At 45.2% G+C, this 72,089-nt stretch overlaps 1 protein-coding gene across 1 annotated transcript; it reads right to left on the bottom strand.

Annotated features, from left to right (window-relative positions):
* Positions 1-37,884: 37,884 nt before the first annotated feature.
* Positions 37,885-60,845, bottom strand: HSF5 (heat shock transcription factor 5). The gene is made up of 6 exons (XM_069759745.1): positions 60,329-60,845; positions 53,948-54,298; positions 41,791-41,888; positions 40,149-40,532; positions 39,233-39,356; positions 37,885-37,955 (listed from the first exon to the last, which is right to left on the bottom strand). Exons 1-6 carry the CDS (start codon positions 60,843-60,845, stop codon positions 37,885-37,887), a joined length of 1,545 nt encoding a protein of 514 aa, XP_069615846.1.
* Between the last annotated feature and the right edge of the window lie 11,244 nt (positions 60,846-72,089).

Raw genomic sequence — 72,089 nt, 5'->3', positions numbered from 1 at the left:
GATCACAAATTACCACCACATAGTGACTGGATAATACCACATAGAAGTAACAAATACTGACACAAAATGACCAGATCACCTGGGATCTCGTACCTCAGACTTGGAGGACAAAATGGATTCGACTCTCGCCAACATTGCTACCCATGAAAAAGACATAGAGGCGCTTCATGAGGAGATTTATACCCTCAATAATAAGCTTGAGGACTTTGAGAACTGAGCTCGTAGAGGCAATATTAGAATTAGAGGCCTGCCAGAAACCATCACAGACCTTCAATCTACAGCTACAGCTCTGTTCCAAGAACTCCTACCAGGCATTTCCATCGAACGCCTTGAGATGGAACGTATTCACTGAGCCTTAACCAGGAAAAACCCCAAGGGCCCCCCGAGGGACATAATTTTAAAGCTACATTATTATAAAACTAAAGATCAACTTCTCCAAGCCGCTAGAAATTCTACTTCTTTGGTTTTCCAGGGGCACTCCTACGAACTGTTCCCGGACCTGGCCCCCACTACTATTGCGAAAAGACGGGCAATGAGACCATATTTAGAAGTTTTACGCTCCAAAAACATTAAGTATCGCTGGGGATTCCCCTTTAAGCTGATGTTTACCCACGGTGAGATGGTTCATACAGTCTTTTCCCCAGAAGGAGCAAGCAGATGCCTCACCAAGCTACAACTTATGAATCCCCCCTCACCTGCCTCACTGCCGCCATCGTCATTGCCGCGGTCAGGGGATAGACGACCGGAGCCGAAGGCCTCATTGGGCCCCCCTTGAGACTCAGTGATTACTATAGCTTTACATAGAGCTTGGTTCCACACCTAGACAAATTTTTTTTCCTTCTTTTGGCTTCTTTTTAGCAGACAGAAAGTGTTAATAATATTGATGCATCTTAGTGTTTCATCACTTTACATTTTAAGGTTGTTTTCCAGCTTCCTTTCTATGACTCTTTGGTGTTTATGGCCCTATTGATCGTTTTTTTTGGAATTCAGTTCCAAATTGTTATTCACCCAGCTATGAACGCCAGGGAAGGTCTATTTTTCTTGCAATGTTCCGTTATTTTATTTGTATTTTATTCATATTTTCAGGTTACTGATATGGACTTTCCACCATGTATTGTTTTTGGTGAGTTATTGTGGCTGTGGGTTTTCCCTTCATAGCCGTCACTACAAGGCTGGCACAGTTAGCAACACACATATAGCCCTGATATACTGCTAGGCCTTATTGGTGTTTCACATACCCAGCTTTCCCCCCATCTACCCTACCCTTCCTATACACCTAATTATTAGGTTTACTCTAAATTGCGTTGTCCCTGAACTGTTCTTATGCCCTTACAGTGTCCCTATACACTGCCGCTCAGCATGTTGTGCTCAGCAAATGTTATAGTTTCCTTTGTTACTCTTTTACCCCTGTTGTACCCGACTCTCCTTACTAGTGATGTCCCGACTGCCCAATCCTTCCCCCTCATCTCCCACCTGAGTAAATACAGCTTATCTTGCCTGAGCCAGGAAGACTCCCTCTTTCCCAGCACCGAGGCACGAATGGTAGCTAACATAGGCGAACCCCATATCCCTTTATCATGCCGCTAACGATCATCTCACACAATGTTCGAGGTTTGAATTCTCCACACAAACGTACCAAGGCCTTTCGCTATTATAGGTCTCAGCGGGCTGACGTGGTCTGTCTTCAAGAGACACACTTCTCAGCCAGTTCTTATCCAAAGTTCTTATCTGCTTCCTACCCATTATATTATTTAGCCACCGCCCCTAATAAAACTAAAGGTGTGGCCATTTGTTTTAAGAGGTCCGTTCCCTTCGTCTTTAAATCCTTAGTAGCTGATAAGGAAGGGCGTTACTTGATAGTTACAGGCACTATTTCAGACGAACTGGTCACCATCATCTCATACTATGCCCCTAACACCCATCAAACCGCCTTTTTCTCTCAATTATGTGAACTAATCACCGAGCATGCCCAGGGAGCCACGATACTTTGAGGTGACTCTAACTGTATACTCAAACCCCATTTAGAAGGTCAACTACCGCACAATCCCTTACTATCCCATCGCCACTCCTGTCGACGGACTCGCCCTCCCTTAATAAACTCCTTTCCCAATACCAGTGGGTAGACCTGTGGAGGGACTTGCACCCCTCTCAAAGGGATTATATGTATTTTTCCACGCGACATCTAGTTCACACTAGAATAGATCACATATTTGCCCATCCATCCTTCATTCCTAACATCTCTAACATTTCCATCCTCTCCACCCCATGGTCTGACCACTCCCCAATCTTGCTTATATGTTCTGCGCTGCACCCTAAACCATATTCATTTAATTGGACCCTGAATGATTCTCTGCTCTCCTACCCTGAGATCGCTTTAAAATTAAAAGGCCACCTAGAGGAATATTTTTCTCTCAATCTTCAATCAGCCTCTTCTCCGATTTCTTTGTGGGAAGCGCACAAGGTAGTATTGAGAGGCCTGTGTATTCAAGCAGCCTCCCGCAGGAAAAAAGAGAGACTCGCAAGAGAGGCTGAATTGGAAGATAGGGTATCAGTGCTTGAGACTCAATTGAAAAATTCGCCATCCCCGGACATATACAGAAATCTCACCCACACCCGAACTGAACTTGACCTCTGTCTATCTGAAAACGCTGACCGAGCCTTACGCTGGTCCCAACAACGGTTTTATGCCCTCAATAATAAAAATAATTCTAACCTAGCGCGACGGCTGAAATGTTTACCTCAACCCTGCCCCCCAGTAAGACTATGTACTCCTTCAGGAATCACGTCCAACCCATTGAAGATTACTCAATTGTTCCAGCAGAAATTAATACAACTATATAGCGCCACTTCAACCGTCGATTCCAGAGAGCTGGATGCCTTTTTGGACTCTGTCCCACTCCCGGCGCTGGGACCAGGTCTGATTGACTTGTTAAACCAACCTATTTCTTCCAACGACATAGAGTTAGCTATTCAACAATTGAAAGTCAATAAAAAACCCGGCCCGGACGGTTTTACAGCCTTATACTATAAAAAATATGCCCCACTCTTGATACCCCACCTTACTAATTATTTTAATTCCTTGAGAGACGGAAATAAACCCGGAGAAGCATCGTTGATAGCAGCTGTGTCTATGATACCTAAGCCTAATTCTGATCAGTTAGCATGGTCCAACTACAGACCAATATCTCTAATTAACATAGACCTTAAAATATTAGCTAAAATCCTATCTCAACGGTTAAACTCGGGGCTAGGGACTATAATACATAGAGATCAGGTGGGTTTCGTTCCCAATAGACAAGCATCAGATAACATAAGACGAGTCTCTCACCTGCTGCATCATTGCAGACAGCGCAATTTACCAAGCATGTTATTATTGCTTGATATTAAAAAAGCCTTTGACTCCGTTTCTTGGCCTTATCTGTTTGCGGTCTTGCGGAAATGGGGTTTCCCTCCTTGCTTTCTTACAATGATTCAGGCCCTTTATAGCTCCCCTTAGATACAACGGCTTCTCCTCCCCACGCTTCCCTATTCAAAGAGGCACTCGCCAAGGCTGTCCCTTATCACCCATATTATTTCTTTTAGCCTTTGAACCCTTGGCGATACACATTCGGCTCAATTCATCCATCCAGGGAGCCACTATAGCATCAGTTCCCCATAAACTTTTCTTGTTTGCTGACGACATGCTGCTCCTCTTAACATCACCTCGTTCATCCCTCCCAGCTCTACTGCAAACTCTTAATAACTTTGAGCGCATTTCAAGTTTACAAATTAATCCCTCTAAGTCCTACGCTATGAATATCAATCTCCCCTCCTCTGTTATAACATTGTTAAAACAAGAATTCCCATTTCAGTGGACCTCTAACCATTTGGACTACTTAGGAGTAAAACTTACTTCGGAATACGGTTCACTATACGCGGCTAACTACCCTCATATGCTCCGTAAAATCCACCTAATACTCCAGTCATGGGGTAAACTTCATCTTTCCTGGCTCGGCAGAATACGCGCACTAAAGATGACTATTCTCCCTAAACTACTTTATCTATTCCGGGTCCTCCCGGTCTCGGTCCCCACACAATATCTTAAAATAGCCCAACGAGCAATTAATTCTTTTGTTTGGAAGGGGGGTCTCCCTAGGGTTAATAGAGCCACCCTTTACCGCCATCGTCTAAAAGGGGGATTGGGGGTCCCAAACCTTTCGAAATACTATCAAGCAGCTCAACTAGGTCAACTGACGTTGTACCACGCCTACTCCGAACCCCCCCTGTGGCTAGCTCTAGAGGCCTCGGAACTTCACTCAAGTACCCTCGATACGATACTCTGGACTCTCCCAGTACACCGGAGAGAAATTACTAACCCCATCATGGTTCATTCTCTCAGAATCTGGGATTCATTAAAATACTCCTCACACTTAATTTCACCATTTTTGCCCTTGGCCCCCCTGTGGGGTAATACCCAGTTCCCTCCGGGAGTGGATTCCCTTAGGGACTTCCGATTATGGGTAGCTGCGGGAATAACGAGAGTTCATCACCTCTTCAACGTGGATGGAATTATCCCATTTTCTGCATTGAGTGAAAAATACCATCTCCCATCGAGAGAAATATTTCGATACCTGCAACTTAAAAATTTTGTTCAATCCTTACTAAGAAACTCTGCCCCCCTTTATTCCTTCACCCCCTTTGAACAGAGATGCCGCCAAAACCCATATGCCCCAGGTATCATATCCCTTCTTTATTCACACATTAATTCCCCAACCCAGAGGAGGTCCCTGGGTTATACCGTTCGCTGGGAGTCTGACATAGGTTCAACGCTGACGGACTCGGAGTGGACCCAAATTTGGTCTTCCTCTACTGGGGGTTTGCTCAATACCCTCATGTTGGAGACTAACTACAAAGTGTTAACCAGATGGTACCCGACCCCTGCCAGAGTAGCAAAGGCTGTGGCTAACTATTCCCCAAACTGCTTTCGGAGATGTAACTCCATAGGAGATATGCTTCATATCTGGTGGCTATGTCCAATAGTTCGAAGGTTTATTTCTTGATTCTTTCAATTACGAATATTAACCTTAAGAAAAACCCCTGGGAAGCTCTATTAAATAAGCGTATTCCTAATATTCCTAGATATTCCTGGGCCCTTATCACAGTTATATTTTTAGCAGCTAAACAAACTATAGCTTCGGCTTGGAAAAAACCAGGCTTGGACTTATTGGGAGTTAAATCTCGCCTATCCTGGTATATGGTAAATGAAAAATTAACTGCTATACTAACTGACAGAGTCGACAGATTTGAGCTTATTTGGCTCCCCTGGGCAGAATATGCAAGCCACACCCCTTTTGCGGCTCCGGTATCCCGACTGTCTAACCTTAGTCCTCAGGCGCCTGACTAAACTACCCAAACGGATACAGATTTACTATAATCCCTTCTCGGGTCCCCCTCTCCCTTCCCCCCCCCCTGAACCCTTGTCCCACATTTTATGTTTGTTTTTGTCTTTGTTGTTACACCACAACATGAACAGACCACATATTACCATCACATAGTTACTGAATACTACAATAATGATCATTGATTAAAAAAACCACAATACTGATATTACCATAAATGCCATTATACATAGGAGCTCTGCACATACTATACAGTGTATAGTATCAACGTACAGGTAATGCAGTGATCACCAGTGACAGTATACACAGGATCTCTGTGTATAGTGTACAGGTAATACAGTGATCACCAGTGACATTATACACAGGAGCTCTGTATATACCATTAGTGTAAAGGTAATACAGTGATCACCAGTGACATTATTCACAGAAGCTCTGTTTATAGTGTATGGTGTACAAGTAATACAGGGATCACCAGTGACATTATATACAGGATCTCTGTCTATATAGTGTATAGTGCACAAGTAATACAGGGATCACGAGTGCCATTATACATATAATCTCTGTATATAGCATATAGTGCACAAGTAATAAAGGGATCACCAGTGACATTATATACAGGATCTCTGTCTATATGGTGTATAGTGCACAAGTAATACAGGGATCACGAGTGCCATTATACATATAATCTCTGTATATAGCATATAGTGCACAAGTAATACAGGGATCACCAGTGACATTATATACAGGATCTCTATCTATCTAGTGTATAGTGCACAAGTAATACAGGGATCACCAGTGACATTATACACATGATCTCTGTATATAGTGTATAGTGCACAAGTAATACAGGGATCACCAGTGACATTATATATAGCATCTCTGTCTATATAGTGTATAGTGTAGTGCACAAGTAATACAGGGATCACCAGTGACATTATACACAGGAGATCTATATATAGTGTACTGGTAATACAATGAACACCAGTGACATTATACACAGAAGCTTTGTATATAGTGTCATTGTACAGATAATACAGTGATCACCAGTGACATTATACACAGGAGTTCTGTATATAGTATGTAGCATAAGTGTACGGGTAACACACTGACTCACTGGTGATGTCTCTAGTTGAAGTCCTTCTTCTTCTTCGCTTTTTCCCCATCCAATAAATGTATAAATTATTTAGCACCTGTACTGTTTCCGCCAATTCATTACCAATCACACTCCTGCATCCTCAATGCCCCCACTCTGTATCTCCTGCTCTCCCTATTCATTATATTTATATGCCTCCTCCACCGCACCTCATTGTTATGTTCTCTCCCACCACAACCCTATATTTATTATCAACTGCTCTACCCCACCCTGAATACATCATTTGCTCTCCCCCACATGCAATACAATTTATCATTATTTGCTGCCCCCCACTCCAATCATAATCTTTTGTTGTCCCCCATCCTTCATCCTCAATTCATCATCATTTACTGTCCACCACCCACCAGTCTCAATACATCATAATTTAGTACCCCAGTCTCAATTCATGATTATCATTTACTGTCCCCCACCCTCAATTAATTTGCTGTCTCCAACCCACCCTCCTCTCAATTCATTATCATTTGCTCTCCCCACCCCTGGCTGTGTGAGAGGCGTCTGATAGATGGGACAAGAGTTTTAGTCCTCTTCCTCTCTGAAGAGACAATATGCATATTTCCCAGAGGAGCATTGCACAACTTAAAAGTCTCCTCACCTTGGCATGTCAGGCTTGACATGTCGCTCTCCACAAGGAGATTCGTTAACCCTCGGATCTCAGCCAAACCAGGTCTCACACTTTGCACTAACGAGGGGCAGTACTCTGAAACACAGTGTCTTTGAATTGTGATTTTGGTTTTGGCTTTTATCCTAAGTCATGTGACAAGGCTCCTTAGAGGGTTGATATTAACTTTTAGGATTGCTACATGTTTCAATTTTTTTCCTATTTTGTGAGGCGTGTTTAATTTTAGTGATAGGACATGCAAGTATGAGGACCCTTGATGTGGGTTGCGAGCTTGCGTATTATGGCAAAAATATCAACCACTACTTCATCTAATGTATTTATTTTATACATTATTTTTCATCTTTTTATTGTACTTTGTTTCCATTTCCTGCAGGATGCAGCCAGGCCCTTTAGTGTTGGTTGGGAGATTCGGGGCGTCTGTCTTGTGTGGTGCACTTATATAGTGCTGTTTTTTTTCTATCTTCTGTGATGTTTTTCGTATTTTTGTTCCGGAGAGCTGTTTTTACATTGATATGCAATAAGGTGATCACTGATCCTACATGGGAAGATGTAGTATTGGACCTGAGCAAGTAAGAGAGGAACAAGCAAGATCTGCCTAGATTAACAGTAACAAGGAGACTGGGATTGGATCGGAGTGGGCTAGAAGGGACAGGTAGGGTTTGCATTGATGTCCAACAGTGACCACTAATCCGATAAGTGGAGCCTGGGATTGGATCTAGGCAGGTAAGGGGGCAGGATCAGGAGAATGGAGGAAAGAAGATTCAGGTTCAGATGCAAGTTAATAAAAATAGAAAATTCTTTATTCAATAATTGAAATATAAACTCCGTCTTTCATTCAGACAGAGTCTAAGAATGCCCCAAGGGTTTGAAATGCGTTAGGTTTCTTTTTATTCTCCTTATGTACCCCTTATTGCCAATTACACCTATGCCCAGGTGCAGTACAGTGTTGCCTTATACTATAATTATTGAATAAAGATTTTTATTTTTTATTAACTTTCATCTAAAGCTGGATCTTCTTTCCTCCATACCTACCTGACGATCAGCAGCAACGTGATCCCGTGCTTCTCTTTCGCGGAACTCATCTGAGCTGATTTTGTCATTCTCATTGCATGCTTAGGGGAAGACTTGTTTTACAATCCATCTTTGTATGCTAATTCCAGTGGAATAGTCAGGAATTCAATCTAGAAGAAGGGATAATCTTCTTTGCCACAGATCAGTGGCCGATAAACCCACAAGGGGAGCCTGAGACCAAACCTGTGCACATTGGGGAGGAGTGAGTAGGGCGTGCCTTGTACAACATCTGTGTCCTATCACCAATAGCAATCAGAAAATTAGGCAGGGTTTTTCCAAATTCCCTGCAGTTCACCTGTGTTTTTGACATCAAGCTATAGTCCATCATTTACGACCGTCTTTGTTCTGCAGATTGGACACAAGCTATAAACTGCCATCATACTGTCCATAGTGTGAGGATGGGCTGCTAGAGAAGCCTCGGGCAATGTAGAACTTCTTCAGCTGCCCTGTCCTAGTTTCATACTTCTTGCCAATATGATCGGCTATGCGCAATATGACGATTATGGAATTGCCATCCATGACATATTATTATTTATTATTATAGCGCCATATATTCCATGGCGCTTTACATGTGAGGAGGGGTATACATAATAAAAACAGGTACAATAATCTTGAACAATACAAGTCACATCTGGTACAGGAGGAGAGAGGACCCTGCCCGCGAGGGCTCACAATCTACAAGGGATGGGTGAGGATACAGTAGGTAAGGATAGAGCTGGTCGTGCAGTGGTTTGGTCGATCAGTGATTACTGCAGGTTGTAGGCTTTCCAGAAGTGGTAGGTCTTCAGGTTCTTTTTGAAGGTTTCGATGGTAGGTGAGAGTCTATGTTGTGGTAGAGAGTTCCAGAGTAGGGGTGATGCGCGAGAGAAATCTTGTATGCGATTGTGGGAAGAGGAGATAAGAGGAGAGTAGAGAAGGAGATCTTGTGAGGTTGCGTGCAGGAAAGTACCGGGAGATGAGGTCACAGATGTATGACAGTTTGGGGATGGCTTTGTATGTCATGGTTAAGCTTTTGTACTGGAGTCTCTGGGTAATGGGGAGCCAGTGAAGGGATTGACAGAGGGGAGAGGCCGGGGAATAGCGGGGGGACAAGTGGATTAGTCGAGCAGCTGAGTTTAGAATAGATTGGAGGGGTGCGAGAGTGTTCGAGGGGAGGCCACAGAGTAGGAGGTTACAGTAGTCGAGGCGGGAGATGATGAGGGCATGGACTAGGGTTTTTGCAGATTCTTGGTTTAGGAATGTACGGATCCTTGAAATATTTTTGAGTTGAAGTTGGCAGGAAGTGGAAAGAGCTTAGATATGCGGTTTGAAGGAGAGATCAGTGTCAAGGATTACCCTGAGACAGCGAGCTTGTGGGACTGGGGAGAGTGGGCAGCCATTTACTGTAATGGATAGGTTCGTTGGGGGGGTCCCGTGAGATGGGGGAAAGACAATGAATTCTGTTTTTTCCATGTTAAGTTTTAGAAATCTAGCGGAGAAGAAGGATGAAATAGCAGAGAGACATTGAGGGATTCTGGTTAGTAGGGTGGTGATATCTGGTCCAGAGATGTAGATCTGTGTGTCATCAGCATAAAGATGATACTGAAAACCGTGAGATTCTATGAGCTGTCCCAGGCCAAAAGTGTAAATGGAGAAGAGCAGGGGCCCTAGAACTGAACCTTGTGGGACTCCGACAGATAGGGGGCGAGGTGAGGAGGTGGTGTGTGAATGGGAGACGCTGAATGTTCGCTCAGTTAGGTATGACGAGATCCAGGATAGGGCCAAGTCTGTGATGCCAAGGGATGAGAGGATCTGTAGTAATAGGGAATGGGCCACTGTGTCAAAGGCAGAGGACAGGTCCAGGAGGAGGGGGATAGAGTAGTGTCGCTTGCTCTTGGCGGTTAATAGGTCATTGGCAGTTTCAGTGGAGTGGTGTGACCGGAAGTCTGATTGTAAGCGGTCGAAAAGGGAGCAGGAAGATAGATGGGAGGACTGTTCAAGATGGACGTGTTGTTCCAGTAGTTTTGAGGCATGGGGAGAAGTGATATAGGGCGATATTTAGATACAGAGGATGGGTCAAGAGAGGGCTTTTTGAGGATAGGTGTGATTGAGGCATGTTTAAAGCTTGAGGGGAAAACACCAGTTGTTAGTGATAGGTTAAAGAGATGGGTTAGAGTTCGGATGAAGACTGTGGCGAGGTTTGGGATGAAGTGGGAAGGGATCGGGTCAAGTGCACAGGTGGTGAGATGCGATCTTGAGAGTAGAGTGGAGAGTTGATCTTCTGTAAGAGTGGAGAAGTTGGTTTTGGAGGTGGAGGGCTGGGTAGTTGGGAGGAAGGGCTCTGGGGGTTGTCGACTAAAACTGTCTCTGATGTTCTCAATCTTCTGCTTGAAAAATGAGGCAAAGTCTTCAGCTGAGATGAGTGGGGAGGGAGGAGGTGCTGGGGGACGGAGGAGAGAGTTGAAGGTGTTGAATAACTGTTTAGGGTTGTGAGACAGGGAGGATATGAGAGATGAGAAGTAGGTTTGTTTAGCTGTGGCGAGTGTGGTCTTGAAAGTAGTGAGGGACTGTTTGAATGTGATGAAGTGCTCGTTGGAGTGGGATCTTTTCCATCTCCGCTCTGCAGCCCTGGAAGCTCGCCATATTTTTTTGGTCAGGCTGGTGTGCTAGGGCTGTCTGTTGATTTTTCGAGCTTTGGTAAGTGTGAGAGGGGCAAGAGATTCCAAAGCTGCAGCTATTGTGGTGTTATATAGAGCGGCAGCATCATCCGCATTGTGTAGGGAACTTATGTTTGTGAGAGGGAGGAGGGATTCAGAGAGTGAATGTAGATCAAGGTGTTGAAGATTTCTGCAAGGGTGTGCAAGTTTGTGGGGTGGGGATTGTAGACAAGGAGACAAGGAGTGGAGAGGGAAGAGAATGTGAGTAGATTGTGGTCAGAAAGAGGAAGAGGTGAGTTAGAGAGGTTAGATAAGGAGCAGAGGCAGGTGAAGATGAGGTCCAATGTGGGACCATCTTTGTGAGTGACTGCAGAAGACCATTGAGTGAGGCCGAAGGAGGAAGTGAGATATAGAAGTTTAGTGGCAGCTGAGAGGGAAGTGTCAATGGGGATGTTGAAGTCGCCCATGATGATAGTGGGGATGTCCGCAGAAAGGAAATGAAGTAGCCAGGTGGTGAAGTGGTCAAAGAAGGTGGTGGCTGGCCCTGGGGGGCGGTAAATGACAGCCAGTTGGAGGTTGGTGGGGGCATAGATGCGCACAGAGTCCACCTCAAAGGAAGGGAGGGTAACAGAAGGTGGCAGTGGGATTGGGGTGAAGGAGCAGTTATCTGACAAGAGAAAACCAACTCCTCCGCCATGCTTGCTGCTGGGGCAGGGTGTGTGAGAAAGGTGGAAGCCACCATAGGAAAGTGCAGGAGGAGAGGCTGTGTCTGAAGAGGGGAGCCAGGTTTCGGTGATGGCGAGGAAGGAAAGTTTGGTAGTAACAAAAAGATGGTGGATGTAGGAAAGCTTGTTGCAAACAGAGCGAGCGTTCCAGAGAGCTCCTGTTAGTGGGACTGGGGAAGTGGGGGCTGAGCGAATGGGTATAAGGTTAGAGAGGTTACGGAAATTTGTGATAGAGCGTGGATGGGAGGTAGAACTGACTGTGTCACCAGCAGTGAGACGGAGCAGAGAAAGTGTTAGCAGGTGGGAGTCGGAGAGGGCATGAGTTGGCAGTCTGTGCTTGGAGACAGAGGATTGTATGTTAAGGAACAGTTCTGAGGAGGGGGCGAGATGGATGGGGAGGATTGAAGAGGAGATGAACAGTTCCTTAGTAGGAGTAGGGATTAGGGGAGTTTGCAGAAAGTGAAGAATTATAGGGGTGAAAGTGAAAACAAACAGAAACATTGTTTACAGAGACTGTCCAGTTACCTTCACTTCCCTTCTGGATCAATTCTGGTTTTAATTCTAAATTAATCTTCACACTTCTAGGACACACTTCTAGAAATCACACAGCAGACAAAAGTCATTGCAGATTTGTACTATGCAATATATGTACAACTAAGTGCATTCAGGTGTGAAGCAGAGAGGAGTGGTCTCTGTTCATCTTGGTCAGAATTAAGGGTGGACCAGATGCATACAATCAAGCCAGAGTAAAAAAGGTAATAAATAATACAGGGTAAGCTGGGGTTAGCTGAAAGGCATACCATGAGAATGCTAGGAGCAGAGGAAAGTCTGTGTGGAAAGTTGGGTGATGTACTATGTGCACTTCATAGCCAGACAAGGCAGGAGGGCAGGCTGGAGAGCTGGGTGCATGAACATACCATGAGAATGCTAGGAGCAGAGGAAAGTCTGTGTGGAAAGTTGGGTGATATACTATGTGCACTTCATAGACAGACAAGGCAGGAGGGCAGGCTGGAGAGCTGGGTGCATGAACATACCATGAGAATGCTAGGAGCAGAGGAAAGTCTATGTGGAAAGTTGGGTGATGTACTATGTGCACTTCATAGACAAGGCAGGAGGGCAGGCTGGAGAGCTGGGTGCATAAACATACCATGAGAATGCTAGGAGCAGAGGAAAGTCTGTATTCTAGTATTCAATGTAAATTAAATTAATAAAAGTTACAGGTAGTAAACATCCCGCGATGACACGCCAAGCAGGAGAGTTATTTACTGAGCTGATAATAAAATACAGGAAAAGATAACAACAAATACATCTTCAAAGCATTTTGTTACCATGGACAATTTACCAAACCTGTTTGTTGTGCTGCACTCCCCTCTGGCAATGTGACAGTCATAATTTACACAACATAAAAAAAAACACTTGCTGCACCAAAGAAACTTTGTATCAGAAGAAAAATGATCAATATTCATCAAGGACCACTTCCTGCGTTGTCGGAGCAGACGTCCATACTGTCCTCTAGGACCTTAGGGGGTCAGCGAAATCTAAACCATGTATAACACAAACGGCAAACACAACAATATACACAATACAAATTTCTGTTTGCTCAGGAGCCTGTGCCCAAGGGCATCTGTTCAGCAGCAATAGCTGGTTTCTGAAGATCAAAGGTATTTACTGTCCAATGTGTTGCATTCTGTGTGTCCCCAAACTGCAAACCATCTGAGCCTCTCTTCTATGTGTCATTAAATGCAGCCATAGCCAATAATAAACCTATAAATCTAAGTCTTTATGTATGTTTATATAAATCTGTAATAAGTATTATATTCTATTATCAGGTTCTTTTTAGATGTGACTGTGATTAACCTCAGTATTGTGCCCCTCTTCACCCCAACGTGCCATTCACTAGGATCCAGTAGGATTTATTTAATAGGGCCTCGAACAGGAGGGCTACAATTTTCCTACCATGGCTAACTATGTGACACTTTTGTCTTAAAGAGACGTTTTCACCAAATTTTTGCTATGTCATATGAGAGCAGCATAATGTAGCAACAGAGACCCTGATTCCAGGGATGTGTCACTTAATGTGCAGCTTGCTGTTTGGCTAAAATACAACATAGGACTAGTAAACCTGCGGCCTCGTAGACCTCCATATTCATGAGCTCTGCATATCCTGGCCCACCACCACTGACTGGCAGCTATTTGTGTATGCAGAGTTCAGAAAGGTTTTTACCAGTTTCTACTTCTCCTTCTGAGAACAGCATAATGTAGTGGCAGAGACCTTGTTTCCAGGGATGTGTCACTTACTGTGCTGCTTGCTGTAGTTTTGATAACACAATGTTTTATCAGCAAGAGACGCAAGAGATTATCATTGAGTTGACAAGCAAACCTGCTGCCATGTAGTCCGCCATATTCATGAGCTCTGTATAACCACACCTCCACCACTGATTGGCAGCTTTCTGCCTATGCACAGTGCACACAGAAAGCAGTCAATCACTGATCTTGGCGGGGCTATGAAGAGCTCATCATTCAGAGAACTGGTAGATGTGCAGCAGATAAAACAGTGATTAATCAGAACTACGGCAAGCAGCCCATTATGTTACCGAGTGCCACAATCAGTGTCTCTGCCCCTACATTATGCTACTCTCATATGCGGTAGCAAAAAGCTGCTGACAGATTCCCTGTAAGGTCAGTTTCACATGTCCGTATAAAACATGTACGTGAAAAAATGGTACCAGTGAAATGACAAAGCTTCTCTTATACTTTGCAGATACAGCACACAGATGGCACACAAATGGTACCCAGATGCCATCTGCATGCTGTACATGTTTTTCAATAACCCATAGACTTGTATTGGCCCTTCTCATCCGTGCTGCCGGAAATAAATGACATGTCTTGTGAGTTGTGTGGTTCACAAGGACACACGGTCCCTGTGAAAACATGGACATGAGAAGATCTCCATAAGTTATCATAGGGCAGCATGGTATCCATGAAGAAAACGGATGCCACACGCACCGGAAACACGGACATGTGAAGGAGACCTAAGGTATTAAAAGAAAAGCATTTATTTGTTGGTGGTCTAAATTTGCAGACACGTGTTTTGGGGTTGTTGCCCCTCATCAGTGCAAAGCATGAGCCATAGACCTTGAATGGAGTGGCATTCAATGGCAGTCATTAAGTATCCCAACATTTGATGATGTCTCCACAGATCTAGCATTTTTTTACCTATCCATTGGATAGTTGGTAAATGTGTCCGGCTGCACTGCCCCTTTATGGTATTGCGTGGAATTAGGTTTAAAAAAGGAAACAGCTATGCTAATCATTACGTTTAATGACATACTAACATTACATACAATCCCTATGAGTGTAATATGTGGGAGGTGGGATATTTGGGTTTTCTACCGTTCCAAACTGGCAGACAGACTTTTTAATATGAGTTTATGCGGAACAATAAATATACATCTTGGCACATCTTCTGTCCTATTTAAGGTTTGTACGAGCAGGATCTCGGTTTAATTATGTAACTGCGTGATTCACAATGCCTATTGTAAAACAGTTTATGATGACATCAAAGTGCTGTATGACTAGTTTTTTTTTTTAATGTGTTTTTTTAATTAAATTTTTGAGTCCACTGTCACTGCTTTCAAGGATGTGATGATTAATATAATGATAAAACATAGGGTGAAATGATTATTAAAGAGAATTAATGTATGTATAGTAATAGGAAGGTACAGTGTCATAATATCTAACCCAATGTTTGTATTAAATTCAGCAATATACTCTTCAGGCATAGCGAAGACCCCGGGCACGCTGCCCCCGCTGCTGTGAGCCATCATGTAATGCTGCATACCTTTTAATAATATGGATAGAAGTAACGCAAGTGACATAATATGGCCGCACTACAAGGGATAGCGCCATCACGCTCTGGTCAATGTCTGCTACAATTGGGGCAGCAAAAAAGCCCGTCTCGTGAGAAATGTCACAATTACCCCACGCATGCCAAAAGTGTCCTTTTGGCCAAAAGTATAGCCATTTTTTTTCATCATATAGGATATGTAATACAACATGGTTCAAATGAAAATAAGGATAAAAGTAACAACTGAAGTCTCAATTAGTATGTAATCAGTTTGCATACACTGGTAAAAATTAATTAAAATTGCTAATTTTGGCGAGACCGGTTGTTATTCATCCGGTGCATTTATGAGGATCACCAGACTCTTACCTGTTGTCAGATACAGTATCAGCTTAGAGCAAAAAAAAAAAAGGCTCCATGTGTAAAACCACAAATGCAGGTATAAAGGCATACGAAGGGTATTGCTCACCTGTTTTGGTTAACGGCACAACTCCGATATGCACGGATGAAAAAATCAGTGTATGACTGCTGCTCCGACTGCGACTGCTGAGCCAATACCCGCAGGTTGGAGAAAAGTAATAGGCTCTCGAGGAAGAAAATAGCGGTGTAGCTCGGGCGCTGCCAAGGAATGTTGAGGACTGTCTGGAGAAAAAGCTTTATTCAGGCAACGCGTTTCGGACTTGGTACAACTCCTTCATCATGTACCTGAACCAGCTCCGAAATGTGTTGGTTGAATAAAACTTTTTATCTAGATGGTCCTCGACATTTCTTGGCAGCCCCCACGGATGTTCTGCTATTTTCTCTCATGGCAGCCTAAGATATCAACTTAGAGAAAGATCAGGCACGTTGGAATATACTATGCCTCATTGTTTTTTCCCCCCAGTACTTTACTCTGTCCTAGTTAGTGCAGATACGTACGCGTGCGCAGGAACGCGATGTCGGGGAGCCTGAATGAATGACGTAGGGACACATCGTCAACACAAATCAAGAGGGAGGACGGCATCGTAAGAAGAAGGAAGGCGCCGGGTAAGGACCAACAACACCCCTCTGACCGGACCGCCCCCCAGGTGAGTATAATAAAATCTCTTTTTCTTCTCTTTCAGGTTGGAGGCAGATATACAGCATTATGCCATTATAATTCCTACATTTGGACTGACTTGATTAATGTCTGATTACTGTTTTCCTTTTATATTTGTAATTATTGTCATTATTATATATTTTTTTCCATTTATTTATGTAGTTACATTTTTTTTATGATCATTTCATTTTTTTTCTGTATATCTGAGAAAAGTCTGAGTAAAGTCGGATTCAGTCGGCTGGATTTTACAGTCTGCATAGGAACGACGACGTCTGGACCCCAAATCACAGTCTCATATGTGTCTATGATGCTGTAAGTTCAGGTAGGAGATTCCTGGTCAGTCCATACATTGCTGTCCGTATGTGAAAAATGCCTGTGTGAACTGAACAACAGAAACCTGCTGTAAACACAATCATAAGTTGCAATATTTTTGCTCAACTCGACAGTTGCTCAAAAATGTTTAGATTTTTGGTATTTACCAAGCCGACTACACCAAATGGGTATAGCATGAGAGGGGCATGGATAGGACGGGGCATGGTCACGTGTGCCCGTGAAATTTATCAAGATAGGCCACTGTAGTGAAGTAACGTACTCCAGTGTACTGACAGTGCGCTCTGTTGCTGACTTGTTAATTCTGCTCTCAGCGGGTGAGAGAGCGCACCGTCATTGTGCACATTGCAGAGACTAGCCCGACCTCTGAAGTGAAGATCAATGATGATATATAATTTCAGGGCAAGGGCTGTGGCAGTGACAACAGCTACTGCCCTCTAATGACACTTGGTTTGATTATCTCAGCATGTATTAGGGTTCTCAAATGAAGCGCCGTCAAAAAGGTAGTAGGGAAAAAAGAAAAGCAGTTAGTGTAGTTAGGGAAGGATAGGGAATGTTTAATTAAAGTGTATTCAAAAACAGTTAAGATTATGGAATTAAACAGATCATAGAATGAAAATTAATTTGCTTTTGGGATCACCACGGTAACAACTACTGCAGAGTAAAAGCTGGATTTTATACGGACTTCACATAGATGACAAGTAAGAAAAAAATTATCCAAGTTTTCTGGATGAAACTCTGAATGATTTTTGAACCTACCCTTTTATTGACAATGGATTGCACTGTAATAGGCATCTTTAATCATTACTTATTCGGCCCTATCCCATAGTACCTGGGCTGGCGCAGGTACTATGAGATAGGGCCAGGTAAAAAATGACAGATTTGTTAGGATGATGGGATAGGGCTGGGTAAAAAATGATGACATTATTGACGTATTCTCTTTAAAGTAACTTTATCATTCTAAAATGGCCTTAATACATATTAAATTTGGGGGGCAGGGGGTTATTATTTTATGTATTTTCCGATTTTTCATGCCGATACCTATAAACAATCCTGAAAATCTTGAAATTTTCACTCTGGTCACCGAGTCTAACAATTCCCTGACTGACACTTCCTGTTCCGTAGAGATCAGTAATCAGCAGTCATCTCGTGTCTTGGGCAGACCAATTATGGTAATATCTCTACTGTAAAATTCTTCCCTCCTTAGGGCAAAGTGTTTAAACCCGAGCTGTGTTATTTCAGTACAGGAGTCATTGGACGGAGCCCCCTCTGCCCTTCCTCATTCGCTCATCTCATTGATAGGTGATGGGCAAATTCCACCAATTTTTGTACCATTTATTTTTTATTCTGTTGACTTCTATAGACCTTTACAATTATGCCAAAACCAAATATGTATATTTTTATGTTTTTTTTAAAATAATTGATGTACTTTATATCGCTTTCTTAAAAAACATAATTTTTTTTTTAAAGAGGTTTTGTTTTCATTTCTGCAATAGTCTGATTTGCATATTAATAAAAGTGTGTCCACACCAGCTGGGTGCGATGGATTTTTTCCAAGTTTCATCCACTTGCTGCTGATAAAATCTAAAGCAGAAATTAACTGGCGCTATGGATTTAACACCTGCAGTTTGTCAATTTACGACATGGATGTTCACTGCGGTTTTAAAATACAATGGCTGTAATCAGTGGTAAGCCCACAGGAAATTATTATTTATTATTATTATAATTTTTATAGCGCCATTTATTCCATGGCGCTTTACATGTGAATACGGGGCAAATATAGACAAATACATTAAACATGAGCAGATAACAAGGCACACGAGTACATAAGGAGGGAGGAAATCTGGATCAGATATGACCCCTGTGGACCTGCCTGAAGGGACAGAGCCATCTGGTTTTAGGACATTTGTGCTTCCTTGGATCTTCTCTGCCTTCACCTCGATTACCATTCTGCCCTTAGCTGCAGATCTGAGTAATGGATGGCAGACTAGTTGTTTGGGACATCCTGTATAACAACCTCATCCCCATATAATAAACTGTGGTTGTTAGGCAGTGTAACCACAGCAAACAGTCTGTCTCATATGACTCAGAGAAGAAACGGAAAGCCAGCTTGGTAGGACTCATGTCATCACCATTACTGCCGGCTTCATTCATTTAAATTCTGTAAGACAAGAGACAAAAATCTACATCATACCCGGGAGCCGCTTCCCTCTCTGCGACAGACAGAGGCGGATCTCGTGGGTGATGTTAGTGCTCCCGCAGGATCAGCTGCAGGAGTGAGGCTGAATTGCTTGGTCCTGCTCATGCCTCATCTACAGGGACTGATGCAAGTGCTAACCCTGGCAGTTTACCCTTTAGATGCTGCGTTCAGTAGTTACCGTTGCATCTATACGATACGACATGGTTAGGAGGCTCCTTCTGTCACTCATCGCCTTTTGCGACACAGGTGCTAATGGGTTTCTGTGGCAGCTGGGGAACTAGAAATGGCTGCCCATGGCTGCCATCTTACTACAGATAGGCTCTTCGTAAGGGCTTGTGCACTTGACTGTATTTTCAGATAAAAGATCGGATCGCACTCGGACCAATTTTATTCTATGGGGCCGTGCACATGTCGGATGATCAGAGCAAAACATTTGCAGCTTGCCTGAGTTTGATCAGATATTCAGATTGCAATCGGCCATGAAAGTCAATGAGTCTGAAAAACATTGGACTGCACTTGGACGACATCTGAGTGCAGTCTGATTTTCACAGACTGAAAGAATGGAGAGGATGGACAATTTTTTTTCCATCTTCTCATTCGAGAGGATCAGATCATACTATGATCACACTTTTATAACACTCTGATCAGAGTGTGATTAGCACATTCAGCCCAATTATCTCCAATGAGAGAATATATGCTGGTGAGACCCTAGCCTTAGGCATGCTCTAATATAATGATTGTCAGTGTTTTGCTAAGGCTGGAGTCACACTAGTGTAACATCCCAGGTTCCTGGTTGTTACAGTGGCATTGCTTTCCTCAAGGGGAGAGTGATGTCATGCTTGGAAGCGGGGAAGGATCCTTTTATCAGGTATTCACAAACATGCAACATGTTCTTACTCCAGACCAGACGGGGGAGCTCTGATCCAGCTTGTGGGTGGCTCACCTATATATATTCTGGCTGGAGGGAAAGTAGTTAGTCTGTCACAGAGGAGTGAGGAGAGAGACGGAGGAAGGGAGTCGTGCAGATGAGAAGATCTGCAGCTCCTGTGAGGAAAGTGAGGGGCTGTGCCTGTGGCGTATCTAGGGGGGGCAGCCGGGGCATGTGCCCCGGGCGCAGCCGGCAGGGGGGCGCAGTCGAGCCGCCTAATTCGGTGGTCCGCAGTGTCTCCCCCGGCGGCTGAATTCTGCCGCCCCCGCACTGGGAGTCAGCTGTTCTCTGCGCCAACTGTCAAGCTGACAGCCGGCACAGAGAAGCTGCAGAGCGCCGACTCCCAACGTGTGCAGAGGTGGAGGGGAGCCCCTGCAGAGTGGCTGCGGCGGGCAGGGAGAAATCCCTGCAGCTCCGCTGCCCAGCGATCTGTCTTCCTGCTTCCTCTTGCTTCCTCTCACACAGACGCGCCACTGGATGACTGCGGCAGAGCGCGAGGAGAGGTGAGAGGTGTGTGTGAATGTGTGTATGTGTTTGTGTGTGTGTGTGTGTGTATGTGTATGTGAATGTGTGTGTGTGAATGTGTATGCGAATGTGTGTGTGAATGTGTGTATGTGTGTATGAGAATGTGTGTGTGTATGTGAATGTGTGTGTATGTGAATGTGTGTGTGTGAGTGTGTGTGTGTGTGTGTGTGTGTGAATGTGTGTGTATGTGAATGTGTGTGTGTGAATGTGTGTGTGTGTGTGTGTGTGTGTGTGTAGGGGGGAGGAAAATCCAACCAATATTTCAGTAAAAATAGCTTTATTGTGGAAGGCACGGAGACGGTGGCAACAGTGGTTAGCCACCAGAAAAGATACACAAAACAAAAAACAAGAAAAGGGCACTGGGAACCATACATACCATGTTAGCAATATAAACAGTATATATACATAACTAAAGGGCCAAAGATGTATCCAGGAACATGCAAAAATGTGTAGGCATCTACGTAGATATATACAGGGCTAGGTCACACACAAGTCAATGCCGTCCCAGCTCTAAAAAGAGCCCCACACGATCCAATAACAAGTATATAACAACCACATTATATTCAGATCAAAAAACGGTAACATGAATACATTGTGTGTGTGTGTGTGAATGTGTGTATGTGTGTGTGTGTGTGTGTGTGGCTCAGTATTGGGTGTGTGTGCATGTGTGGGTGGGAGGAGAGGGCAATGATGGGGCTGACGGGAAGAGAGCAATGATGGGGATGGTGGAGGAGGAGAGGGCAATGATGCGGCTGACGGGGAGAGAGCAATGATGGGGATGGTGCAGGAGGAGAGGGCAATGATGCGGCTGACGGGGAGAGAGCAATGATGGGGATGGTGGAGGAGGAGAGGGCAATGATGGGGCTGACGGGGAGAGAACAATGATGGGGATGGTGGAGGAGAGGGCAATGATGGGGCTGACGGGAAGAGGGCAATGATGGGGATGGTGGGGGAGGAGACGGCAATGATGGGGCTGACGGGGGGCATATGTCCTTTGGGGGGGGCGCCAAAATGAATTCTTGCCCCGGGTGCCAGAAACCCTAGCTACACCTCTGGGCTGTGCAGCCAAGTGAGGTGCTGCAGCTCCTGGAAAGGAGAAGGAAAAGGACAGAACAAGCTGTAGAGAGCGTGAAGGAGGAAAAGGAGCAAAGGAGAGTTAAGAGCTGGAGGGAAGCTGCGACTAGGCTCCCTCCACGCCAAAGCGCAGATACCAGTAGCCGGAAAACCGACGTAGTGGGGGTTACTTCATGTTCCACGGCAGAAACCGGCAGACAGCTGGACTTCAAGTCACCTGTCCACCATTAACACCCAAAGACACAGTAGCAGATAGAGCCAGGGGGGGAGGGGGGGAGGTTGTGATAGAGATCTTGTAATAAGGCTCAAGTTACTTGTCATGGGGGTAGTGTCCTACCTAAAGAGGGACAGAAAGAACATGAGGACCTTGTGTGAGGCCTAAGGCTGCTTTCACACATCAGTTTTTTGCCACCAGACACAATCCTGCAAATTTTGAAAACTGATCCGGCAAAAATTGCCACCGGATCCGTTTTTTTTCTCATAGACTTGTATTAGTGAGGATTGCGTCGGATGGCCTCATGTTTCATACATTTTTCACTGGCACTGTCGCTGTACACAAAAAATATAGTAACGTTTTTGTGTCCGTCAAAAAAACGGACAGCGACGGATCTGTCGCTATTCGTCGTTTGCTATAATGGAACCCGGCGACGGATTCCATTTTTTTTAAACTGCGCATGTGTTTTCCATTCTGGGGTCTCTCTCTCTCTCTGAACCAGCTATTCGGCTCCGGACCGGATAAGCTAGTCGGATCCGGCAAAAACCGCATCTGTCACATCAGTTTTTTTACAATTTGCGATGGATCTGTTTTTTTCAAAATTCGCTGGATTGAGCCTGACGGCAAAAAACTGATGTGGGAAAGCAGCCTAAGGCAGTAAGGGACTACAACACAGCTTCCAACCCCACCTGGTTAAGGGGATTCCAGATTCGCTTCCAAGCCGGCTGGACCATACCAGCACCTGTGATCCGGTACCCTGGATGGACTGTGGCTGTCTACCATCAGTATACCAGGTAAAGAGACTGCAACCCTGTGTCCTCTGTTTATTTTCTGGCACCGCACCATCCTTGCCAAACACGCCGGTAGCCCTGGGGACCCAGCTTCAACTGTGGGAAGCCATACCATCTCTGCTGCCATAACATCACCCCAGAGGACCCCTTAAAGCAGTGTCGGTCACCCCTGACCGAGTACCACAGGTGCGCATCACAAACAAACTTTATTTCATAACACCCCTTTAAAGACATTCCCTTTTACATGGGCACCCAGGGCCACAGAATATTCCCTTTAGTAGTGGGCACACGTGAAAGCCCGTTAGCTGCAGGAAGCAGGTGGCTGCTGCTACTTAGTCCACTACTAAAGAGCAATGAATACTCACTGCTCTCCATGCACATAGTCCCGTCGTGGAGAGCAGTATTCCGGCAGCTGTCCTCTGCTTGTAGACATAGCATGACTCTCTGCCATGCGCTACTTACAAGTATAAATCAGCTGCTGTCATCAGAACAGGAAGCTGCGAGGGAGCGCAGGGGTGGTAAGTAGGATGGTTTTATTTTTTTATGTTTTTTTTGGGGGGGCCATGCATACCAGGATAGGTACAAGGGGGCTATGCATACCAGGATAGAGATGAGGGGGCCATGCCTATCAAGATAGGGATGAGAAGACCATGCATACCAGGATAGGGATAAGGTGGCTATGCATACCAGGATAGGGATGAGGGGAGACCATGCATACCAAGATAGGGATGAGGGGACCATGCATAACAGGATAGGGATAAGGTGGCCATGCATATCAGGATAGGGATGAGGGGACCATGCATACCAGGATAGGGATAAGGTGGCCATACATACCAGGATAGGGATGAGGGGACCATTCATACCAGGATAGGCATGGGGAAACCATGCATACCAGGATAAGGATAAGGTGGCCACGGATATCAGGATAGGGATGAGGAGACCACGCATACCAGGATAGGCATGAGGAGACCATGCATACCAGGATAGGGATAAGGTGGACATGCATACCAAGATAGGGATAAGGTGGCCATGCATAACAGGATAGGGATAAGGTAGCCATGCACACCAGGATAGGGATGAGAGGACCATGCATACCAGGATAGGGATAAGGTGGCCATGCATATCAGGATAGGGATAAGGTAGCCATGCATACCAGGATAGGGATGAGAGGACCATGCATACCAGGATAGGGATAAGGTGGCCATGCATATCAGGATAAGAATAAGGTGGCCAGGCATACCAGGATAGGGATAAGGAGACCACGCATACCAGGATAGGGATGAGGGGGCCATGCACACCAGGATATGCATGAGGGGGCTATGCATATCAGGATAGGGATAAGGTGGCCACGCACACCAGGATAGGGATGAGAGGACTATGTATACCAGGATAGTGATAATGTGGCCATGCATATCAGGAGAGGGATAAGGTGGCCATGCATACCAGGAAAGGGATGAGAAGACCATGCATACCAGGATAGGGATAAGGTGGACATGCACACCATAATAGGGATGAGGAGACCATGCATACCAGGATAGGCCTGAAGGGGCCATGCATACCAGGATAGAGATGAGGAGCCATGCATACCACGATGAGGATGAGTTGGACATGCAAACCAGGATAATGATGAAGGGGCCTTTCATACCAGGATAGGGGTGAGGAGAACATGCATACCAGGATGGGGATAAGGTGGCCATGCACACCAGGATAGGAATGAGGGGGCGGTGTATATCAGGATAGGGATGAGGAGCCATGCATAACAGGATAGGGATAAGGTAGCCATGCACACCAGGATAGGGATGAGAGGACCATGCATACCAGGATAGGGATAAGGTGGCCATGCATATCAGGATAGGGATAAGGTAGCCATGCATACCAGGATAGGGATGAGAGGACCATGCATACCAGGATAGGGATAAGGTGGCCATGCATATCAGGATAAGAATAAGGTGGCCAGGCATACCAGGATAGGGATAAGGAGACCACGCATACCAGGATAGGGATGAGGGGGCCATGCACACCAGGATATGCATGAGGGGGCTATGCATATCAGGATAGGGATAAGGTGGCCACGCACACCAGGATAGGGATGAGAGGACTATGTATACCAGGATAGTGATAATGTGGCCATGCATATCAGGAGAGGGATAAGGTGGCCATGCATACCAGGAAAGGGATGAGAAGACCATGCATACCAGGATAGGGATAAGGTGGGCATGCACACCATAATAGGGATGAGGAGACCATGCATCCCAGGATAGGCCTGAAGGGGCCATGCATACCAGGATAGAGATGAGGAGCCATGCATACCACGATGAGGATGAGTTGGACATGCAAACCAGGATAATGATGAAGGGGCCTTTCATACCAGGATAGGGGTGAGGAGAACATGCATACCAGGATGGGGATAAGGTGGCCATGCACACCAGGATAGGAATGAGGGGGCCGTGTATATCAGGATAGGGATGAGGAGCCATGCATACCAGGATGGGGATGAGGGGGCCATGCATACCAGGATGGGGATGAGAAGACCATGCATACAAGGATGGGGATGAGTAGACCATGCATACCAGGATAAGGATGAGAAGACCATGCATACCAGGATAGGGATGAGGAGACCATGCATACAGGTGTAGGGATAAGGAAACCATGCATACCAGGATAGGAATGAGGAGACCATGCATACTAGGATAGGGATAAGGTGGCCATGCACACCAGGATAAGGAGAACATGCATACCACAATAGGGATAAGGTGGCCATGCACACCAGAATAGGGATGAGGAGGCCATGCATATCAGGATAGGGATGAGGGGGCCATGCATATGAGGATAGGGCTGAAGAGCCAAGTATACCAGGATAGTGAGGAGGGGGCCAAGCACACCAGGATAGCGATTAGGAGACCATGCATACCAGGATGGGGATGAGGAGGCCATGCATACCAGGAGGGGATGAGGAGACCATGCATACCAGGATGGGGATAAGGTGGCCATGCACACTAGGATAAGGATGAGGAGACCATGCATATCATGATAGGGATAAGGAGCCATGCATATCATGATGGGGATGAGTGGGCCATGCAAACCAGGATAGGGATGAGGGGGGCATGCATACCAGGATAGGAATGAGGAGACCATGCATACCAGGATGGACATGAGTGGGCCATGCATACCAGGATAGGGATGAGGAGACCATGCATACCAGCATAGGGATGAGGAGCCTTGCATTCCAAGATGGGGATGAGGAGGCCATGCATACTAGGATAGGGATGAGGAGGCCATGCATACCAGGATAGGGATGAGGAGACCATGCATACCAGGATGGGGATGAGGAGGTCATGCACACGAGGATGGGGAAGAGGGGACAATGTATACCAGGCTTATACTCGAGTCAATGCATTTTCTCTGTTTTTCTTGTGGTATAATTAGGTGCCTCGGCTTATACTCAGGTTGGGTTATACTCCAGTACATACAGTAAATATATAGATTAGATAGATAGATGGAATAGATAGAATATATATCCTGTAGATATTTAATGTCACAAGCCCTCCACATAAAATAAACTAGCACCCTTTGGGTCTTTCATGTGGTACTAAAGCATGTTTAGCCTTATTTAACCTAACCTAAGCTAACTGCAGGATATGCATGTTTGGATCCTTTGACCAGAGATCTCCTGTCATCCGATGGGGAAACGTGTCAACATGTAATTGAGATGGCTTTTTATATCATATGATTATTTATTTGAACATATAGTTATCGGATCTATCTGCTTTATCACACACTGGATTGTCTCTTAATGTACTAATTGTTGATTTATGGATGTCTGGGTACTTGCCGTACTGTAACAGTGCATAACTATGGATCAATTAAAGGGAACCTGTCACCCCGAAATTCGCGGGTGAGGTAAGCCCACCGGCATCAGGGGCTTATCTGCAGCATTCTGTAATGCTGTAGATAAGCCCCTGATGTTACCTGAAAGAGGAGAAAAAGACATTATATTATACTCACCCAGGGGCGGTCCCGCTGCTGGTCAGGTCGGATGGGCGTCTCTGGTCCGCTGCGGCGCCTCCCATCTTCATTACAAGACGTCCTCTTCTGATCTTCAGCCACGGCTCCCGCGCAGGCGTACTTTGCTCTGCCCTGTTGAGGGCAGACAAAGTACTGCAGTGCGCAGGCGCCGGGCCTCTGACCTTTCCGGCGCCTGCGCAGTGCAGTACTATCCTCTGCCCTCAACAGGGCAGAGCAAAGTACGCCTGCGCCGGAGCCGTGGCTGAAGATCAGAAGAGGACGTCATGTAATGAAGATGGGAGGCGCCGCAGCGGACCGGAGACACCCATCCGACCTGACCAGCAGCGGGACCGCCCCTGGGTGAGTATAATATAACGTCTTTTTCTCCTTTTTCAGGTAACATCGGGGGCTTATCTACAGCATTACAGAATGCTGCAGATAAGCCCCTGATGCCGGTGGGCTTACCTCACCCGCGAATTTCGGGGTGACAGGTTCCCTTTAAATTAGACATTAAACATATATATGGAGTTTAGCACTCAGAGAAGATCTGTTGGAATATATATACTACATATCTGGTGTACAGATATGAACACTCACTCCAACATGTGTGAGGAGGAATTTCCGACAGCAATCTAGTATCGTGTTTGTGATATCTATCCTGCATACCCATAGTATTGGGCTAAGTTTTTACTATTTATGTCTTATTATGGTTTGGTAGATGTAGATGTACCCATACCTCTTAGTGAATACATTGTTGTAATCTATGTACCCATCCTGATGTTTGTTTGTCCCTCATATGTGTGTTCATATGTATTTTTCTTTATGTAGAAGCATTTAGGAAAATATAAGGACAGACGACATGCGAGGGGGGGCAACACTAGTGTATTGACATAGGGTGCCAACCTCCACGGTCAGAAAGGGGGAGTCTAGGGGATATCTAACATCACAACTCCTTGTTGGGTACTGTATGTAACATAGTAACATAGTAACATAGTTAGTAAGGCCGAAAAAATACATTTGTCCATCCAGTTCAGCCTATATTCCATCATAATAAATCCCCAGATCTACGTCCTTCTACAGAACCTAATTGTATGATACAATATTGTTCTGCTCCAGGAAGACATCCAGGCCTCTCTTGAACCCCTCGACTGAGTTCGCCATCACCACCTCCTCAGGCAAGCAATTCCAGATTCTCACTGCCCTAACAGTAAAGAATCCTCTTCTATGTTGGTGGAAAAACCTTCTCTCCTCCAGACGCAAAGAATGCCCCCTTGTGCCCGTCACCTTCCTTGGTATAAACAGATCCTCAGCGAGATATTTGTATTGTCCCCTTATATACTTATACATGGTTATTAGATCGCCCCTCAGTCGTCTTTTTTCTAGACTAAATAATCCTAATTTCGCTAATCTATCTGGGTATTGTAGTTCTCCCATCCCCTTTAATAATTTTGTTGCCCTCCTTTGTACTCTCTCTAGTTCCATTATATCCTTCCTGAGCACCGGTGCCCAAAACTGGACACAGTACTCCATGTGCGGTCTAACTAGGGATTTGTACAGAGGCAGTATAATGCTCTCATCATGTGTATCCAGACCTCTTTTAATGCACCCCATGATCCTGTTTGCCTTGGCAGCTGCTGCCTGGCACTGGCTGCTCCAGGTAAGTTTATCATTAACTAGGATCCCCAAGTCCTTCTCTCTGTCAGATTTACCCAGTGGTTTCCCATTCAGTGTGTAATGGTGACATTGATTCCTTCTTCCCATGTGTATAACCTTACATTTATCATTGTTAAACCTCATCTGCCACCTTTCAGCCCAAGTTTCCAACTTATCCAGATCCATCTGTAGCAGAATACTATCTTCTCTTGTATTAACTGCTTTACATAGTTTTGTATCATCTGCAAATATCGATATTTTACTGTGTAAACCTTCTACCAGATCATTAATGAATATGTTGAAGAGAACAGGTCCCAATACTGACCCCTGCGGGACCCCACTGGTCACAGCGACCCAGTTAGAGACTATACCATTTATAACCACCCTCTGCTTTCTATCACTAAGCCAGTTACTAACCCATTTACACACAATTTCCCCCAGACCAAGCATTCTCATTTTGTGTACCAACCTCTTGTGCGGCACGGTATCAAACGCTTTGGAAAAATCGAGATATACCACGTCCAATGACTCACCGTGGTCCAGCCTATAGCTTACCTCTTCATAAAAACTGATTAGATTGGTTTGACAGGAGCGATTTCTCATAAACCCATGCTGATATGGAGTTAAACAGTTATTCTCATTGAGATAATCCAGAATAACATCCCTCAGAAACCCTTCAAATATTTTACCAACAATAGAGGTTAGACTTACTGGCCTATAATTTCCAGGTTCACTTTTAGAGCCCTTTTTGAATATTGGCACCACATTTGCTATGCGCCAATCCTGCGGAACAGACCCTGTCGCTATAGAGTCCCTAAAAATAAGAAATAATGGTTTATCTATTACATTACTTAGTTCTCTTAGTACTCGTGGGTGTATGCCATCTGGACCCGGAGATTTATCTATTTTAATCTTATTTAGCCGGTTTCGCACCTCTTCTTGGGTTAGATTGGTGACCCTTAATATAGGGTTTTCATTGTTTCTTGGGATTTCACCTAGCATTTCATTTTCCACCGTGAATACCGTGGAGAAGAAGGTGTTTAATATGTTAGCTTTTTCCTCGTCATCTACAACCATTCTTTCCTCACTATTTTTTAAGGGGCCTACATTTTCAGTTTTTATTCTTTTACTATTGATATAGTTGAAGAACAGTTTGGGATTAGTTTTACTCTCCTTAGCAATGTGCTTCTCTGTTTCCTTTTTGGCAGCTTTAATTAGTTTTTTAGATAAAGTATTTTTCTCCCTATAGTTTTTTAGAGCTTCAATGGTGCCATCCTGCTTTAGTAGTGCAAATGCTTTCTTTTTACTGTTAATTGCCTGTCTTACTTCTTTGTTTAGCCACATTGGGTTTTTCCTATTTCTAGTCCTTTTATTCCCACAAGGTATAAACCGCTTACACTGCCTATTTAGGATGTTCTTAAACATTTCCCATTTATTATCTGTATTATTAGTTCTGAGGATATTGTCCCAGTCTACCAGATTAAGGGCATCTCTAAGCTGGTCAAACTTTGCCTTCCTAAAGTTCATATGTAGTTCCTGCATATCTGCCTGCAGAGACACCAGCGTACTCACCGTCAAGGCTCCCGTCCTGCTCCTTCCGGGTCTGCTGCCTGGGGTACGTCCACTCCTAGAAAGTCTCCGGACACTGTGCATAGGGCGCGTGCGCGGTCCCTCACTTCCTCTTTCTTAAAGCGGCCATGCACGTTCCTCTAAAGTGTCCCCAGCTGGAGGTCACTTACTATTTAAATCGCCTCCTCCAACATGGAGGTGCCTGCGCAATGTTGTTAGTTTGTTCCTAACACGCTTGTCAGTTTTCAGGTCCTAGTACTTGCATCTTAGCCTTCTGCCCCCACCGGTGCTTCCTTCATCAGTAGCCGAGTCTGCTGCACCCGCCAGTGCTTCACTCAATGGTAGCCGAGTCTGCTGCACCTTCCAGTGCCTTCCTCTATGGCAGCCGAGCCAGCTACACCCGCCAGTGCTCACCTCAACGGCAGCCAATCCAGTTGCACCCGCCAGTGCTCACCTCAATGATAGCTGAGCCAGCTGCACTAGCCAGTGCTCATCTCTATCCGTCAGACTGTCCTGTCTGCATCTGCAGTTCCTGTCATCTTCTCAGCCTGCCTGCATCTGTTGGACATTCTCCCAGGCCATCCCAGCTACCCGTTCCTAGGGGTCTGCTGCCATCTACCCAAGGTCAGTCCTGGAGTAGCACCTGGATCACCACCCTAGTCTTTCCACGGACCGCGATGTCGTTAGCTGCTGCATGTCTGTGGTCAGATTGGATGAGGCTCCTAGTCACGTCCCTCCAGGAATTCCTTTGGCTTTGGCATAGTGGTTCCACCACCCAACCCGTTACACTTTACAGATCTACATACCTGTGACATCAGTCAGTGGATATACAGACTTTTGAACTGATGGTTATATTGTGGAAATCCTGTATTGATTTAAGGTATGCAATATAACCTCTTGTGGATGCATCTTTAATAATTCAGCCAGTGTCTAATCGCACCTTTTTGTTGGTTCTGAAGCCACTTTCCCTATAACGACGTGCAAGAATATCAAGGGATAGTTGACACTTGAGTGGGTGCCCCACTGGCATGTTAAATTAGGGTGCCAACCCCTGCAGACAGGACAGGTGAGTAAGGGTACCGTCACACAGTGGCATTTTGATCGCTACGACGGCACGATTCGTGACGCTCCAGCATCGTAACAATATCGCTCCAGCGTCGTAGACTGCTGTCACACTTTGCAATGTACGACGCTGGAGCGATAATTTCATGACGTATGTGCGATGTAGAAGCTGTTGGTTACTATGCGCACATCGTATACGATATATGTTACACCATGCAATCATGCCGCCACAGCGGGACACTAGACGACGAAAGAAAGTTTCAAACGATCTGCTACGACGTACGATTCTCAGCGGGGTCCCTGATCGCAGGAGCGTGTCAGACACTGCGATATCGTAACTATATCGCTCGAACGTCACAAATCGTGCCGTCGTAGCGATCAAAATTGCACTGTGTGACGGTACCCTAAGTGGATACTAGGATAACATTTTGAACCCCTCCCGTTTGTCATCTCGCACACACCTTGAATATCCTGCTAAGCGGCTAATGTGTGGTCATCTAATACCACTATGGTGAAAATACATTTAATCCACTGACTGGTTGTTATATCAAAATTTGTAAGCACTTTATTCAATCACTAGGTGGGATTTTTGTTTGGAATATGTTAAGTATATCTAATAAAAATGCATTTTAACTGGTTTGTTCATGTTAAACGTGTCTTGTTCATACCCTACCATATATATACTATGGAAGCTGAACATCAGATTTTACATACTGTAATTCTCTATGTAATTTAGCCAGTTTACAAACTAATAAAGCAATCTTATATAGAGATACAGATAATTAGATAGAATAAATAGGATAGATGTCCTGTAGATATTTAATGTCACAAGTCCCCTCATACAGTATAATAAACTAGCACCCTTTAGTGCCTTTTATGTGGCACTAAAGGGTGTTGAGCTTTATTTAACCAATTAAATAAAATTTAAAAATTGACGTAGGGTCCCCCCTATTTTTAATAACCAGCTAAGGGAAAGCAGACAGCTTGTGAGCTGGTGTTATTTGTGTGGGAAGGGGGCAATTACCATGTAGCTTCCTAACGTATTAATTTCGGCCCCGAGGCTTTCTGCTTAGTCTTTACTGATTATTAAAAAGGGGGGACCCAAAAAAAATGACATAGGGTCCCCCTATTTTTAATAACCTGCAAAGGTGGCTAAGCAGACAGCTGTGGGATGATATTAATAGGCTGGGAAGATCCATGGATATTGGCCCCTTTCCAGCCTAATAAAACCATCCCTCAGCCTCCCCAGAAATGGTACACCCATTAGATGTGCCAATTCCAGCTCTAAGCCTCGGCTCTTCCTGATTGCCTTGGTGCATTGGCAATTGGGTAGTGGTTTAGGGGTTGATGTCAGCTGTGTAATGTCTTCCGACATCAAGACCAGTGGTCCAACGAAGTCCATATGGAGGTTCCACGTCAAAGCCGATCTTCTTCAATTTTATGGAGCGCCGTTAAGAGAATGCAGCTCCATAGACTGCATAGCGTGAGAACCCAGCTGCTGTGATGAGTTATGACATCAGTAAGGTTATTGCACTTCACAGCCATTGAACTGCGTTAACCTTACTGACATCACCGCTCAGAGCGTGACAACTTGCTGTGCACTTGCTGCTGCTGCGCAGCTTGAGAAGCGGCTGTAAGTTGCACTTTACAATTGAGGGGATTAATAAAGACATTACAAAGTAACACATAGTTCAACAGCTACCGGAGGAGTGAGGGCGCTGCTCGCAATCTTACAATCTATAAGGAAATGGGGGGATACAATTGGTAAAAAGTGCTTGTCATATATGGTCCAGACATCATTATAATAAATAGAGGTTGTGATATAAAGCTGCTTGAGCTCCAATCAGCCAATATCTTTCCAAGTACAGTTATCAAGTGCTACTGAGCACATGAAGAATGTGGATGCAGATAAATAATAGGGACCAGATTCTGAAGAAAACTTAGACGGGGAAACAGGGGAGAGTTAGATTAGTAAGGTGAGGTGATGGGCCTGTCCAAAGAAATGTGTTTTTAAAGTACTTAAAAATGTGGGGACTATATATTAATTGGATCGTCTGCGACAGGGCATTGCAGATAACTGCAGCAGCACAAGAGAAGTATTGGAGATGAAGTGGAAGCAGGGCCGGGCTGGCCATCTGGCAACTCTGGCAAATGCCAGAAGGGCCTGTGTGGTTGTGGGCTGCCATGTCTGCTACGTTGATAACAAGCGGTGTTCTCAAGACACTCATAGTCTTAGCAGTTGTGATAGAGCACAAAGTCGTTGACTCCGTCACTTACCCCAGCAGGCCACGGGTATCATTAGAAATATTGGTCTTGTAGTAAATCTTCCTTTCCTCCATCCAGGGTAATATTAGTAATATATCCCATCTGGTTCATGGGGACGGGGACAACATGGGCCTGTGTGATTGCAAATGCCAGGGCTGAATTTCAGTCCCAGTCCGTACCTGAGTGGAAGGTTTAGATTATGGAGGATGTTAGTCTTAGGTGACTTGTAAAATGAACAACACGTTTAGGGTGATAGGCACAGTTGAGAGAAGAGATATAGGATGGTGCAGAACGATGGAGAGTTTTGTGGGTGAGAGTGATAAGTTCATATTGTATTCTGTAGCGGATAGGTAACCAGTGCAATGACTGGCACAAGGTGGAAGCAACGGTGAAGCGGCTGGACAGAAATACCACCCTGGCTGCCGCATTAAGGACGGATTGGAGAGGAGAAAGTTTGGTTAGAGGGGGACCAATCAGTAGAGAGCTGTACAGTCCAGACAAGAATGTATAAGAGTGTCAGTAAAAGTTTTATGCAAATTGCCTCTTCTGAGAAAAAGAGGACTTAAACTCTGTAGCGCCACCTGTTGGAAGTAGCGATCCTACAAGTCACAATCAACCCTTTAACGAGTCGTGCAATATGACTTAGGATAAAAGCCAAATCAGTATCTCAATTCGCAGACACGGTGTTTCGGGCTGTTGGCCCTCGTCAGTGCGAAGCATGAGAACTGATTTGGCTAGGTGAGAGGCTCTGGACTGGGGTCTAAGGGGTATCTTTTCTCCTTATGGAGAGTGACATACCATCTCTGGCTTGTCAAGGTAAGGAGGCTTATTCGCCGTGCAATGCTCCTCTGGGAAATATAATATGCAAATTGCCTCTTCTGAGAAAAAGAGGACTTGAACACTATAGCGCCACCTGTTGGAAGTAGTGATCCTACAAGTCACAATCAACTCTTTAACGAGTTGTGCAATATGACTTAGGATAAAAGCCAAATTAGTATCTCAATTCGCAGACACGGTGTTTCAGGCTGTTGGCCCTCGTCAGTGCGAAGCATGAGAACTAATTTGGCTAGGTGAGAGGCTCTGGACTGGGGTCTAAGAGGTATCGTTTTTGCAGTTTCAAAGGTGAGAAAAAAATCAGATTCTGAAAATGTTTTTTTTTAGTTGTAGGTGAGTGAGACATGAGCGAGTGAGTAAATAGATATAGCGAAAAAGGGTTTATTGTGACTTGTTAGATCGCTACTTCCACCAGGTGGCGCTATAAAGTTTAAGTCCTTTTTTTCTCAGAAGAGGCAATTTGCATATTTACTTTCCCAGAGGAGCATTGCACGGCGATTAAGCCTCCTTACCTTGACAAGCCAGCTGGTATGTCACTCTCCATAAGGAGAAACGTTGCCCCTTAGACCCCAGTCCAGAGCCTCTCACCTAGCCAAATCAGTTCTCATGCTTCGTGCTGACGAGGGCCAACAACACGAAACACCGTGTCTGCGAATTGAGATGCTGATTTAGCTTTTATCCTAAGTCATATTGCACGACTTGTTAAAGGGTTGATTGTGACTTGTAGGATTGCTACTTCCAACAGGTGGCGCTATAGAGTTTAAGTCCTCTTTTTCTCAGAAGAGGCAATTTGCATAGATATAGCGAATAAAGGAACGTTCTTTGTCAAATATAACCCCAAGAAGCGAACATGCTGCTTGGGAGTTGTGGTTGAACCACCCAATGAAATTGCTATATTGGGTATAGGTAGGTTAGAAGAGGGAGGAACATGATGTCTGGGACAGCAGACATTGGTATTTTGTATTAAGGTAGGAGTGATGTCAGGAGGACAGGTCTATAAGTGGTTGTCATCAGCATATAGATTTGAGAATAAGAAAAAACTTTTGGGATATACTGGGCACTGCCAGTGGATGAAGGATTTCCAAAGTCAGGTAGATGAAGTTTTTATTGTACTATGCGTTTCGGGGTTGATCCAACTCCTTCCTCAGATCAACTCCGAAACGCATAATACAATAAGAACTCTTTATCTACCTGACTTTGAACATCCTGTACAGAATTCATTTTTTAGCAAACCAAAGACTCGAATAGGTGAGCCTCATCTGAAATACGGAAGACACTAATGCATGCCTTGATTTTTTTTCATGCAGATATTAGGTTCTTGTAAAAGAAAAAAAAGGTAATCTGAATGGCCCTATTCAATAGTATTGGTCTGAGTGCTGTCCGTTTTTTTCATGGACAGCACTCAAACCAAAACTACGGTATTGTGAATGTAGCCAAAGACTGTGGTACTACACTGAGGTAGGTAGGCAAGCTAGTCCGCTGTGAAAGAAATATCCTTCATCTATACCGGTGCAATTTTACTGTTGTAGAACTGTTGCAGATGTTCCTCTGATAAGGGGGGTGTTGAATCAACACAACATATTGGTACATGAAAAAGCTTTTCGGAAATGTTTACATATCCACCAGCCTAGACATGTTAAATGTGATCCGTCTTACTTACTACTCCAAGTCATTTCATCTATATTTTGGGATAACAATAACTCCCACTTGGTTTATGGATGAGACTTCCTAGTAACAACATACAGATGTAATTAGGAGACTCGGAGACACTGCTGCTATGTTGACTCACACCTGGTGTAGCTAATGTATGAGACAACAGTGAAATGTAAAGTACATTTATGTGTGATTTACCTTACACAAAAGGAAATGAACCCGGCCTTCATACCTAATTAATGTGGCAGTTTCTGAAGAATGGTCATGACATGTATCTGACTTATTTACAATATTTTTGGGCTTGTGAGTTTTCAGAGATTTGTGTTTTATTTGTATGATTTTATCTAAATGTTTTTTTGCAGCCAAGTAAATGACACATCAGAATGAATGACAACTAGAGCTGGCCTGAACGACTCGCTGGACTCCGGAACATTGGCCAGGTAAGTACAGGGTGGGCCATTTATATGGATACACCTAAATAAAATGGGAATGGTTGGTGATATCAACTTCCTGTTTGTGGCACATTAGTATATGGGAGGGGGAAACTTTTCAAGATGGGTGGTGACCATGGCGCCGGAAAGGTCAGAGAGGCCCAGCGCCTGCGCACTGCAGTACTTTGCTCTGCCCTCAACAGGGCAGACAAAGTACGTCTGCGCCGGAGCCGCGGCGTGAAGACCAGAAGAGGACGTCATGGAATGAAGATAGGAGGCGCCGGAGCGGACCTGAGATACCCATTTGACCAGACTGCAGCGGGACCGCCCCTGGGTGAGTATAATCTAACCTCTTTTTCTCCTCTTTCAGGTTACATCGGGGGCTTATCTACAGCATTACAGAATGCTGTAGATAAGCTTCTGATGACGGTGAGCTTACCTTACCATCGATTTTGGGGGTGACAGGTTCCCTTTAACAGCAGCATGTAACAGGTTAACAGCAGCAGGCAGAGTTATGCTCCACCTGCGGCTGTTAAAGGCACATGATAGCTGATTAAATCAGCTATTATCTGCCTTGAAAGATGTGGGCTCGGCCTGAGAGCCCAGATCAAAGTCAGAGACACGACATATTATGTAAATGTACGGCATATGCTGTGAAGGGGTTAAATGATAAATAAAACAGTAAAATAAGTCCATCTATAGAATGAAATAGCTAATGAGTCCAAGTGTATTCAGTCTCTGCTCAATCCGCCTGACTGACCGCTGCAGAGTGTACAGAGCAGCAGGAGGGACATATTTGTATTTGTATTGTAAAATATGGTGACATTTCCGCTTTTGCTATAAGACAGCTCCTATGTCTTGAACCACTGTAGCCACAAGATTTTTATTTTGGCAAGGAAGCTATTTTATGCAACCTGTGAACCGTTATAATAGATGAAATGTGGATTACATCCGCGCTGCTGCGACAAATAATAGATCCAGATATACTTGTAAGATGTTCGGGTGGTTTATTCAACGCGTTTCGAAGCTCATGGCTTCTTCTTCAGGAAGTTTCCACACAGATCTCTGAGAGGTTCTGAGAGGTCGCAGCGCCGACCTGTGGATCTGCAGCAGCTGACAAACTACACGCTTGTACTGTGTACTACCAGGTGAGCAGTTCTCTCACAATTGATCAGAAACAATCCTGGGGATAAGACCCTATTTGCGCTTTTTTTGTCTCCTATCTTTCAATACTAATGCAACCTGTGAAAACATGCCAAAATTTAACTCCTTCCTAGAGATGAGCAGCCCCATGGAGGTCTGGGTTTGACCAACCTCTAGTCCAAAGTTAGGTTCGAACTTGAAGCCGAATTACATGGAAATCAATAGGGACCCGAACACTCTCTCGCCTCCTCGAACTGTAGAATGGACATCCAGGAAAAGTCCATGTTTGGAGTTTAGCACCGGACACCGGGTGTGCGCTACAAACCCAGACCTTCAGATCCTCTCCAGCTTCCTTACATCCTTATCACAGCATAGAGCCCAAAACTCTGACCCATATTCAAGACGTAGCTTTACAAGTGATAGACGACAATCGTTTTTCATAGTCTCATGTTTATATCAGTTATACAATGTGGCAGTCATGTAACCTGTTGCAGTAGCAAGTTTTCTATGTGCACATATAAACAAATTATGAAATATGACATAAATAACACTCCAATAATTTTTTTTTATTCTTACCTAGCATAAAAACAACTCGTATACATGTATAAATTCTTCAAACAATACTCAAATGGAATACAATCCCACTTGTAACATTCACCATGAAAATATCTCATGACATAACTACCAAATAATCCATTACATTTTATTCTTTTAATTCTTCTTTCTGTGCAAACTTCTCTCCTGTGAAGGCCACCTCTACCAGAAGATTCAGATCTGAGAAAAGACAGTCACACGTTATGATAAAATATTTTTTCCTATAATAAGAAATGCTATCACATAATAAATACGCTTTTCCCCTTATCTCCAGTAGTTCTGCTCTGATGGTCCCAGCATAATGCTTCTTTGTCGAATGATCGGATTGTTTATGTCAGTATAAATATCATCGGCCGTGCATTCCCTCGTATAAGGGCAGGTGCAGACGAGTGTATTTTTGGTCCAAATGCAATCCGATGAAACTTCAGATTGCATCTGGACTAATGTTATTCCATGGGGCCATGCACATGTCCGATGTTTCCTTTGAACAGAGTCGGGCCAGGGCAAAAATTGCAGCATGCCCGAGTTTGATCTGACATTCGGATCGCACTCGGTCATGCAAGTCAATGAGTCCGTGGAAAATATCGGACTGCACTAGGATGATATCTGAGCACAGTCCGATTTCCATGGACTGACACAATGAAGAATAGAGATTTTTTTTTTCTCCATCTTCTCCTTATCCGAGAGAATCAGATCATACTATGACCAGAGTTTGATCAGAGTGTGATTTGCATAATTGACCCGATTCTCTCGGATGAGAAAATATACTGCCGTGTGACCCCAGCCTAAATGGGGATTGTTCTGCCAAAAATATGATGCTGTACTGGGACGGAATGTTCTTATTACCAATTGATTGTCCCCATACAGTATTTATTAGCCCATGGGATAGTAAACGAGCACCATTTGACTTGTGTGAAGCAATTTGACGCTCGTTAACATGCCAAGATTGGCCATCTAATTGAGCCTTAAGTAAATGAACTAAGCTCCTGACTAAATTATTTATGACAACTGCTTTATTCAATCATGAATAGACAGCTTTTCAGACAGATCATTTCATCGCTCCAAAAATCTGTCAAAAGCACAGTAACGTAGCTGTGAATTCTTCCTGTCGTCTAATGCACTATGTTCTTGAATATGGACACATGAAGGGCACCAGAAAAAAAGTCTGAACATTCCCTTAGGGATTTCCTCCATACATAATATTTTAAGTTCTTGCATTGCAATTATATTTGACCAGATTTAATCAACATTGATACAATTTTTCAGTAAAATGCCTTATTTACTAACTAGTTTGGCCTCCATCAGTTGAATGGATCCTAATGGAGACATCTGTGAATGTATACGCCAAATGTAAGGCTCAGATGAAATGAGCATAAATGGTTTGGTCTTAAACACTACTATACCTTATGGACAAAAATGTACCGTACCTGCTTAGTTTTCTAATTGGGATATCTCACTTGTATCCTCCTTGTGTTCACATGTTTCTTTTTGACTCGGTGAAAAAGTAGTATCAGAAGTGAGTAAGTCTACTTCATCAACACACAAGGTTACGTCTACATCAGAAGATGCATTCATGTCAACCTACACAAGCAAAAAAGGAAAAGCAGCATCAAAGGGGATGTCCCAAGAATAGAGTATATTTTAATTAATAGAACTTGGAATAATAATAAGTTCCACAATTGGATGTGTAAAACAAAAATGTTCTTTTTCTGAGATAATCTTATAAATCTGTGGCCCATGTAAGGCCACGTTCATATGTTCAGTATTTGTTCAGTATTTTACCTCAGTATTTGTAAGCCAAAATCTGGAGGGGAACAATCAGAGGAAAAGTATAATAGAAACATTTGCACCACTTCTGCATTATTTACCTACTCCTGGTTTAGGCTTACAAATACTGAGGTAAAATGCTGACCAAATACTGTACGAGTGAACGTGGCCTAATAGTTGTGTCTGACCGTGCGGGAACATGACCTGAAAGTACAGCTGGGCAGCAGAGGATGCAAAAAATAGTATACAGACATGACGGTATCGGCTCACAGCTGCTGCTTTCTGTGAGGTAACACATTTCTCTGCCTGTTTAAAAACAATGATTTACCTCACAAAAAAAATGTTTTACCTCACTGAAAAAGTCATTTGCGATCCCATGCTGACCTGTCTGTTTTGCTTCCTTCCCTGGCCAGCAGCTGTGATGTATGCAGACCATGTTCCTGCCACGCATTGCGCCAAACTTTTGCAACTTTTCAAAGCGTTTTACACCAGAATTCTGGACGAAAAGTTTTGATGAAGCAGGCCAATGTGTTTTGCATTGATTTTTCCATATTCATGTTTTGCAGTAGTCTAGACAATACATAGGAAACCTATGTTACTACTTACTTCTGTGTGATCACTAGTGAGAGGATCGACATTAACTGCAGTTAATGAAGTTTGGCAACTTACAGGGTGATCAGTTAATAAAGCCTCAGTGGTGAGATCAACATTTATGGGTTGTAACAATTCCAACTGTTTAGCCTGACTACGATAGGCCTCATCATATCCTAGGCTTATTGACACGGATGCATTTTGTAAAGCTGATGCTGCTGGCTCCAAAAGGCTTTCTACTGTATCCAGTTTCATCACTTCCAATGGAGAAGAAGATTGTCGGACATCTGCAAACTGGGAAACAGGCGCCAGATTCATCTCTCTTAACTCATCTGAATCGCTCGATGACCAATTTGTATGAAAGAACTCCATAGAAAATGAAGGTTGCATTGCAGGGCTCTGTGCAGTGGGACAAATAATGGATTATAATCTGCTTTATACATCTGCCTTGTGCTCTTTGCTATAAAAGGTTGATAAAACATATAAACCAGCTGATAGTCATTGTTGCTTAAATGATTATAGGCCGGAATTTTCACAATAACAGTTATTCTAGATACATGGTATAACACAGTAGCTTTGCATTATGGACCAGCTATGGTCCATGCCGTGGTCTGCTTATATCTATGCAATGGGCATATTATAGTGTTGTGCAGTATCTCATCTATCCAGTATGGGGTGTAATGTGACCCTATAACGATGCTCCAATACTGGACAATAATCCATGTCAACTGGCTGCAAGTGTGATTTAGTTATTGCCAACACCTGTTAGGTGCCACAGGTAAGTTACAGGTGCTGTTAATTACACAAATTACAGAAGCATCACATGATTTTTCAAACAGTGCCAATACTTGTGTCCACCCCCTTTTTATGTTTGGTGTGGAATTATATCCAATTTGGCTTTAGGACAATTCTTTTTGTGTTTTTTCATTTAAGACAAATTAAATGAGGATAATAATACCAAATAATTTGTGTTTGCAATCATTTTCAGGAAGAAAATGAGTATTATCTGTCTGAATTGCAGGGTTGTCAATACTTTTGGCCATGACTGTAGTTGGAGATTTTTTTCATTTTATCAGAGATAAAAAGTCGTATCATCACAGGCAACCCCAAATCAGTTGGAACTGTGGTGGCTGTGAGATGCTACATTCAGCCAGTCACCCTGTAAAAGCCATGACTGTGCTGCTCATAATAACCGATCAGCTTTCATCAAAGTAGGTATGGAAATATACAGAATCACATGAGTGTTAGTTATGAAAAATATGTAATGCGTAATTTCACCCGCAAAAATACTGCCGAGACACGTGTCGATAGGTTCGGACACAGATTATAGCTGATTGCTGGTGGTTCTAGCAGAGAAATTCTTCAGAACAATAAAATATGACCATAGCTTCCAGGCTTCAAAGAGCGGATCTGAAAAGATCTGCTTCTCATCTCTATAGTTCCTTACAAAATTTGAGGAATGGCAACACCAGCACAGAAGTTGGAACAGTCAGGACATACGAATTACTATTACATTAAAGGACAAAGCTATAAAGCTTTGGTGGTGGTATGCGTAAGGCATCCATCTAATAAACACGTCATCAAAATGCCAAACATTTGCAGACGTTAAGATTCGTTAAGTATCCTTTGAGTCAGGTTACATTTTAATTATACTAACCTGAAAATAGCTGCAGTGTTGATATGAGGGGACTGCGGGGCTGGAGCAGCCACTGAGGTGGTGTAAATGAACTGGAGTTGTGCAGCATGGCAGAACAGCTAGATGGGAAGTGAACAACAAATGGAATTGGAATCAAATACCATTAAATGCATTATATAATAATGTGTCTTTTTCTCCTTAAAAAAGAATGAAGAAACCACTCAAATATAGACACTTAAAGATGCTGTCCCATATTTACAACTAATCACCTATCCATAGGATAACCCTATCGCATATCTACCCAACTGCCCCCCATCAACTGTCCACAGGATGACCCTATCACCTTTGCACCCAACTGTGTCATCACCTATCCACAGGATGGCACTATCACCTATCCAGACAACTACCTTATTGCTTATCCACCCAACTGTCCCATCACCTGTCTACATGACACCCCTATCACCTATTCACTCAACTGTTCCATCACATATCTACACGACACCCCTATCACCTATCCACCCAACTGTCCCATCACCTATCTACATGACACCCCTACCACCTATCCACCCAACTGTCCCATCACCTATCTACATGACACCCCTACCACCTATCCACCCAACTGTCCCATCACCTATCTACATGACACCCCTATCACCTATCCACCCAACTGTCCCATCACCTATCTACATGACACCCCTATCACCTATCCACCTAACTGTCCCATCACATATTTACACGACACCCCTATCACCTATCCACCTAACTGTCCCATCACATATCCACACGACACCCCTATCACCTATCCACTCAACTGCTCCATCACATATCTACACGACACCCCTATCACTTATCCACCTAACTGTCCCATCACCAATCTACACGACACCCCTATCACCTATACACCCAACCGTCCCATTACCTATCTACATGACACCCCTATCACCTATCCACCCAACTGTCCCATCACATATCTACACGAGATCCCTATCACCTATCCACCCAACTGTCCCATCACACATCTACACGACACCCCTATCTACTCAACTGTCCAATCACCTATCTACAGGACACCCCTATCACGTATTCACCCAACTGTCCCATCACCTATCTACAGGACACCCCTAACACATATCCACCCAACTGTTCCATCACCTATGTACAGTATATCCCTATCAGACAACTTAAAGGGGTTTTCTGATATTTTGAGGAATTTGACAAACAAATCCAATTCCTGACGAGTGTTGATGCTCTGGTAGTCCCTGCTGGTCACTGTTTACATCACTGTAGTAATGACATTGTGTAAATCCAGGTGGCCACTGCAGCCAATTACTGGCCTTACTGACGTTGTGCCATACATTTGAGTATCACCAGTGAAGCCAGTGATCACCTGCAGAGGTCTTGTGCATGAACACTAAATGATCACTGCAGGGAAGTAAACAAATACCGGCTGGGATCACATGCACGTTGGGACTGAAACTGTGGGAAATTGCAAAGGTGAGTATTAATTATTTTCCTTTCCTTAACATTTTCTGCTCTTAGACAATTTTTTTTTTTAAATCTCAGACAAGCCTTTTAAATTAGGAAAGTACAGAGGTGGAAATTAGCAAAAACAACAACCTGGGAAATTTTAGAGTGGTCTATGTTGCTACTAATGATAATTGCAGTAAAACTAATGTCACCTGGCTGTAATTCAGGGACGTACAATCCCTAGCGGAAGGCTATATGGTCATTATGCGGCCTTTGAGCTGAAGGAGGGCCCAGTATTCAGTACAAAGCCCCCTACATCTCCCATCGCCTCTTGTCGTAATTCCAATGGTATCAGCAACCACACAATGCAGATACTGTTAAATAACGTGGCGCAGCAGGGAACCGAATACTCCCTGCTGCACCATTCAGCCGCTGCCTCTGCATGACTCCACAATTATGTCATTAGATTGTGTCTTCAGAGCAGATGGGGCCTCAGTCTGCACAGTGTACTCACTAGAGCAGACTTCAGGGCAATGGCAGAAGGTGAGTAGTTTGTATTTTTTTATTGTCAGTACTTGTGGGCGACATGATGCCTTGAGGGGCATCATACTGTGTGTGGGGGCTGCAGGGTTATCACATTTTGTGTGGTCCCTCATACTGTTTTGGTGGCCCTTAAAGTAGGTAGAGGGCTATGGGACCATCATATTGTGTGTGGGGTTCCTAAACACTATGTGGATAGCTGTAGGGTACATGATATTATGTGTGGGTTTCCTTATACGGTGTGGGGGTCTGTGAGGGCAATCATACTTTGTGGGGGGCTATGGGTGACATTTTACTTTGTGGGTGGCCCCTCATACGGCCTGTGGGATCTGTTGGGGATATCATATTGTGTATGTGGGAGCCCTTGTACTGTGTGTGGAGTTCCTCATACTGACTATAAGGGGTCTCCTACTTCCAATGGGGACTATCACACTGTGTAAAGGCGGCTGTGGGGTCATCATGCTAGACATATAGTGGAGCTGTTGGGCTATCCTGTGTTGGGAGGCACTTTAGGAGCATCATGCTGTGAGAGGTGTACTGTTTTGAGGTTACTGTTGCAGAAGGGGGCATTGTGGCAGCATCATACTTTGGTGGAGGCACTGCGGTGTCATCATACTGTGTGTGGGGGGAATTCACAGTGGGAGTATCATACAGTATGGGAAGCATTTTTTAAGGCATTTCACTCTATAAGGGGCGAGGTGTGTGAGATGTTAAGGAACTTCAGTATCGGCTTAATTACTGTGTACTTGCTGCAATATATACAGTACAGAGCAAAAGGTTGGACACACCTTCTCATTTAAAGATTTTTCTGTATTTTCATGACTGTGAAAATTGTAAATTCACACTGAAGGCATCAAAACTATGAATTAACACATGTGGAATTATATACGGTACTTAACAAAAAAGTGTGAAACAACTGAAAATATGTCTTATATTCTAGGTTCTTCAAAGTAGCCACCTTTTGCTTTGATGACTGCTTTGCACACTCTTGATGAGCTTCAAGAAGTAGTCACCGGAAATGGTCTTCCAACAATCTTGAAGGAGTTTCCAGAGATTCTTAGCACTTGTTGGCCCTTTTGCCTTCACTCTGCTGTCCAGCTCACCCCAAACCATCTCGATTGGGTTCAGGTCTGGTGACTGTGGAGACCAGGTCATCTGGCATAGCACCCCATCACTCTCCTTCTTGGTTTAATAGCCCTTACACAGCCTGGAGGTGTGTTTAGGGTCATTGTCCTGTTGAAAAATAAATGATGGTCCAACCAAACGCAAACCAGATGGAATAGCATGCTGCTGCAAGATGCTGTGGTAGCCATGCTGGTTCAGTATGCCTTCAAATTTTAATGAATCCCCAACAGTGTCACCAGCAAAGCACCCCCACACCATCACACCTCCTCCTCCATGCTTCACGTAGGGAACCAGGCATGTAGAGTCCATCCGTTCACCTTTTCTGCGTCGCACAAAGACACGGTGGTTGGAACCAAAGATCTCAAATTTGGACTCATCAGACCAAAGCACAGATTTCCACTGGTCTAATGTCCATTCCTTGTGTTCTTTAGCCCAAACAAGTCTCTTCTGCCTGTTGCCTGTCCTTAGCAGTGGTTTCCTAGCAGCTATTTTTTTTTTAAATTCGTTTATTAGTTGCAAAATAAATCATATAATATACACATTTGCACTTGTATCCATCATTTTCCATTATATCATGAAATGCAATTACTCTCATTACATTATCACTTCTAAAGTATTACAAGGGTAACAAATGGTGTATGTCGATCACTGGTATCTTGTTGTATAACCTTAACTAAACTAACTACTAAAAGAGAAAAAAAGAAAACGCCGCCAAAATAAAATTTCGTATAAATTTCACTCTGTAAGCAATGTCCCCAAAACCACGAACCCCACTTCTCACATGTATTCTAAATTATTATTAAATTATAGAGTGTGATGGGAGGAGTTCCATCTGCCCCATATTTTCTCAAATTTATCTGGACACCCTCTATTCTGATATAATGTCCGTTCATACGGAATAATTGAGTTTACTAGATCAACCCAAGCTCTAAGAGATGGGCAAGGACCACCCATCCATCGTAGCGCCAGTACCTTTCGCGCCATAAATAGTGTCTCACGCAGAAGTATCCCAGTGTAGTGGTCCCAGGCTTCCGCATCCCACACCCCAAATAGACAGGTCAATGGTTCAAGCGGGACAGGAATCGATAACAAGGATGTCAACAATGTTGTCACCTCTTTCCAGTAATGAAAAATAACAGGACATCTCCAAATCATATGAATAAAGTCCGCATCACTGGAATGACATCTTAGACAATCTGATGACTGGAGACGACCCATCTTAAAAAGGCGGATCGGGGTCAAATAGGATTGGTATATAATGTATAATTGAATCATCTTATTATTAATTGATGGGGAAACCCTAGTTGAAGATTCCAAAATATCTTCCCATTCTTCCCCTAGTGTATCTGGAAGAAGCCCCTCCCATTTCCCCTTAATAGAGTCTATAATAGACCCCCCTCCTCTAGATAACAAATAGGTATATAAAGAGGAAATAAGTCCTTGAGGACCTTGCGAATTAAGAATTCCTATTAAAGGTAGAGATGAAATAGCTCGACCTGTACCCATATTCCGCATGTGTGATTGAAAAGCTGACCTTAATTGTAAATAGCGGAAAAATTGACACCTCGGGATATTGTGAGAATTTTGTAATTGTTCAAAGGAAATGAAAATCCCCTGGTTATGTATATGACCTACTGAGGGAACACCATACGATATCCAAAATTCCGTGGATGGGTGGCCCAATAGTCCCGGAAAATAACTGTTATTCCACAATGGCATTTCCATTGCTATATCAACAGATTTAGTTATTTTTTTAATTTGTCTCCATATTGATCGTGCCAACCGGAGCATAGGCAACAGACGAGGGACACCAACCCTCTCCAGCTCCAGAAACCCCAATGGACATTCGATTTGGGCGGAGTGGAGCAGATGGTTCTCAGAATTAGGAAGAAAGTTATTGGGCATCCATTTATTTATCATTTTTGCCTGCCCGGCAAGATAATATAGGTAAAAGTCTGGCAAGGCCGCCCCGCCCCCTGTTTCGGTCTCTGCAGAGCAGATAATCTAAGTTTAGGCCTAGTCTTCCCCCATATGAAAGATGTTGTTAGGGAATTTAGAGTCGCAAAGAGGGATTTAGGTATTGGGACAGCACTGTGTTGGAAGCAGTAACTTAACTTGGGGAGCAGTATCATTTTGATCAGATTAATACGACCAGCCACGGAGAGCGGGAGTTTATCCCAAGTAGCAAATTTGGATTTAACCAGATCCAATAATGGGTAGATATTAAATTGTAAATCAAATTGACTATGTTGAGACATATAGATTCCCAGATACTTGAAGTTGGATACTATGGGCAACGGCGAGAGAGTTTCGAGACGCGGCATTGGGGTATGAGAGAGAGGCATCAGGGCAGACTTATCCCAGTTTATATAAAGACCGGAGAATTTGCTAAATTTGTCTATAATCGCTATTACTTTTGGTAACGTATCCTCTGTTTGATCCATAAACACTACCATATCATCTGCATAGAGGCCAATAATGTCAACCCGATCCGCTATATGTATCCCCCTAATGTCAATGGATTGCCACAGCCTCAATCGCCAAGGCAAATAGAGCAGGAGAGAGAGGGCACCCCTGGCGAGTTCCCCTATGTAACAAAAAAGACTCAGACATCAGGCCGTTCACAACCATACGTGCTCTAGGCTTCGCATATATTGTACCTATCCCTCTCAGAAACTTATCCCCAAAACCGTACCTTCGCAAACATGCAGAGAGGAAGGACCACTCAAGGGAATCAAAAGCTTTAGCTGCGTCCAGTGAAGCCAGTGCCCATCTATTATCTGCCTCTAGAGAGCTATATTGGATGACCGACTGAACACGCCTAATATTGATGGAAGTACTTTTCCCAGGCATGAAGCCAGTTTGGTCCGGATGTATAAGATCTAATATAATTGTGTTCAGTCTGGTAGCCAGAATTTTAGTAAAGATTTTATAATCTACGTTCACCAAAGAAATTGGTTGGTATGATCCACAATCCAGAGGATCCTTCCCCTCCTTCTTGAGCACAATAATGTTGGCATCATAGAACGTTTCAGGCACAGACTCTCCTTCCCATATTCCCCTAAGTACCTTCAATAGAAGTGGTGCAAACTTATCCCGGTATTTCCTGTATAGCTCAATGGGAAACCCATCTGGTCCCGGGGCCTTCCCAGTAGCCATGTCCGCTATAGCGTGTTCCACTTCCTCCAAAGTAAACTCGGCCTCCATGAAGGCTTGTTGGGATGGGCTCAGTGTGGGGAATGTTATATCTGATAAGTAATCTAGACAGTCACCAACACCAAAGCCGCTACTGGATTTATATAATGATTTATAATAGTCATGAAAACATTGAAGTATGTCATCAGTGGATGAAACTAATGAGCCATCGAGTGCGCGGATCTGCAATATTGTATTAGCGGTGTTATGTTGGCGCACTAAGAAAGCCAAGAGTGTGCTGGCCTGGTTCCCTAATTCAAAGTAGGACTGGCGGGTAAAAAATAGTTTGCGTTTCGATTTAACGTCTAAATGTTGAGTATACATCCTCTGAGAAGTAAGCCATTCAGCCCTGTTACTGCTGGTCTGATTTGCTATATATGTGGCCTCCGAATCTTTTAATCGCTGCTCCATCTCATCATCCTCCCTCGCCGTCACCCTTTTAATATAGGAAATTGTAGAGGATAAGCACCCCCTCAAATATGCCTTTAGGGCATCCCAAAATAAACCAAGATTCTGGGGTTCTGGGTGTGTTAAAATAAAACAAACTAACTGTTCAATCGTCCTGTCACTAGAATCTATTAATTTCAACCAGAAGGGATTTAATTTCCAGGATCTATTGTTATTGGGCTGCCCATATTTAAGTTTAAGAGTTATCGGACTGTGGTCCGAAATCCCCCTATTGCCATGTTCAACATTATCCACCCATAATGCCAAGCCACTAGATCCAAATATATAGTCTATACGAGATAAAGTTCGCTTAGTAGATGAGTGGCAAGTATACCCCTTAACCCCTGGGTGACTCATTCTCCACAAATCAAGCCAACCGCTGCCATCCATAAACAATGCCAGTTGGGAAGGGGACTGAGACCCAGACTCCCCGGACACTGTGTCATCCAATCTCAATCTGTCCATGGAGTGATCCATGACCAGATTAAAGTCACCCATACAAACAACACTAGCATCTGGGTATTTTAGGGAGAAGCCCAATGCCATACGGAGAACCGACATGTTAGCGGGGGGAGGGTTATAAATACACAATATCACATATTCACGTGAATTAAGAAATGCATGCACAAAGACAAAACGGCCTTCAGGATCCCGCCGTGCTTCTCTGGCCTCCCATTTAACCTCCTTATGTATCAACAGAGAGACCCCTCTTGAATAACTGGTATGAAATGCATGGAGAGACCATTGCACCCACAGCTTTTGCATACACCGAACCGTGTCCCTAGTCAGATGTGTCTCCACTAATGCCACAACATGGGGATGATGTCTTTTGATCTGCGAGAATACCTTGACTTTCTTCTTAGGAGTCTTAATACCCCGTATGTTCCAGGTCATGCATACAATTTCAGACCCCATACAGTGGGGCAAAAAAGTATTTAGTCAGTCAGCAATAGTGCAAGTTCCACCACTTAAAAAGATGAGAGGCGTCTGTAATTTACATCATAGGTAGACCTCAACTATGGGAGACAAACTGAGAAAAAAAAATCCAGAAAATCACATTGTCTGTTTTTTTAACATTTTATTTGCATATTATGGTGGAAAATAAGTATTTGGTCAGAAACAAACAATCAAGATTTCTGGCTCTCACAGACCTGTAACTTCTTCTTTAAGAGTCTCCTCTTTCCTCCACTCATTACCTGTAGTAATGGCACCTGTTTAAACTTGTTATCAGTATAAAAAGACACCTGTGCACACCCTCAAACAGTCTGACTCCAAACTCCACTATGGTGAAGACCAAAGAGCTGTCAAAGGACACCAGAAACAAAATTGTAGTCCTGCACCAGGCTGGGAAGACTGAATCTGCAATAGCCAACCAGCTTGGAGTGAAGAAATCAACAGTGGGAGCAATAATTAGAAAATGGAAGACATACAAGATCACTGATAATCTCCCTCGATCTGGGGCTCCACGCAAAATCCCACCCCGTGGGGTCAGAATGATCACAAGAACGGTGAGCAAAAATCCCAGAACCACGCGGGGGGACCTAGTGAATGAACTGCAGAGAGCTGGGACCAATGTAACAAGGCCTACCATAAGTAACACACTACGCCACAATGGACTCAGATCCTGCAGTGCCAGACGTGTCCCACTGCTTAAGCCAGTACATGTCCGGGCCCGTCTGAAGTTTGCTAGTGAGCATTTGGATGATCCAGAGGAGTTTTGGGAGAATGTCCTATGGTCTGATGAAACCAAACTGGAACTGTTTGGTAGAAACACAACTTGTCGTGTTTGGAGGAAAAAGAATACTGAGTTGCATCCATCAAACACCATACCTACTGTAAAGCATGGTGGTGGAAACATCATGCTTTGGGGCTGTTTCTCTGCAAAGGGGTCAGGACGACTGATCCGGGTACATGAAAGAATGAATGGGGCCATGTATCGTGAGATTTTGAGTGCAAACCTCCTTCCATCAGCAAGGGCATTGAAGATGAAACGTGGCTGGGTCTTTCAACATAACAATGATCCAAAGCACACCGCCAGGGCAACGAAGGAGTGGCTTCGTAAGAAGCATTTCAAGGTCCTGGAGTGGCCTAGCCAGTCTCCAGATCTCAACCCTATAGAAAACCTTTGGAGGGAGTTGAAAGTCCGTGTTGCCAAGCGAAAAGCCAAAAACATCACTGCTCTAGAGGAGATCTGCATGGAGGAATGGGCCAACATACCAACAACAGTGTGTAGCAACCTTGTGAAGACTTACAGAAAACGTTTGACCTCTGTCATTGCCAACAAAGGATATATTACAAAGTATTGAGATGAAATTTTGTTTCTGACCAAATACTTATTTTCCACCATAATATGCAAATAAAATGTTAAAAAAAACAGACAATGTGATTTTCTGGATTTTTTTTTCTCAGTTTGTCTCCCATAGTTGAGGTCTACCTATGATGTAAATTACAGACGCCTCTCATCTTTTTAAGTGGTGGAACTTGCACTATTGCTGACTGACTAAATACTTTTTTGCCCCACTGTATATATATAAAAGAGAAAATAATTGTATAGTATGTTATTTGGGCGTAGCCCAGAGACATCACACAGAGCAAAAAGTTAATATTGGCGGCAACCGTACATATTAAACATCCAAACTTGGTATATGAAACCAAACCAAACAAAACTGGAACAGTAGAGGAGCATGTTCCCATACTCCTACAGTCAAATAAAGAAGGGGATACCCTCACTGAATTCAGTGTCCGGTATTGTCGCCACCTTTCGCACCCATTCGAAGAGCTCTACGTATATTGCCATTAGATAAAGAACTTAGATTAGGAGTCTTTCACATTAGACGCCCCGTGCGACCGCAGCCATTCTGCCGCCTCTGCTGGATCTGTAAAGAACAAGGTGGAGCCCTCATGGACAATGCGGAGCCGAGCTGGATACAGCATGGAGTAGATGATATTCTTATCCCTGAGTTGTTTCTTGATATCTATGAATCGTGCTCGCTGCTTTTGGAGTTCCATGGAGAAGTCCGGAAAAATTGATATAGTAGCATTATTAAATCTGATGGGGCCCTTCTGTCGCGCCAGGCGAAGAGTAGTATCTCTATCTCTGCAGTTGAGGAGGCGTGCCAGGAAAGGTCGAGGTGGAGTTCCAGGGGGAAGAGGTCTCGTTGGGACTCTATGGGCCCTCTCCACCGAGAATGTCGAGGAGAATCCATCCCCCAGGGAGGTCTTAAGCCATTCTTCCAGGAATTGTTCGGGTTGCTGACCCTCCGAGCGCTCTGGGAGACCAATAATCCGAATATTGTTGCGGCGTAGTCTGTTTTCCAAATCATCTGCCTTTTGCTTCCAAGCGTTTACGGAGCAGGCAGCTTTTGTTATTTTAGCCTCCATAGGAATGATGGTATCTTCTATATGAGACACTCTGGTTTTGACTTCCGAAATACGCCCTCTCATAGCTTGCATGTCGTGTCGCAAACGACCCACCTCTGTGTGCACATCCTCTATTTTTTCCGTGAGAGATGATCTAGTGAGGGTAATAGCCTGCATTAGCTGCTCGGATGCCTGTTTAAGGGTCAGTTCATCTTGGTCTCCCTCTTCATTACTATCAGATGGACGGCCCTTACGTTGGGTCGGTGCAGAGTTATTTCTGAGAGAGCGCACGTTATCAGGGGGATCGTCCCTGGCATATTTCTTTAGCCTATCAGCAGCTCCTGCTCCCTTAGAGTGCTGCATGGTAGACAGTTAAAAGGGCCCCACAAATAGTCACAATTGTAGTTATGGATAAACAGAGCCCTGGTTCCAGGTCCCGTATAATGAGGCACTGGACTGTGCTCCAAAGAGGCCACTGGTTTGGCAGATAATGGGGCTTATAGAAGCAGTTCTGGTAATCTTCACCTGGTGCTGGTATTTAAAGTATCTGTCTGATAGGGGGGGTGCAGGGCCCAATTTCTCAGGGCACACACACTACACCACCCCTTTATGTTTTCAGATATGCACTCTCCTTTCCAGCAGCACCGCAGGTGTAATAACGAGCGCTGCTTCCCCTACTGCCAAGGTGCGCGCTATATTAATGGCCGCCGCTCCCCACAGGCACCGCCATCCCCCTCAAGCCCCACAGTTACTGCACACCAGCGCGGCTCTCACCGCTGTTGTCCGGTTATCTCCGGCTCCAGGGAGAAGTAAGTCCGGCTCCCACAGAGGCTGGCGCCGCGCTCTGTGTCTCGGAGCGCGCGCCCTAAAGATGGCCGCCGCCACACGTGTAGTCTCCTGGCCGCCTCAGCCCTCGCAGCTCCCGGCACCTCAGATCACCGCAGCTGCCGCCCAGAGGGTACACAAGGCTCCCACGATCATAGGATCCCGGTCTCCGTCGGTACCGCCTGCGGTGGCAAGGTACTAATGGCAGGATGGGTTCAGGATGTGCGGAGCGCTCACTAAGTGCGTCCTTCTTCTTCCACTACATAGCCACGCCCCCTAGCAGCTATTTTACCATGAAGGCCTGCTGCACAAAGTTTCCTCTTAACAGTTGTTGTAGAGATGTGTCTGCTGCTAGAACTCTGTGTGGCATTGACCTGGTCTCTAATCTGAGCTGTTGTTAACCTGCGATTTCTGAGGCTGGTGACTCGGATAAACTTATCCTCAGAAGCAGAGGTGACTCTTGGTCTTCCTTTCCTGGGGCGGTCCTCATGTGAGCCAGTTTCTTTGTAGCGCTTGATGGTTTTTGCAACTGCACTTGGGGACACGTTCAAAGTTTTCTCAATTTTTCAGACTAACTGACCTTCATTTCTTAAAGTAATGATGGCCACTTGTTTTTCTTTGCTTAGCTGCTTTTTTCTTGCCATAATACAAATTCTAACAGTCTATTTAGTAGGACTATCAGCTGTGTATCCACCAGACTTCTGCACAACACAACTGATGGTCTCAACCCCATTTATAAGGCAAGAAATCCCACTTATTAAACCTGACAGGGCACACCTATGAAGTGAAAACCATTTCCGGTGACTACCTCTTGAAGCTCATCAAGAGAATGCCAAGAGTGTGCAAAGCAGTCATCAAAGCAAAAGGTGGCTACTTTGAAGAACCTAGAATATAAGACATATTTTCAGTCGTTTCACACTTTTTTGTTAAGTATATAATTCCACATGTGTTAATTCATAGTTTTGATGCCTTCAGTGTGAATGTACAATTTTCATAGTCATGAAAATACAGAAAAATCTTTAAATGAGAAAGTGTGTCCAAACTTTTGCTCTGTACTGTATGCTGATTTTAAAAGTTGGGAGAGATAACCCAGTCTACCCCACTGAATATTGGTTTGGGTGGTGCTGAGAGGGGACTCAATTAGGACTTTTGCGATGGGGCCCAGTGGCAGAAGCAGGTTACAGCAGCTACACTTGTCTAATAAGGGAGCAGAACTCACCTGTTGGGTAAAATGCCTGTGGGTACTGTGCAGCATGTGGCATATAGCTTCTGTATCTTTGCACTGGTCCCAGCATGGCAGAATGACCTTGTTGCACATGTTCCGACGTGGCCGTAGACTGCATAGTGTAAGTGAGGTCTGTTGGAAAGCGCTGCAGGACAGGATAAAACATTCCCCTTTCTGCAAATGATGAATGAGAGGCAAACTGTCCATGGTGAAGGCCGAATGAATGTGACCATGTCCTCAGAGGGATAGAAGTGCTATGGTTATGAGATGGCAAGTTGACATATGGATATGGAGAAATGTTTTCATGTCTGCGAGTTCTGTTAACCTGATCAACAGTCACCACTCCTACGGATTAGAAAAATACAATTTTACACAACGTACAGAAACTGATACATTCATTGGAGAAGAAACGTACATCTCTAAAAAGTGCCCTGTCAGACTTAAAGTAAGACTTAAAGAGTAGCTAAACTTTTATTTAAAAAAAACTAACATATATATGTTTCTTTTTTTTAAATTATTTATTTTTGAATAATTTTATTAAACTTTGCAAATCAATGTATTAGAGAATTTGCTTTCACTCCTGTAAAAAATAATTCTATAGTAGCTTCCACACCCTACTATTTGCCTGTCTTTGGCTGCATTGATATCCGAAAATACTCATTTGGAGTACAGATAATGGCAGTGAAAGGTTTAGCACCTGTGTCTCACTCAGAGGATAAGCTGCTGCAGGAGATTGATCTGATAAGTACAGTACTCCAAAGAGGAGACAGGTGCTAACCCTGTCACTGCCATCATCTGTACTCCAAAGGAGTAGGCTTTGGCATCAATGCAGATGAAGGCAGGTAAATAGACTGCAGAAAAGGGTTTGGAAGCAACTTACATACGTTTTTTTTACAGGATTAAAGACATTCCTACATATTAGGCGTCCTGTTGTTGCTTGTGCTCCTGTCTCCAATGGTCATAAAAGAGAGGGGATCATGGAATAAAGATCTGAACAGTCACAGCCACTTCTCATGTCATCACTGTTTGGCCAAATACACATTTTTGGTCTAAGTGCTGACAGTGAAACAGTGGATCGCACTCAGACCAATGATATTCAATGGGGTAGTGCAGATGTGCGATTTTCTTTACTGGTCAAATCTGTGTGTGAAAAAATGGAAGTATGTACTAGCTTCTGTGTTGGATCAGACTCCCCCATTTAAAGGGACTCTGTTACCCCCAAAATCGTATATGAGCTGCGGCCACCGGCATCAGGGGCTTATCTACAACATTCTGTAATGCTGTAGATAAGCCCCCAATTTAACCTGAAAGATGAGAAATAAAGGTTATATTATACTCAACCAGGGGAGGTCCCACTGCGGTCCGAGTTCGATGGGTGGGGGCAGGCAGCCGGAGCATGTGCCCCGGGCGCAGTTGGCAGGGGGGCGCAGTCAGGCCGCCTAATGTGGTGGTCCGCAGTGTCTCCCCCGTCGGCTGCATTCTGCCACCCCCCCGGTCTGGGAGTCAGCTGTTCTCTGTGCCGACTGTCAAGCTGATAGACGGCACAGAGAAGCTGCAGAGCACCGGCTCCCAGCATGTGCAGAGGTGGAGGGGTGCCCCTCCAGGGTGGCTGCGGCGGGCAGGGAGAAATCCCTGCAGCTCCGCTGCCTACAAGAGAAAATAGCAGCGGAGCTGCAGCGATCTGTCTTCCTGCCCGCGCTTCCTCTCACACAGACGCGCCGCTGGATGACGTCATCATTCAGCGGCCGGCTGTGTCAGAGGAAGGCAATGGAGATGCTGCGGCAGAGCGCGAGGAGAGGTGAGAGGAGTGTGTGTGTGTGTATGTGTGTGGCGCGCTGCAGGGGAATGTGCAGAGAAGTAAATGGTGTGTGTGTGTAGGGGGAGGAGAGGGCAATGATGGGGCTGACGGGAAGAGGGCAATGATGGGGATGGTGGGGGAGAAGAGGGCAATGATGGGGCTGACGGGGAGAGGGCAATGATGGGGATGGTGGGGGAGGAGAGGGCAATGATGGGGCTGACAGGGAGAGGGCATTGATGGGGATGGTGGGTGAGGAGAGGGCAATGATGGGGCTGACGGGGAGAGAGCAATGATGGGGATGGTGGTGGAGGAGGAAATGATGGAAGTGGTGGAATGGGCAAGGATGGTGATGGTGGGGGAGGAGGAAATGATGGAAGTGGTGAAATGGGCAAGGATGGGGATGGTGGGGGAGGAGGACACAATGGATGTGGTGGATGTATGAGGAAACAGTACTGGGAATAGGGGGCATGTATGAGGAAACAGTATGGGGGAATGGCGAGCATGTATGAGGAAACAGTATGGGGGAATGGGGGGCATGTATGAGGAAACAGTATGAGGGAATGGGGGCATGTATGAGGAAACAATATGGGAGAATGAGGGCACAGTATGAGAAGCGATGTGAGAGATGAATGTGGACAGAGTACGGGGAGTCAGGGTGATGGGATGTTTGCAGACACAGTATGGGGAGTTAGGTTAGCAGGTAGTATAGAAAGTGAGGGAGTAAATATATGAGGAGACAGTATGGTGACGGGGATGTGAGAGGAAACAGTCTGAGGAGGGAGGGGAATAGTGTGAGGAGACAGTATGGTGGGACAAAAGTGAGTGGGCACAGAATAGAAACTGAATAGTGGGAGTGTAGCATGGAGGGACAGTGTGAGGGCACAGCCAGGAGGGGACAGTATACCAAGGAGGGGGAGTGTGATGAGAGAGTACAGTATAAATACTGGGCCCTATAGGGGGGACACAGTATGAGAGGACAGTGTGAAGAGGGGGCCGGTATGGAAAGGAGAGGTCAGTGTGAAGAGCATGTGCCATAAGAGGGACAATGTGGGGGTCATATTTTGTGCAGACAACATAGTGAGGGGCAATTTTTTATTCAGGAGCATTTTAATGACACTTGTATCTTTAAGGACATCATGTGGAAATTTTTTGCAAAAGAGCGGAGAAGATGGAAGTCTGCAGAGACAGCTGTGGATGAGAAAACGCATCGTGGGATCTGGACAAGATGAAGAAAATAAAGAGAACGGCTCGAGAGGCGACGTCATCTATAAGGTACCTTGATGTAAATGTTATGTGTGATGCTAACTATCTCTCACGTTTTTATTTAAAGGGGATGTCCAGGTTTGTGATGAGTCTGCAGTCATTCTTTGTGACAGCAGACTTCTGACTTCTCACAGTGCGCCCTGCACGCTGTCAGGATTCTCTCATGCTGGCGATTTAGATACATGTGGTCACATGCTGATTAGACAAGTGTGGCCTCCCTCAATGAAAATGAACTGAGTGAGGCCGGGCACGTCTTGTCGGAATGTGGCCAGAGGTATACAAATCACATGCTTGTGCTGACATAACTGTCCACCGGCAAGGGAGAATCCTAAAAGTGTGCAGTGCATGCGTTGTGAGAATTCAGTAGCCTGCGATGTCAGGATTCAGCTCTGCAGGTTCCAGTAGTCGTCACATGGACGCTTCACTCATATGTGATTTTCATACTTATGGTCCTGTCACAACGAGCTTCTCTTCTGCTTCTCTCAGTTTTTTACTGATCATTGAGAGCATTAGGGAGAGGAGCTCGTCGGTACATGACTAAGTGTGCAAATCGCATATGTCCTTGGTGGGGGGGCGCCAAAATGAATTCTTGCCCCGGGTGCCAGAAAACCTAGATACGATGACGTCCTCTTCTTGCCGCGGCTCCGGCACAGGCGTACTTTGTCTGCCCTGTTGAGGGCAGAGCAAAGTACTGCAGTGTGCAGGCGTTGGACCTCTCTGACCTTTCCCGGCGCCTGCGCACTGCAGTACTTTGCTCTGCCCTTAACGGGGCAGACAAAGTACGCCTGTGCCGGAGCCGCTGCAAGAAGAAGACGTCATCGAATGAAGATAGGAGGCACCGGACCGCGACGTCCCTCGGACCCGGACCACACCGGGACCGCCCCTGGGTGAATATAATATAAACTTTATTTCTCATCTTTCATATTACATCGGGGGCTTATCTACAGCATTACAGAATGCTGTAGATAAGCCCCTGATGCCGATGGCCGCAGCTCATATACGATTTTGGGGGTGACATACTCCCTTTAAGTCTAAGGGTGCAACCAAAAAATTAAATGCCCCTTGAAACCACTGTACAGCATGTGATTTTTATGGATACGATGCAATATATTCACATAGGAAACTGTAAATGGTCTCGTAAATTATATTCACAGCTGCTGCTGTAAAAAACAGACTGTACGCAGATGACAAGTGCAAAAACAATTGTCTGAGTTTATTGGATGGAACTGAAGATCTTTTCATACGCTTGTGTAAACTTAACCTTTATCTGAGCACTGCATGGAAATATCCACCGTATACCCCGACAGTGAGAGCAGCATCCACCGTATACCCTGACAGTGTGAACAGCATCCACCATACACCCTGACAGTGTGAGCAGCATCCACCGTATACCCCGACAGTGTGAGCAGCATCCATCGTTTACTCCGACAGTGTGAGCAGCATCCACCGTATACCCCGACAGTGTGAGCAGCATCCATCGTTTACCCCGACAGTGTGAGCAGCATCCACCGTATACCCCGACAGTGTGAGCAGCATCCACCGTATACCCCGACAGTGTGAGCAGCATCCACCGTATACCCCGACAGTGTGAGCAGCATCCACCGTATACCCCGACAGTGTGAGCAGCATCCACCGTATACCCCGACAGTGTGAGCAGCATCCACCGTATACCCCGACAGTGTGAGCAGCATCCACCGTATACCCCGACAGTGTGAGCAGCATCCACCGTATACCCCGACAGTGTGAGCAGCATCCACCGTATACCCCGACAGTGTGAGCAGCATCCACCGTATACCCCGACAGTGTGAGCAGCATCCACCGTATACCCCGACAGTGTGAGCAGCATCCACCGTATACCCCGACAGTGTGAGCAGCATCCACCGTATACCCCGATAGTGTGAGCAGCACTATCTGGTTCCTGCAGAACACTATGTAATATCCAAGAGGTAGGATTCCGGAGCCCCCCTTTCAGGACCGAGGGGAGATCCCGCGTTTGCGCCCCCAGCGATCTATATTACAGATATGGAATAACCTCTTTAAAAATCCACATCCAATGCATATAAAAAGGGATTTTATAGCCTCGTTCACATGCACTGTGCCACAGAAAAAGTAACCTAATTCTGGTGATCCAATAAAAGTGGTGAACAATACCCTGGACAGATTCTCTACTTTAGGCCGGGGTCACACTTGCGTGTGCAATGCGGGAAACTTGCACATCAATACCCGGCACTGCCGCCGGCACTCGGGACCGGAGCGTTCAGCTACATAGAAATACAAGCAGCCGCAGGCGCCGGTCCCGAGTGCCGGCGGCAGTGCCAGGTATTGATGCACAAGTTTCTCGCATTGCACACGCAAGTGTGACACCGGCCTTAGAAACATTTTTTCCCCATTTAAAAAAAAAATTTTTTAGCTGCAGAAAAATATCTGTGAGAAGTAGCTTGTAGCTTATTCTTGTGGGGTTCTTCTTTTGACATATTTTGCAGCCAATTTTTTTATGAAAAATTTGACGGCAACTGTATAATTGGTAGTTCATTGTGTGCCTATGGGAAATGGCACAGTGCCTGCTGACGGGCTGTAGAAGGAAATTTAATTTCCCTCCAAAATGCCTGGAACACAGGTTAGAAGAAGTTATCACCTATTAGAAAGGATATTTGATAACATCTACATTTGGGGGGTCTGACCGTTGCAAACCCCACCAATCTTTAGAAAAGAGCACTTTTATCCGTTAGGCTTTGTTCACATGTCCAGTAATCATCATCAGAACAGATCCAGCAGCAATTTGTGTGTAAAAAAGTTGACACAACTTTTTTGCCCGGCTAAAAAAAAAGTTATTTCAACTGGATCCGTTTTTTTTTAAACACTGAAGTCTATGGAAAACTGATCAGTTAAATATCCATCCGTTTTATTCCATTTGAAATTGATCCAGTAACCAAAAATGGATCCTTTTGTGAACATAGCCTTAGAATAGAACTGCAGATTGCAGCTCCATTCGTTCCCTATGGGACTGGCGTAGCACTGTACTCGGCTTTCTCCGGCAGACCCATGGGGAATGGATGGAACACCGCTTAAGCATGTGCACCACAGCTCTAACAGGGATAAAAGTGCCCCATTCTGGCGATTTGGGAGATCACAGGAGTTGGACCCCTATCGACCTAGAACTTTTGGACAGGTGATAATTTATTCTCACCAAAATACCCCATTAAAGGATGTAGGAAGGACGACATGTCTCACTACAAGCCGGGGAGACTTGCTTTATCATTGCACATCTGTAATTCCAAGATGCTACACTTTGGTCAAGTACAACCCATTCTTACCCTGGGAAACTCCTGTACTCTCCTCTGTCCTGGAGACGGTAAGTGATTTCTGGAAGCGACTTGGTGGCCGAGAATTTATTTCCAGGCCCGCTGCCAGCTTGGCTTTGTTAGTGCTCGTCAATCTCTTTATATTGACCAGCAGATCTGGTCGTCCTTTTTGAAAATGGTCATTGTAGAAATGGTGAGTGCTGGCATCAACAACTCCCGTAACCAAACAAGGAGAATGAACGCCGGCACTGCTGCCTAATCCCATCACTAATTTCCTGAAGCCATAGAGATTGAGCTGACGGATAAAGCTATTGAAGTTAGTTGTCTTAAACCATTCAGGGGTCTCATTAATTCCCTTTGTAGGGCAAAGTAGTTCAGTCTCAAATAACTGTTGGTCAATGATAACACCATCCCCGATGGAGTTCCAGCGGATGGACTGGTAGCGGGGGCTATTCACGAGATGCCACAGCTTGGCAGGGAAGTTGTTGGCATTGATCAGAGTTGACACAGAAGTCTCTTCTGGTTCCATTGATGGAAACTAACGTGAACTATGAGAGTTTAATGCGATGGATGTCACTAGTAGGACCTCACCTGTTTGACCTCAATGTGTATGACCTTACTTCTGTATATAACCTCACCTGTATGACCTGACGTGTATATCCTATTGTGTGTGACCTCACGGTGTATGACCTTTCGTGTAAGGACTCTCGTATATGACCTCACGGTATATGACCTCTTGGTATGAACTCTCTTGTATGGGTATAACCTCACATGTATAACCTCAAGTGTATGGACTCTCAGCTATGACCTCACATATATGTTCTCATCTGTACGACCTTTCAGGTATAATGTCACCTGTATGACCTGTGTATGATCTCACTTGTATAACCTCACCTATATAACCTATCGAGTTAACTCTACCATGTGATAACATCACATGTAAATATAATGTAACATGTAATCTATATATCCGGACTCGTGTGTATACTGTATGGATAGAGCCTCTGATATAAAATCTTATACGTGACCTAAATGACCTAACAGGTAACTATGATGTCACATGAGTATTATATCAGATGGATAGCATATGACCTCAAGTGTGAACTGCACACGTGCAAAACTATGAACTATGTGTGATCTATACGTAAAAAGGATTAGCTCACATAGGATCCACAAGATCTCACACCTGGATTATACATTTGCAACCTTAACTGTATGATCTGGGCAGTGGTCAGTATGATGGCACCGATCTAGGCAGTGGTTAGTATGATGGCACCGATCTGGGCAGTGGTTTGTCTGAAGGCACCAATCTGGGCAGTGGTCCGTATGATGGCGCCAATCTGGGCAGTGGTCTGTCTGATGGCACGGATCTGGGCAGTGTCTGAGCAGTGGTCAGTATAATGGCAACGATCTGCAGTGGTCTGTCTGATGGCACCGATCTGGGCAGTGTCTGAGCAGTGTTCAGTACAATGGCACCAATCAGGGCAGTGGTCTGTCTGATGGCACCGATCAGTGCAGTGTTCAGTACAATGGCACGGATCAGGGCAGTGGTCTGTCTGATGGCACCGATCAGTGCAGTGTTCAGTACAATGGCACGGATCAGGGCAGTGGTCTGTCTGATGGCACCGATCAGAGCAGTGGTCTGTCTGATGGCACCGATCTGGGCAGTGTTCAGTACAATGGCACGGATCAGGGCAGTGGTCTGTCTGATGGCACCGATCTGGGCAGTGTTCAGTACAATGGGAATGATCAGGGCAGTGGTCTGTCTGATGGCACCGATCTGGGCAGTGTTCAGTACAATGGGAATAATCAGGGCAGTGGTCTGTCTGATGGCACCGATCTGGGCAGTGTTCAGTACAATGGGAATGATCAGGGCAGTGGTCTGTCTGATGGCACCGATCTGGGCAGTGTTCAGTACAATGGGAATAATCAGGGCAGTGGTCTGTCTGATGGCACCGATCAGTGCAGTGTTCAGTAGGATGGCACCGATCTGAGCAGTGGTCTGTCTGATGGCACCGATCTGGGCAGTGTTCAGTACAATGGGAATAATCAGGGCAGTGGTCTGTCTGATGGCACCGATCTGGGCAGTGTTCAGTACAATGGGAATGATCAGGGCAGTGGTCTGTCTGATGGCACCGATCTGGGCAGTGTTCAGTACAATGGGAATAATCAGGGCAGTGGTCTGTCTGATGGCACCGATCAGTGCAGTGTTCAGTAGGATGGCACCGATCTGAGCAGTGGTCTGTCTGATGGCACCGATCTGGGCAGTGTTCAGTACAATAGCACCGATCTGAGCAATGGTCTGTCTGATGGCACCGATCTGGGCAGTGTCTGAGCAGTGGTCAGTATAATGGCAACGATCTGCAGTGGTCTGTCTGATGGCACCGATCTAGGCAGTGTCTGAGCAGTGTTCAGTACAATGGCACCAATCAGGGCAGTGGTCTGTATGATGGCACCGATCAGTGCAGTGTTCAGTAGGATGGCACCTATCTGAGCAGTGGTCTGTCTGATGGCACCGATCTGGGCAGTGTTCAGTACAAGCTCACACACTGACAATATGGCCCGATGTGACTACACTGCACAGTCTGTCCCCGTCAGCGGCAGGCCGTGGCTTCTCTCCGGTCTCTCCCGTTCTCGGCGCTTCTAGAACCGTTGTTACCGACGCTCCCCGAGTGCGCATTTAAAATTCCAAACTCTGACCAATCAGGCTTCGAGTTTTGCCGCGTGCGGATCCTTGAGAGGATTCACGCGGCCGCCTCAGGGGACCGAGATGGCGGCGCTCGTTATGTGGAGGACAGCGGGCAGATGAAGGCTCAATCAGGAGAACCGGGCGCGCTGCCACTTCAGCCCCTCAGGGAGAAGCGGGGCTAATGGAAGAAGGCGGCAGGCAAGTATAGCCGAGTGCAACAGTGCAAACAGGAAGCGGCCAATAAGATCACTTCTTACAATTCTTACCTTGCCGTAACAAAGTAAGCGCGGCAATATAATTGGCCAGTGCCATTATGGGAGGCTGCTGAGTGCGTTCTTCTGGTGACAGCAGCTTGCTGTGACCGCGGTGCTGTACAGGGGGCTTCCTACTGCTCTGGGGCCCCTGCTGGACCACTTCTATGTTCTTCTGTGGACTATGAAAGACTAACTAAACCAAGACACAGCCACATGACACAGGTTTGTATTTGTTTTTTTCCCCCATAGACATAACTGTGAAGGTTTGTTAGCTTTACCATCCACTGTCCTGAACAAATGGCCAAAAAAATCCCAAGTATTGTGAAATGGTGAAAAACCCCATTCTGCCATTTTAGCTTTTTTAAGTGTTCAATATGCGATAAACATGACCCAGTGATATGATCCCCCAGGTGCCACAGTGCGGGGACACCGAAACTTCAGTGGTCAAAAAAATGTGGGTTGTCGCCATTTTCCTAAACCCACAGTGGATTTTTCCCCCAGTTTCCACCAGTTCGCGGGATTGGGTTTTTATTTGCCCAACAAGCAAGGGAAGGACAACAGAAACCAGAACCAGCACACCTGATAGTGTAATCTGTAGGTGCACATTCACACTGTGGCCATTAAGGGGGCTGTCCACTACCAGGACAACCTCTGGAGCTAAATGTTTGGCCCCGATAAAATAAAAAAAGCCTATACTCCCCTTCTGTGCAGGTGCCGTTCCAGCGGCGTCAGCACTCGCGGTCCCGGGGCTCTTATGGTGTTGTGACACATTACCCCGGCGCCCAGTCAGCGCAGGCGGTACTGTCCCCGCCGTGTACGGATTGAAGATGAAGAGGAGGTCAGAGATCAGCTGCAGCCCGGACTGCGCTGCAGAGTTTCACTGGTATCTGAGCCAGGACCAGCGGGTATGTACGAGATATACATTCCCCCGGCCAGAGCCTGACTAGTGGGCACGGCCTCACTCCATACAATACAAGTGTGTGGAGCAAGGCCGTGCCCACTAGATGGGACCTGGTCAGGAGAACGCATAACGCATAACTACCTGCCGCTCTCGTCTCAGAAACCGGTGAGTCTCTGCAGGGCACAGTGCGTAAAATGGGGGGATTCATAAAGCTGCAGTCTTATCAATTAGACCAAAAAAACCTCTTAAATAGTCACACTCAACAGGTCCTAGGAGCATAAGCGCAGATGTTTTGGAAGTTTGTGAGTCCATACTGTGTTGTGCCCACTCTCCGAGGGTTAGATGAGCGGTCCTACACCTTTTTTAAAGCAGGGGTCTAAAATACAGAGCCTGAGGGTGGCATGCGGCCCCTGCGGCTCCATTGTGCGGCCCTTAGGCCCAACCAGGGACCGCTGATATCAGTGCTTCTTTTCAACTAAATGTGCGTCCTTGCCAAGGGAGAGAGGTCAGGTGAGAAGAATTTATTTGTGTACGCAAAGAGCAGCAGATTGGGGGACATTGTTACAAGAAGGGGACAAGGATGGGGAGATTTCTATAAGATGGAACCAAGATGGGGACATTATTACAGGACTTAGACCATTACTGCAGAATGAAGGACGTTATTACAGGGTGAAGGACATTATTACAGGATTGGGACCATTATTACAGGCTGTGGGACATTATTACAGGACAGGGGACATTATTACAGGATTGGGACCATTAGTACAGGACAGGAGACATTACAAGCCTGGGGATATTACTATAAGACAGAGGACACTTACATGACTGGGACATTCTTACAGGCTGAGGGACATTATTACAGGACAAGCAACATTATAACAGGACAGAGCACATTATTACAGGCTGAGGGACTTTATTACAGGACAAGCGACATTATTACAGGACTGAGGACATTATTACAGGCTGAGGGACATTATTACAGGACATTATTACAGGCTGAGGGACATTATTACAGGACAAGCGACATTATTACAGGACAGAGGACATTATTACAGGACAGAGGACATTACAGCGTGAGGGATATTATTACAGAGTGAGGGATATTATAGGACATGGGGACATTATTACAGGACAGAGGAAATTATTAAAGGGTGGGGGACATTATGACAGGACAGGTGACTCTATTACAGGACAGATGACATTATTACAGGGTGAGGGATATTATTACAGGGTGAGGAATATTATTTTAGGACAGGGGACATTATTACATGACAGAGAACATTATTACAGGCTGAGGGACATTATTACAGGACATTATTACAGGCTGAGGAACATTATTACAGGCTGAGGGACATTATTACAGGACAAGCGACATTATTGCAGGACAGGGGACATTACAGGACAGAGGACATTACAGCGTGAGGGATATTATTACAGAGTGAGGGATATTATAGGACATAGGGACATTATTACAGGACAGAGGAAATTATTACAGGGTGGGGGACATTATGACAGGACAGGCGACTCTATTACAGGACAGAGGACATTATTACGGGGTGAGGGATATTATTACAGGGTGAGGAATATTATTTTAGGACACGGGACATTATTACATGACAGAGAACATTATTACAGGGTGAGGGATATTATAGCACAGGGGACATTATTACCGGACAGGGGACATTACAGGATTGGGGATATTATTACCTTATTGGGGACATTATTATAGTTCAGAGGACATTATTGCATGATGGGGGCCAGAATTACTTTATGGGGCTAATTCATAAAGCTATATTACTGTATGGAGCCAATTGGGGGTCAAAAACAGAAAACATTTAAAAGAAAATGTAAAATAAAGAATTAAAAAATAATGGAATAATATTTGGCCATCAAAAATGCTGTTTTATGTAAAAATTGAAGTAAAAAGGGAAGACCTGTATCATAACCCATGTGATAAACATGCCAAAAAAAGATGATGATCAAAATGTCATATGGAAAAATAATGGTATCACTGAAAATGTAATCTCCCGCAATGAACACGGCTCTTCATATTGAATTTTTTTCTATGTACGTCCCCTTTACCCGACTCAGTTTGAGATCCCTGATTTAAACAATAAAAGTTCTGAGGACTCGGGCCCTCCGCCGATCACCCTACAAAGTATGGGGTCCATTTTCCACGTTCGTATGGGGTAGTTTTTTAAGGACCGCAAATACGGACACACACACACACCCATCAGTGTCGGTGTGCACATGTTAGGCATGTCCATTTTTTATCAGCAGCTCAGGCTGCAAAACGTCCCGCCCATGTGCACACTGATAATACTCGGATGACATCTATGATTTTGAACCAGTCACAGAAGAAGCATTAATCTGGCTCCTTGCATCTTCTTGCCCTACTACTTGCACCAGTGACCCTATTCCGTCACATTTCCAGTCCATTTCCCCAGCTGTCACCTATCACATAACAAAAGTATTCAACCTCTCTCTCTCTTCCGGTATCTTTCCCTCCTCATTTAAGCATGCCATCATACGTCCATTACTTAAAAAAAACATCCCTCGACCAAAACTGTGCTGCTAACTATAGACCTGTGTCTATTCTTCCCTTCATCTCTAAACTCCTGGAACGCTATCTCTCATATAACTCTCTTCTTGACCCTTTTCAATCTGGTTTCCGCTCTTTACACTCTGCTGAAACTGCCCTCACTAAAGTCTCTAATGATCTACTAACAGCTAAATCTAATGTTCACTACTCCATGCTAATTCTCTTGGATCTCTCTGCAGCATTTGACTCTGTGGATCATCAGTTCCTCCTCATTATGCTCCGCTCCATCGGCCTCAAGATCACCGTTCTCTCCTGGTTCTCCTCCTACATCTCTGACCGCTCCTTCACTGTATCTTTTGCTGGTTCCTCCTCCTCTCACCTTCCCCTTAAAGGGAACCTGTCACCCCGTTTTTTGAGATTGAGATATAAATACTGTTAAATAGGGCCTGCGCTGTGTGTTACTATAGTGTATGTAGTGTACCCCGATTCCCCACCTATGCTGAGAAATAACTTACCAAAGTCGCCGTTTTCGCCTGTCAATCAGGCTGGTCAGGTCGGGAGGGCGTGTTCACAGCGCTGGTTCTTCCTCAGCTTTACGTTGGTGGCGTAGTGGTGTCCGCATGTTGAGGTGACTAATCCACTGTGGGCACGTGAACAAGCAGCGCGCGATCTGCGCTGTCATCCCTTTCGTCGGTGGGGGCGGCCATCTTCCTGGGGCCGCGCGTGCGCAGATCGAGTGCTCTGCTGCACGGGGCTTCAGGAAAATGGCCGCGGGATGCCGCGCGTGCGCATTAGAGATCGCGGCGGCCATTTTCCCAAAGCCGAGATGCCAAATCGGCTTTGGGAAAATGGCCGCCGCGATCTCTAATGCGCACGCGCGGCATCCCGCGGCCATTTTCCTGAAGCCCCGTGCAGCAGTGCACTCGATCTGCGCACGCGCGGCCCCAGGAAGATGGCCGCCCCCACCGACGAAAGGGATGACAGCGCAGATCGCGCGCTGCTTGTTCACGTGCCCACAGTGGATTAGTCACCTCAACATGCGGACACCACTACGCCACCAACGTAAAGCTGAGGAAGAACCAGCGCTGTGAACACGCCCTCCCGACCTGACCAGCCTGATTGACAGGCGAAAACGGCGACTTTGGTAAGTTATTTCTCAGCATAGGTGGGGAATCGGGGTACACTACATACACTATAGTAACACACAGCGCAGGCCCTATTTAACAGTATTTATATCTCAATCTCAAAAAACGGGGTGACAGGTTCCCTTTAAGGTACCGTCACACTCAGCAACTTTGCAACGAGAACGACAACGATCCGTGATGTTGCAGCGTCCTGGATTGCGATCTCGTTGTGTTTGACACGCAGCAGCGATCTGGATCCCGCTGTGACATCGCTGGTCGGATCTAGAAGTCCAGAACTTTATTTCGTCATCAGGTCGGCGTGTATCGTCATGTTTGACATCAAAAGCAACGATGCCAGCAATGTTTTACATGGAGCTAACAATCAGCGAGAACGATAAGTGAGTCGCCGTTACGTCACTGGATCGCTCCTGCATCGTTCTGGAGCTACTGTGTTTGACGTCTCTACAGCGACCTAAACAGCTAAGCTCCAGCGATCGGCTCGTTGTCTATATCGCTGCAGCGTCGCTGAGTGTGACGGTACCTTTACTGTTGGGGTTCCTCAAAGATCAGTCCTAGGCCCCCTCCTCTTCTCTTTGTATACCGCCCCTATTGGTCAAACAATCAGTAGATTTGGTTTCAAGTACCATCTCTCTGCTGATGACACCCAATTTTAAGGTACCGTCACATTTAGCGACGCTGCAGCGATATAGACAACGATGCCGATCGCTGCAGCGTCGCTGTTTAGGTCGTTGTGTGGTCGCTGGAGAGCTCTCACACAGACAGCTCTCCAGCGACCAACGATGCCGAAGTCCCCGGGTAACCAGGGTAAATATCGGGTTACTAAGCGCAGGGCCGCGCTTAGTAACCCGATGTTTACCCTTGTTACCATTGTAAAAGTTAAAAAAAACCAAACAGTACATACTTACATTCCGGTGTCTGTCACGTCCCCCGGCGTCAGCTTCCCTGCACTGTGTCAGCGCCGGCCGGCCGTAAAGCAGAGCACAGCGGTGATGTCACTGCTGTGCTCTGCCTTACGGCCAGCCGGCGCTAACAGTCAGTGCGGGAAGCTGATGCCGGGGGACGTGACAGACACCGGAATGTGAGTATGTACTGTTTGTTTTTTTTTTACTTTTACAATGGTAACCAGGGTAAACATCGGGTTACTAAGCGCGGCCCTGCGCTTAGTAACCCGATATTTACCCTGGTTAGCAGTGAACACATCGCTGGTCGGCGTCACACACGCCGATCCAGCGATGACAGCGGGTGATCAGCGACCAAAAAAAAGGTCCTGATCATTCCCAGCGACCAACGATCTCCCAGCAGGGGCCTGATCGTTGGTCGCTGTCACGCATAACGATTTTGTTAACGATATCGTTGCTACGTCACAAAAAGCAACGTTATCGTTAACGGAATCGTTATGTGTGAAGGTACCTATAAGGTACCTAGAAATAGAGACAGGTGGAGGGCACCACCGAATGCATATAACTAAGCAGTAATACACTGGGGCTCACCCTGGACTTGACAAACTACAGCGAGACCAAGAGAAGGAAAAAGATCATGTCCATAGAAATGGGAGCACCTCAGACAAAAATCAAAAAATACAAAATTCTTTATTGATCAGTATAACTGAATACCACACAAAAAAACAGAATTAAAAACATTTAAAAATACAGCACCAAAAAACACAGCAGTCATATCCTAATATAGGGAAAATGACAACCCACAACCCAATCCCCTCCCAAACAGACAAAGATATATAAGCATGAACAAATGCAGTAATCCCCAAACAAGGTAATATATTAACATGCACTATATAAGAAAACAACTCTCAACCTCAAATAGAGCGGTACAAAGTATACACACGCAGAGGACTACTGATATCACAGTACCATACAGCCCTAAAAGGACAATAATGATGTACTAACCGGTACGTAACAACCAGGACTAGGCAGCCGTGATGAAAGGGAACTCATTCCACAAGGGTAATGAGCATGCCGAGCATGGTAATCACACATATATCAAAGTGTGGAAAAAATACAATTAGAATACCCACGCCTGAGAACAGGTCCATATGCGTGTGAACGACCACCTCATGTGCAAAATAAAGAGGGAGAGGTATGTATGGGAGAGAGGAAGAAAGGGCTGTGGGGTGCAACCCACGTGTATCGCCGCAACTAGCAATAGCTATTCTTTGCCCTGAGGAAGCCGCCACAGTTGCGGCGATACGCGTGGGTTGCACCCCACAGCCCTTTCTTCCTCTCTCCCATACATACCTCTCCCTCTTTATTTTGCACATGAGGTGGTCGTTCACACGCATATGGACCTGTTCTCAGGCGTGGGTATTCTAATTGTATTTTTTCCACACTTTGATATATGTGTGATTACCATGCTCGGCATGCTCATTACCCTTGTGGAATGAGTTCCCTTTCATCACGGCTGCCTAGTCCTGGTTGTTACGTACCGGTTAGTACATCATTATTGTCCTTTTAGGGCTGTATGGTACTGTGATATCAGTAGTCCTCTGCGTGTGTATACTTTGTACCGCTCTATTTGAGGTTGAGAGTTGTTTTCTTATATAGTGCATGTTAATATATTACCTTGTTTGGGGATTACTGCATTTGTTCATGCTTATATATCTTTGTCTGTTTGGGAGGGGATTGGGTTGTGGGTTGTCATTTTCCCCATATTAGGATATGACTGCTGTGTTTTTTGGTGCTGTATTTTTAAATGTTTTTAATTCTGTTTTTTTGTGTGTGGTATTCAGTTATACTGATCAATAAAGAATTTTGTATTTTTTGATTTTTGTCTGAGGTGCTCCCATTTCTATGGACATGATCTTTTTCCTTCTCTTGGTCTACCTATAAGGTACCGTCACACTGAACGATATCGCTAGCGATCCGTGACGTTGCAGCGTCCTGGCTAGCGATATCGTTGAGTTTGACAGGCAGCAACGATCAGGATCCTGCTGTGCCATCGTTGGTCGGAGCAGAAAGTCCAGAACTTTATTTCGTCGCTGGACTCCCGCAGACATCGCTGAATCGGCGTGTGTGACGCCGATTCCGCGATGTCTTCACTGGTAACCAGGGTAAACATCGGGTTACTAAGCGCAGGGCCGCGCTTAGTAACTCGATGTTTACCCTGGTTACCAGCGTAAACGTAAAAAAACCAAACACTACATACTTACATTCCGGTGTCCGTCACCGCTGTGCTTTCCGGCTGGCGCTCACAGTCAGTGCAGAGAAGCAGAGCGCCGGAGGACAGACACTGGAATGTAAGTATGTAGTGTTTTTTTTTTTTTTTACGTTTACGCTGGTAACCAGGGTAAACATCGGGTTACTAAGCGCAGCCCTACACTTAGTAATCCGATGTTTACCCTGGTTACCAGGGGACTTCGCATAGTTGGTCACTGGAGAGCTGTCTGTGTGACAGCTCTCCAGCGACCACACAGCGACGCTGCAGCGATCGGGATCGTTGTCTAGATCGCTGCAGCGTCGCTAAATGTGACAGTACCTTTAAGGTACCGTCACACTTAGCGACGCTGCAGCGATACCGACAACGATCCGGATCGCTGCAGCGTCGCTGTTTGGTCGCTGGAGAGCTGTCACACAGACCGCTCTCCAGCGACCAACGATCCCGAGGTCCCCGGTAACCAGGGTAAACATCGGGTAACTAAGCGCAGGGCCGCGCTTAGTAACCCGATGTTTACCCTGGTTACCATCGTAAAAAAACAAACAGTACATACTTACATTCAGCTGTCTGTCCCTTGCCGTCTGTTTGCTGCACTGACTGCTGGCCGCAAAGTGAAAGCAGAGCACAGCCACAGCGGTGAGTCACCGCTGTGTGACTCACCGCTGTGCTGTGCTTTCACTTTCACTTTGCGGCCAGCAGTCAGTGCAGCAAACAGACGGCAAGGGACAGACAGCTGAATGTAAGTATGTACTGTTTGTTTTTTTACGATGGTAACCAGGGTAAACATCGGGTTACTAAGCGCGGCCCTGCGCTTAGTTACCCGATGTTTACCCTGGTTACCAGTGAAGACATCGCTGAATCGGTGTCACACACGCCGATTCAGCGATGTCTGCGGGGAGTCCAGCGACGAAATAAAGTTCTGGACTTTCTTCCCCGACCAGCGACAGCACAGCAGGGGCCTGATCGCTGCTGCCTGTCACACTGGACGATATCGCTAGCGAGGACGCTGCAACGTCACGGATCGCTAGCGATATCGTCTAGTGTGACGGTACCTTTACACTTCTCCTGATATCA

This window comes from Ranitomeya imitator, chromosome 3 (genome assembly GCF_032444005.1).
Source record: "Ranitomeya imitator isolate aRanImi1 chromosome 3, aRanImi1.pri, whole genome shotgun sequence".
NCBI lineage: Eukaryota > Metazoa > Chordata > Amphibia > Anura > Dendrobatidae > Ranitomeya > Ranitomeya imitator.
The sequence above is the reverse complement of the archived record's forward strand: the minus strand, read 5'-3'. Positions and strand labels throughout refer to the sequence as shown.

Excerpts from the sequence above, each read along its gene's own strand:
- HSF5 (XM_069759745.1), bottom strand. The coding sequence starts at position 60,845 with ATGGAACCAGAAGAGACTTCTGTGTCAACTCTGATCAATGCCAACAAC. Across the intron at positions 39,357-40,148 it reads TCACTAGTGATCACACAGAA|GTTGACATGAATGCATCTTC; the intron begins GTAAGTAGTAAC and ends TTGCTTGTGTAG. Across the intron at positions 37,956-39,232 it reads TGAACACAAGGAGGATACAA|ATCTGAATCTTCTGGTAGAG; the intron begins GTGAGATATCCC and ends GTCTTTTCTCAG.